This window comes from Stylophora pistillata, chromosome 3 (genome assembly GCF_964205215.1).
Source record: "Stylophora pistillata chromosome 3, jaStyPist1.2, whole genome shotgun sequence".
Classification (NCBI taxonomy): Eukaryota; Metazoa; Cnidaria; class Anthozoa; order Scleractinia; family Pocilloporidae; genus Stylophora; species Stylophora pistillata.
Window position 1 is genome coordinate 20831597 of NC_142521.1, and position 71015 is coordinate 20902611.

The following is a 71015-nucleotide window of genomic DNA, read 5'->3' on the forward strand; positions in this document are numbered from 1 at the left end:
AATTCAGCCTGACTTTTTCAAGTTACTGGCATTCACAAATTCAAAATGGCGTCTCGCGGAGGACCCGGACATGGCGGTAAACGCATCAACTCAGAGGGAAATGAAAGGTTGAAGACAGAGGGGAATACAAGAAAGCGTGGCTGAGAAACCATAAGCGTATTTATGTATAACTGGAATACAGGTAAGAAAAAAAAAAACACAACAACGGACAATCGAATAACAAATTACTTTCACAGTTGTTTTCTTTAATTTGTTGTTGTTCCTCAGTTGGAACGTCAGTAGCACCTGAAGAGAGACGAAATCCCGATCCTTCCAGCCCTGAGCGAACTCTACGGCTTTCATAGACAGATGACGACGGCTCGTTCGAATTCTGAAGAAAGAGAACACACAAATTATTTCGTACGCTTTTTGGACATTCAAGCCACAAAAGAAGTGAATGTTAACAACTTTATATTCATGTATTCAACTTTATATGCATACCCTGTTTCTGCAAGGTTTATTGCTTGTTCCAAATTTACATTCACCTGTACACAGCATGTTTCTCCCTTTGCAAGGACACCCACGATACCCATAAAAATCGAGTCTATGAGGGCAAAAGTGTGACAGGAGGAGCCCTTCATCCCTACAAAATGCCAAGCATACCCCCATTAACGAGACATGTAGAAAAGGTAGAAATACAAGGAAAGGATAGCATGCAAGCATGACACAATGAGTAATTTTTTATAGTTAATTGCTTTTCATGTTGGAATTGAAGAATCGAGAACGTAACGTATTGTAAAAGAAATAACGAAAGGGGGCGTGTGGGAAGGATGCATACTTGAAAGGGGATGGGGGGAGGACAATGAAGTATGCGAAGTCTTTCCGAGCCTACCGTAAGTTGAGAAAGTAAAAACCTTCCAAAGCAAAAGGGATTGGTATTTATAACAGACTAACTAGCTTCTCTGGGACCTGTGCCAGAGCGGAGGGTGGGATTTTTACGTACCTCTCAAAACAGTACCAGCGACCCAAAAAGTTGATGAGCCCAGTAGCAGCTGCATTTTAAGATAACACCTACGAGTTCAAGCTTTCCTACAGTTTTTATTTCCTCATTGTTTACATAAACTGTGTATGTGGCATAGTTTTTGTCTTTACTATAACCAATGTTCATAGTCTGATATTTCTTGAGGTTCTCAGCAAGAAGATTGGAGTCGTACCAGTAAGTGGTAGTGCGCGCGGTTTCTCTAAGTTCTGAGGTAGCACTGGATTGGTCATTTTCGATGTGGAACATCTGGTGGTCGTCTGCGTACACCGACAAGCTCGACTTAATTAACAAAATAGGACAAGTCATTTTGAAAAGTATACCATATCAGTGGACCCAGGGCAGAGCCCTGGGGACAGCCACGGCTGACTGTCTGAAAAGTGTGCCCAGCGTATTCATTTGAGTTAAGACCCCCCTCAGAAATAAGGAGCCTTGTCTCCCTCGTAAGCTTATCCCGGGTTAGGAATGCACCAGATTCATAAGAAAAGAGGGGACCTGAGTCCAAACAGGAGGGCCTGGAGATCAAGTATGTTACCATGGTAGAAAAAGATCACATGGGTTAATTTGTCTTTCCAATAACTACAGACTAGTTCTGACTTAAAGGGTCTTTTTTGACACTTTCAAGCACACCAACATATACTTAGGGAAACATTTTGGCATGAAAGTCATTTTTCCCCTCACAGGGTGGTGTTTTGGATCAAAAGTTGAGTTGCAGGTAAGTTCACCCATTCGCATGACGCCAAAAACTGTTAGCATCATTGCCCAGAGCATTGGTAAATCCTTGTTGGTAGTATATACTGCACATTCAGAAAGTGGTAAAAAAATTTAGCAATTGCAAAGTTATATGTCTACAGACCCTGGTGTGTAGCCTCTGCGAACGTTTGATGCCTCGAAGGACAGGTTGAAGGCAGAAAAAGTCTGATAAAGTGAGCTTGTAGCCACAGCTGGAGTGGTAATTCTTAATTGTAGGCAGGTAGTTTTTAATCTTGACATATTGCACCAGACGAGCGAGGGAAATTGAGAAATTATTGAAGTATCCTCACTAGAAAGGGGGTCATGTTGCGAACAAAAATGTGGGGTCATGTTGCGAACAAAAATTCAGAACTAGTCGCATACCAGAGGCATATGTTTTCTTAGCACTCTGTGCAAGAGCCATCCCAGTTAATACTCTGCATCTTTGGTTAGAAACTGAATATATTAGCTGAAATGGGGTCTGGTGTTGAGTTGGCTTGGGGCGCTAGTTGTTTGAGACGATCCACCTGGAATCAAGGAAGAGTGTGCGATGTTGTTACTGACCCCAGAGACATGTGCCGCTCGAAAATAAAAATTATGTTGCAGTGTGCAAGGTGTGAGGTCCCTTATTAGGTCCATTACCCGGGCAACCTCAGATCGATGGGAATTGATGACGTCGACTACGCCCTGATTGTCACAATGAAAACAAATGCGCTTGGATACCCAATGGCGGCTCCAAATGACATGCAACATTAATAGCACATAATTCTTGCCAGAGGATGCTGAAACTAACAGTTTTGGAAAAAAAACCCATAGCTTACGGACCTTGGAGCATCTTTGAACAAGGAGAGGGTATCAGAGGTCTTCCATAGCGGGGATAGGAATAGTCTCAAACCATTCCACTGGTCAATGTCTTTGTAGAAATCTGTGTTAAGTTTTATATAGTCACGGGATTTCTTAACATCTCTTGTGAGTTGAATTATTCGTTGTAGGAATGGGCGCCCTGGTGGGATGATTGCGCAGGCAAAATTTAGGGTACCCATTAATGATTGAAGGTATTGAAGTATTGTTGACAGCTGTTATTGAAAAGTGGAAGGAACGGATTTGATCCTATCCACTTTATCCTCAGGTAGCCTTGCCTGCATTTCCCCCAGAATCCAACACGATATCCATAAACTAAAGGACTTGAAGCAACTTTGCAAATTGAATTTTGTTGTACCTCTGAATATTGCTCGGTAATACATTCCTCTTTGTTATAAACATTTTCATACAATAGCATGTCAGAAGCTTAGTATCTCAGTTTCCCTACTTTTCGCAGAAACACCGATGAAGAAGTTACATAATTCAAAGATATCTGTTTTCTGAACTGTTTTCTTTAGCTTTAAGTTCGCTACTGGGATGAAAATTCGAAAAGTACAGAGCTTCCATTCTAAGCCCAAAGCCCTCCAATCCAAACCACAAAGCCGAACAGAAATGAGGAAGTCGATCTTTTCACATGGAAAAGCTTGGCAACAAGGTGAAGAGAATTGACCGTGAACCTGCCTCGTAGAATCTTGTCCACTGTTTCATTCAGTAGACGTTTCACTGACAATTCTTTGCCTTATTTTGTTCTCTAAGAAAGGATACGGATTTTAGTGCTGCATGAAACGTTCGTATTTCTCAAACCGGCTGGGATTTTTGAGCATAAGTTGCTAAAATAACTACCTGAGCGTCACCTTCAGCATGGAATGACTTTAAATATAACTCTCTCTTCCTGGTTCGTATTGTATAAAGACATCCATTTCATCCTTCCAAACCGTTCCGCAACAGATAAGAGGTCGAGTATTTTGCAGGAATGTCCAGGGTAAGAGATGATAAAGCTATCATCTCTTTTCCAGAGCTATTAGGCCGAAATATTCTGGGCACTGTTTCATGGCATTTTGAAAAAGGTTCTGGGAAAAACGAAATAATCTTGCGGAACAGCAACATATGGTAAGCACTCTATCAGATATACTGGACCTAAGTTATGGAATATTGTACCTAAGAACATTAGAGATCTGCCAACATTATCATCTTTCAAGATAAATATCCGTAAGATTGATCTAAATACTTTACTGACCGATAATTACTGTACCAACTGTATTTTATGCAGTACTTAATGTAAAAAAGTTTTTAATGTAAAATTTTATCTTGTACATATTGTAAATATTTTAGCATGTTAACCAATCTTAGTATTTTTAGCTCAATTAGCATTTTAACTTTAATTAATATATGGATTTAGTCATTTTTAATTTATTTTGTAGTGTCCCCATTTAGTGGTTATGTACTGCTATTTTAGTCTGACACTTAAATAAAGGTATTCATTCATTCATTCAGTTTAATCGTGTCTTCACACTGTGGTACTGCGTCGCACAGCGCGTTTGTAAAGACATCCAATTCATTCTCCCGCACCGTTTCGCAATAGATGAGCGATCGCCCCGCAAGAGATAATAAAGTTATCATTTCCTGTCCAAAGTTATTAAGCCTCAGTATTCTGTGCACTTTTACACTGCATTTTGAGACTGTTCTGGGGGATATTATCGCAAGGTAAAATAAACTAATTTATGGCCGTACAAACTGTTCCAGTGGTGCCGTAAACTGCTGTCTAAAAGTAAAATTGAAAATCCAAGCTTTCCTTGATCAACGGCATCATCAGGGATAAGAAAATGTTTCGGGAGCGCTCTTGACTATATATGCAAAGAAAGTGTACGGTGAAATGTATAAAAGATGTGACTATTTATGAATGCTTTAGAAATAAAGTGTGAATGGAACATAAGGCTCTAATGATGGACCATCTCTGGACAAAGGATCTCTAAGATCGCTAAAGAATGGTCTGGAAAATAAAATACTAAAAGAGAAGATCTGCGAATTTAGCACATTCTTCCCAGGAATTGAGTGTGGGCTTGTACTTTCTAATGTAAAATGCATCATAAAGGCGTTGATTAGCGGGGTCGTTTACGCTCATAATAATCTTGACATCAATGCCTTTATGGTCTTTGTTCTGGCAGGAATAGATGTGTTTTTTGGGACGAGTTTTCATTGCTGAGATACTCTTTTACGCGGTCGTGGATGAAGCGTGTCGTGCTACCAATGTACTATTGATTGCAGCTGTTACACATGATCCGGTATATTGCATTTCGCCGTAAACATAATCCGGTGTTAGAGATAGGGCATTTGTTTCTGGTGCATTTGCGCACTTAAGGGATGTGCGATACGGCGTGCCTGAGCGTATAGGATTTGTGGGAAATGCGTACCGGGATATTTTCTTCTCTAACTATGCTGCTGAAGGACAACATGAACAGATTATCAAGACTAATTTATGTTCGCACCTACTGACCGAGACCTTAACCATATGCACTAAATAAACATTTCAAATCGTACAATGTCTGCTTCCTGACAAATATTTTGCAGCACATTTTCATAGAAAATTGTGTTTAAGATCATTTTATAGCCGTTATATGTTTTTTTGTCTATTTTCTAATTCTTATTTTAATAACAGTAATTTTTAAAATGATTAGCTTCCCGCCAGCTTCCAAAGGTTGGTCTAGTGCCAGAAATCATACTCTACTTATATTATTTTCGATTGTCTGACCCTCGATACGTTTCACCTAATCTTTAAGTGTTGATGACGGTCTTTGAAAGGGATGATCTACAATAATGGCAATAAGGCACAAATATTTAAGATTAATTTGTTGAAAATTGCTGAAGTCCTAAACAAAAGAAGTAAGTTTTCTGTTGAAACTGTCGTCCTGCGTCGATAGGGATATAAAAGATAATTTGGTTTTATCAACTGAGCCGAAAGACTCTTAAGCTGACGTGTCGGGCATCAACCTGTCGTCAGAATTAGTCCTTCGTCGAATCTCTTCATCAGAGCGAATGGATTCACTCTGACAAAAGGCAAGTTGCTATACGAAGGGCTAACGTTAGCAACGTCAGCTTCAGAATCTCTCTGTGACGGCCAATTCGCATTATCACTGAGTTGATAAAACCAAATTATCAACCAAAGTTTTTTGAAATCTCGTAGACAAAGCGAAAGATTCAAACCTGGTGTTTTCCTTGCACAAGCCCCTTCAACGCTTCATCATCGCGCAGAATGCCTGGACATCATCAATTATTCATGAGCACTGAAGCGGGAGATTTGAATGCAATCGCGCCTTGAAAAGCTCAGAATGAAGGTAAGACCCTTTATTATCCAACTACACCTAGACGAGTACAAATAACGCCATAGACGAGTACAAATATCACGCGGTATTTGTACTCTTCTATTGTAGTACCGGTTAAACAGGTTTTCTCGCATCGCGCAAGCGAAGATTTGGATTATCGGTTACGAAAAAAAAAAAAAAACAAACAAACGGTGGACAATTTGAATCATATTTCCGACGACGAAGAGTCAGAATGGCTGGCAAATATAGATCCAAGTTCATTAGATGAATCGAACGAAGAAAAACGGATCATTATCAATAGCTGGGAACAGACCGTTATATAAAACTACCATGACATTTTATTCAAAACCCCCTTATGTAAATCATCATCGCTACATAGCGACAATATAGAGGTACAAATATAAAACCCCTGGATGTCAAGCACGGTTCTGACCTTCACGATCGACGATCGACGATCAATATCAACATCTGCGCGCAGACCCCTAGATGTAACATTTTACCATCGCAATAAACAACTGGACACACGCTTAACATGGATGTGACATTTTAAGTTCAATTAATCAATATCAACATCTGGGCACAGAATACGCACTGTATGTAAAGAGTTACGATCAACACAGACCCCTAACCCTAAGATACTAAGATAAGTTGCAACATCTGCCTACAGCTCATCATGTAAGACACATTGATTAAAACCCATGGATGTAAGAAACAACAAACAATATCAACATCTGGGCATAGCCCACTCGTGTAAGACACACTAATATAAACCCCTGAACGTAAGGACCAACGATCAATATCAACATCTGGGCATAGCCCATTCGTGTAAGACACACTGATATAAACCCCTGAACGTAAGGAGCAACGATCAATATCAACATCTGGGCACAGCCCATTCGTGTAAGACACATTGATGTAAACCCCTCAACGTAAGGAACAACGATCAATATCAACATCTGGGCAGATTCTTTCAAAAAAACACACTGATATAAACCCCTGAATGTAAGACCCCTGATTGTAAGAACCCCTGATTGTAAGAACCCCTGACTGTAAGAACCCCTGATTGTAAGAACCCCTGACTGTAAGATTCCTGATTGTAAGAACCCCTGATTGTAAGAACCCCTGATTTTAAGACCCCTGATTGTAAGAACCCCTGACTGTAAGACCCCTGATTGTAAGACCCCTGATTGTAAGAACCCCTGAGTGTAAGAACCCCTGACTGTAAGACCCCTGATTGTAAGAACCCCTGATTGTAAGAACCCCTGACTGTAAGACCGCTGATTATAAGAACCCCTGATTGTAAGAACCCCTTACTGTAAGACCCCTGATTGTAAGAACCCCTGATTGTAAGAACCCCTGACTGTAAGACCCCTGATTGTAAGAACCCCTGATCGTAAGAACCCCTGATTGTAAGAACCCCTGACTGTAAGACCCCTGTTTGTAAGAACCCCTGATCGTAAGAACCCCTGACTGTAAGACCCCTGTTTGTAAGAACCGCTGATCGTAAGAACCCCTGACTGTAAGACCCCTGATTGTAAGACCCCTGTTTGTAAGAACCCCTGATTGTAAGAACCCCTGACTGTAAGACCCCTGTTTGTAAGAACCCCTGATTGTAAGAACCCCTGACTGTAAGACCCCTGATTGTAAGAACCCCTGATTGTAAGAACCCCTGACTGTAAGACCCCTGTTTGTAAGAACCCCTGATTGTAAGAACCCCTGACTGTAAGACCCCTGATTGTAAGAACCCCTGAGTGTAAGAACCCCTGACTGTAAGACCCCTGATTGTAAGAACCCCTGATTCTAAGAACCCCTGACTGTAAGACCCCTGTTTGTAAGAACCCCTGATTGTAAGAACCCCTGACTGTAAGACCCCTGACTGTAAGAACCCCTGATTGTAAGAACCCCTGACTGTAAGACCCCTGATTGTAAGAACCCCTGACTGCAAGACCCCTGATTGTAAGAACCCCTGACTGTAAGACCCCTGATTGTAAGAACCCCTGATTATAAGACCCCTAAATGTAAGGCAATCCCTGAGTGGAAGGCTTTGATCTGGTTGTAAAGTATGAATTTGAAGCTCGAACATAAATCAGAAATTTACAACTCTTTTATGATCTGTATTAAGACCCTTGAAGATGTGAATCAAACATAAAACCCTGAAAGTATGGTAGACATTTTAGGACCAATGGGTTGAATACAATCACTTTTGATGTATTTGTTGAGAGGTCAAGGTTTAGGGTTAACAATAGTTCAAAATGTATATGAAAATGTTGCATATTCGAATCCATTGTTTGTAATATTGAAAAGCACAGAAACCCATTTGGGATCATAACTATCGTAGTTATTAAAAGTTGGAATCACCTGAAACCACCTGAAACCACCTGAAACCACCTGAAACCACCTGAAACCACCTGAAACCACCTGAAACCATCTGGAACCCCCATGGAAACCATCTGAAACTACCTGAAACCACTCAAGAAGCCATCTAAAGCCACGTGAATTAAACATTATCGCAAATCGGTATCTTAATTTTCAGCATAACGCAAAGCTTCTGTATTGCTAATTTACTCTACTTTACGTCTATTTTTATCTGTTATCTCACTGTCCCTGACAATGAAATTAGTTTCAGTTTCGCGACGCATTCCAAGATCTCGTTTGATAACAAAGGGAAGAGAGATAAATCTTGTAATTACACACTGTGTACACGTTTTTCGAGCTGCGCGGTCTGCGGTCTGCGTTTTTGAGGTCTGTGTTAACGAGACACCTGAGTTGCTTTGTACGATTGTACCAAAAATAATATCATATAGTAGAAGTACTTTAACGTTAAAATAGATATTCCGAGATCTCGTCTGATAACATCAATGACAAAAGAGAGATAGATAAATCTGGTAATTACACACCGTATACACAAAGGAAAACTGATTGCGCACACGTCGACTGACTCAAAAGGCACACACATAACCTATGCAAGACTGGTACGGCTCGACAGTGGAGGGTCGTAACTGCGATATGTTCAATAAGAATTCAACTCCAATGTTTACATAGCAGTTTCGCTTACGCATTCCGTGATCTCGTTTGACAACAAAGGGAAGAGAGATAAATCTGGTAATTACACACTGTGTGGACCTTTTTCGAGGCGTGGCTATTCGAGGTGTGCGGTTTGCGGTCTGCGGTTTGCGGTCTGCGTTCATGTCTGCGTGCTTTCATGTAATTTTCAGGTAATTTCAGATGGTTTCAGGTGGTTTCATTGGTGGTTTCAGATGGTTTCAGATGGTTTCAGATGGTTTCAGGTGGTTTCAGGTGATTCCAACTTTTAGTAAATACCTCATAACTATTGTCAGTAGCAAACCTGCTCATTCCCACAGTCTATCAGGCAAAAGGCAAAGAGATTAGAATAAACCTAGTAAGTAATTAAAAGGGTCATTGCAAATAAGTTTCCAAAGTTTATTTGAAATTTATTAAAAAAAATTACAGATATTGAATACACTTTGCCTCGTGCTAAACCTGGACCTTATTCACTTTGATTATATTTGTATTGACAGCATTAAAATACATGCAAATAAACAAAATATTAATAATATATCTCATCACGTTTTTTGAAGAAAGGAAGGGAAATGAAGTTTAACTTGGATAAAACACTCATCTACCACTTGCATTACAACTAAGTTTGTTTGAAAAATTTATACATGCAATATAAACAAAAAGAGTTTGATGTTTTCCACAGGTTAATATTGAGGTGATGACACTCAATATAGGCATAGTGCCTACTTCCTAACAACCTATGAGCCACTCATTCTTTAAGACACTCAACAAACTCCTTACATCTGAAATTCATGTCATTAGAAATAAGCAAGAGGTAAATAGTTAATACTTTAAAAAAAATGTGTGAATTACAATATGGGTATTGAATAAATATTTCATTAAAAAGAAGTACAAGGGTTAATCACAATCTAAAATTGACAACTTCTTTAGCATATTTTCCACTATAATAAAATTTCCACTCTTTGAAATTATAGGGGTACCATGAGAGACCTTTATGATGGATTAAAAATTTGCTTCTATTCTTCGTAGTATATATGTATTTATTGATTCTGGAGAATTAAGTTCCTAGTTTTTACATCAATTATGGATAAAAAGCTCTCTCTGTCTATGTGATGTATAGACTTTATCAACAAGTATTTCTGAGTTTAGCACATTTGCAGTTATTTACAATACACATAATTTCCACTCCTCTCCAACCAGATTTAATTACATGTATTTGGCTGATTTAAAATTTGGTAAAATCAAATAAGGCTGAGGAGTTAACCAAACACTAAATTTGGCCTGTCCTATACTATGGATGTAACATTCACGAGTATAAATTAAAATGAAACAAAGGTAGCTTTAAATTCAATCATGTCAGGGAGGTATGAATTAGCTTAGTGTATTGCCAATTAATCCAGCCAAATCATCATGCTCACGTTCTGGAGACAAATCTTACTTATTAAATTTGATGCAAAAATTTTGTTAGACTTTTGACATCATCTCAATATTTGTTTTCAATTTTTTTAACATTTCATAGAGGGATGCAGTCTCATTATAGAATTGCATAATTCAATAAAAACTTGCATTTTGATGGTTCATAAAGCAAGGGATTTAGCGTGGAATTGTGAGTGGAAAACGAGGCTCAGTGATACTGTTTTGCATCATTTGTTTTGCACTCAGGATAAAAAAAGTATATCATTGCTGTTTTCTTTACTTCTTATAAACTTTTATTCATCCATATGATTCAAGGAAAAGCCATACTTGACTCACCAATTCCACATCAAATTGCATGCCAAAAACTGATATTGCACAAAATTGCAAATTCCCTCATCAGGTAATTAATTTTCCTATGGTAGCACTTTCTAAAGTTGAGGAGTGAAGAAATTCAATTCAATTCAAATAGTATTACAAGCTTCAATTGAAATAGTGTTACAACTTTAGGATGAAATTTCTTTAATCCTCAACAATTTCGGGTACTAGCATCTCTAATTTCATTGTTGCATGTGTTGTGTTTTGAGGCATTTTATTGGCAAGCCTCACCATCTTGCCTTCAGACAGTTTCACCACAGGCACTATGTAAATTCTTGCCTTGTCACCAGCTTTCCTCAAGGTACAACTGTTGATAAACGAGATAAATGCCGTTACATGACTATGAAATAAGTGTATGAAACGTTCCTAATGACATAGTCTGTCAATTAACTGCCTTGAATACAGGGTATTTAAGTAATTACATTCATTCCTAACAAGCCACCTTGAACAAACCAGGGCACAAATCCACACCCATCCCTTAGCACAAAAGTGCTCTTTACTTATTTCTCCCAATTCTGAGCATATTTTCGGGAAAATCAGTGCTCCTCGCCTCAATTTATGTCTACAGTTTTATTTCTTGCACATACCTTAACCACTATCTAATACTGTGAAGTTTAATTCATAGTGGGGCTCCCACGCGCACGAAGCGCGCGTGGGGCAGACCCCCATACCCATGGAATAATTATGGTTAACCTCTTTTCGTTTTGTTTTTCACGTGCCTGTCCGAGCATACGTGCCTTCAACTTCCACAGGTAGGGTAGGGGAGACTATCAAAACGAAGGGAGGGGTGTCTCAGGCGAGTTCTGGCAAATGCACTTCTTTTATGTTATCATTAATATTGCAAACTTGGGAGCTCCGCTTTTAGGCTTGGCTAAATCTATATATTACTATTAAATGGATCGGGAGTAAGAGAATGTGTAATCTCAAGTCTAATTTTGCTCTGCTTACCAGGCAATTATCTAACAACATGTTACCCTTTTTGAGAGACAAAAATGAAATGTATGTGTAAATATGGCACTAAGGTCAGTCAGGGGCCCTCTCCCTCCCCCAAGTCTCCTAATGTATCTGATGTTCTTCAACTATATCAAGGTTCTCAAGTCGTTGATAATAAACTCATAAAGACTGAAAGTTTCTAAAGAAACTGTTTGGGGCTGCGTCGGTGGGGGTAATGAAATAATTTGAATATATCAACAAAGTTGAAATGGTAAATTGGCCACCATTACGATTATAGAAGCCGACGTTTTGAGCATTAGCCCTTCCTCGGAGTGAATAGAGGAATTGTGGGTTGTGTGTGCTTTTGAAGGCAGAAAAAGGAGCTACATGATTGGTGGGAACATGGCAACGAGAAAAACACGAATAAATCAGTGGAATGAAAAGCGTTCGTTGATACCTGTGAGATTTAGACTGCCGGTTTGAAAGATGAGCTTTTGTTCAAGAGTTTTCTGGCTTTCCGGGCTACCTAAGTGTAAGGAAAGATCACAGATTGCCATGTGTTGCTTAGAATGATTAGGTAAAAGCAACGTAATCGTAACGGTGGCCAATTTACCATTTCAACTTTGTTGATATATTCAGATAATAAACTCAACCTGTTTTAATTAAAATAACTGCAGTTCCTGAAGTTTAAATTTAGGATGTGTCAATTTTTTTCATTCGATTAATCACATTTGATACTGGTTATACTAGAATTAACTTAAAATCTTCTAGGGATAAGAGCAAGACATTAAAGTCCCTTTCTTGCTGCTTGCAAACAAACAAGGTTTGGAGCCCATTTCTCTTGGTGTACGAAGATCGTTCTGAGAAAGTGTGTGGACAAAACGTGGCCTACCCTATGGCCTACCCTATGGCCTACCCTGTGGCCTACCCTGTGGCCTACCCTATGGCCTACCCTGTGGCCTACCCTATGGCCTACCTATGGCCTACCGGTGGTCAGATCTTTAAAAGGATAGCATTGCTGGAAACCTTTCAACGTTTTCCTGAGTACTGTCTTACCAACGAATTTCTTCTGTTGTTTTGGGGGCCACACTCCTATCAAAATTTCTTAACCTTCTGATAGAATAACGAAATCGAGGAACAGAAGCCGGTTAAACGCAACTTTTGGGCAAACATCATCATATCACCTTTCAAATTAGTGCAATACTGGCCTTTCTTTGGAAAAAGCAAGTAAAGTTTGCGAAATGTTTACGACGGCGATGCGTGCGTGTCCCGGGGTGCTCGTTGCAAATTCAATACTCTACAGCAATTAAAAAATTGGCCTGGCACGTTATGTTAGCTTTTTCTTACCCGGATATGCTCTCCGATATAACGCCGTTCCTGATTACATTTTTACACTAGCACTCCACTATATGTCACCAACTGACCGCCATTTTGCATATCCTCTGCGACGCAATTTTCCCTTTCGTAAACGACCGTTGCCATTTTGAAACGGTCGTTGCCATTTCCGAGAACAGTCGTTTCCACTCATTACAAAATGGCAACGACTGTTTCGACAAATGACAACGACCGTTTCAAAATGGCAAAATTGACCTTTCCAAATGGCAAGGGCCGTTTAAGAAAGGTAATACGCCTTTGCGACCACGCAATATAATAGCCCCACCTCTCCCCTCCCCCTTAACCTACCGGTATAGTTGAGTGCTGTGATATTTGCAGTGTTTCGTTCCCTCGGACGTTGAAAATCGTGTTAGCGACCTCTTAGTATGCCCTTTTGTACGCCAGCGTATTCGTTCGACTCTTACTGATTTTATTTTTATGTTAAAAATCTGCCTACCAGTAGGCCATACGTTAGGCCATAGGGTAGGCCACAGGGTAGGCCATGGCCTAGGCCACGTTTTATCCACGCCCTCTGACTGAAGTTTATTTGCTCTCAGTAATGAAACTAGGATACATAGGGTCCACTCTGCAGCAGCAACTGACTCTGATATGTTCATTGTCAAGATTTAGAAACTTACCTCACAGATACGCACGCTGAATCAGCACCTTGGGAGTACTGAAGATAAGTGCAATCATTGGTGTCGACCAGGATACACCAGGATACACTTTTCAAATATTGGAGAGCGCATTACTGCATTCGGCTTTGCTGCGTGTAATGTCCAGGTGAATACAGTAACCATTCCATTTGGTGTTAGTTTTATGTTTTGTGGTACCTGAAAAAAGAAAATAATATACATACTTTTGAGATAAAATATATGAAAAACATTTCATGTAAAGTAATGTGCCTAGCGAGTTTCGTAAGGATTTTCGTATGTTCCCAGGCGCTCACTATTTTTAGGAGCTCCGTAGACTTAAAGGCGAAGAAAATCTAGAGCGATGAGCAAAATGTACCACATGCTACACCATGGAATAAGGGATTAATTATTCTATCATTATGTCAAACCAGTACTTTGGCTATTAGTTGTCGTAATAAAACCCTAAGCCTTTTTGCAGTATTGCATCGATCGCCTAGGGCGTGGGCGAAAGACGAAAACGACGCGCACAAAACCACGATATTATGGTCAACAAAATGGCCAACGAAACGGCTCGTTGCTTACAAAAGCGAATTTTTTAAAGAAACGGGGGAAAAAATTGATCCTTAAGAGTAGCTATTTTATTTCTTAGCTCCTGGGGGAGGAAGATTGCGTGACGAGCCCAAAGAACGTCTGCGTAGAAGGCTATTGCAACGCGAGCTTTGTTAAAAGTGACTGAAACTGTTTAATTATATATGATACATTTAAAGGAAACAAATTTCTATTGCATTAAAAAACTCCAACCCAAATTATGGCTTTTTTGAGTTAAGAGCAAAAAGAAAAAAGAAAAAAACGCTAACAGCCGATACCCACCCCTCCTTTATTTGCACATTTTATCATCCACCTACCTTAGCGAGGACGTTCCAGAGAAGTTTCTGGCGTTCCTTGGTCATCAGGGACAAATGTTTTCTTTGGTTTCCCTCCATGTGTTCCTCCTTGTTTTTCCTTCGTATTGCCGTTTCGCAACCTTTCATAGGGCAGATACACACTCTTTCTCCACAATCAATCGAATGAGATGGTATTTAACTCCTTTTGAAATAAAAAGAAACCTTGTCAAAAATGACATGCAGTATTAATCATCCCACATCCTTATGCCGTGTTTTGCTTCTTACTGGTATACAGCTTGTAACACCAGGCTGTTTGAGAGCTGAATGATTAATACGTTACATAACCTCTAAGCAATCAGGTTACTCGGAAACATCGGATGATATGATTCCATCGTAAGCGCATTTAAGGATAATTTTTAACAGGATAGGTTACTCTTTGGATCATCATAATTTAAAGTATACTTAAGCGTGGTGAAGGGAACTATATGAAATTAGGCAAAACAATAACGATATCATGATTACATAAAGAAATCAGCTAAGATATTCTCTTTATATGTTTGCTCCTGAGGAATTATAGGAATTAAAGGAATTATAGAAATCAAAAGATACCCACAATTAGAATCTGCCCTTCTGATGCCACAAGGTGATAAAAAAAAAGTTGGTATCACGTTGCAAGTTTTGCGAAAAGACAAGGCTTAACTCACGTATCTTCCAAAAGTCCTATTTGAAATTACCTCGTGATATTTTGTCCACATTTAAGCGGGCAAGGAACCTCTGTAACACTACAAGTTAGATCTCCGTGCTTCTTTTTATCTTTTCTTTTGAATCTGATGCCACATTTGCAGAGGACTTCCACCATTGGACACGTCGCTTTGTGTGCGTCTATTTGTTTCCTTTTCATGCTTTCTTGGCATTCTTGACAATTTAATTCTAACTCCGGACACCGTTCCAGGTGATCTTTGGCCCGGTTTAGCGCAATATTCTCTCCGCAGCACTTGCACTGCCCATGGACCATCCCAAGCATGGTATTCGCGAGGCGGTTTGAGCAGAACGCCGTCACAGGCTGACGGCACATCTCGCATGTGCTGGATTGCCCTTGGCTTGTTTTCTTAAACATATCCACGCAGAAACCACAAAAGGAATGGCCATACGGTGTTGCTAGTTCTGCGTCTAGAATGAGATTCTTGTTGTAAAAGAGAAGGCGAAGTAAGGTCAGGAAAATAGCTCCAGGCTGGCTTGTTATTCCGAAAATGGCGTGAACTGTATTATCCATTCAAGTCACAAGTTAAATACTTATAGCAAATGGTAATAACTTCAACTTACCAAACATTACACAGGTATTCAGCTGGGATAGAATCGCTGAATGCGATGTAGTCAAAAATCGAACGAGAGTGACTCATTTTTGGTGAGTTTAAAATGGCCTGTCGTTTCTGTTCGCTCGGAGGCTCTCTCTCTTTCTCTCTCTCTAGCTTTTGTTAGGAGTGTGAAGGAATAAACCGCCTATGTGATAGAATATCAAAATTCACAGGAAAAAACTTCCCTTCAACAACCAATAGGAAAGTAAACCACAGTCACTCTCGACAAGCACTCGCGCACTTTGATAACAGGTATATTAAACTTGTATTTCCACACCTTATTCAATGACAAAAAGTGTTCATGGGACAAAAATTATTTTAAAAGATACTTCCTGGTACTGCACTTATAAACGGGAAGATTGCATTTTGTTTAGATAAACATTTTCCACAGGCTGAGATCTCCAATGTCTGCATATTTTCACCATTTAAGTTGTTTTAAAACATCATGTCGAATAAGTCATTCAAAAATACGTATTGCACTTCTGCAGATTTTGAATTATACCTTGCTTAATTTTGGAATGACATTAATTCTTGAGTTATTGTCGATTTCATTACGACAATACTACTCTTCAAGTTTGACAAGTGCTTCGCTTCGTTGTATAAAGTTCTGTTTCTACTGAAATCAAAATTGCTTATCTAAAATTGTGATAACCGCCGACAGTATTTGCGGTTATGTGTGGCTGGATTAACAGGAAGGGGAGGTATTGTTTAAATAAGTTGTGAGAACCAATATTAATGGTCAGGAAAGAATGGATGGATAAAATCAACTATTAACTAAGGGAGTGCGAACCTTTATTGTTTGGACGGTTCTCTCAGAGGAAATGGGCTCATCCCGAAGAAAGAAATTTCCCTTGCTGGGCTCAGCCCACTTCAAAATACATTCTTAGCATTCTCGTTGTCAAACATTCCCAGATTTCATTTCGGTCGTTCTATCAACAGGAGCTATTCCTCCTTTGTTTTATCCAGCGTGTCTTTTATCGACGGTGGCTTATTTACATAATTTCAAATGAGCAGAAAGCGGCTTAAGCCGTTTTCTTTCGACGCTACTTTTGTAGACAAAAGTGGAAAGAAATCGAGGAAAACTTTTTCGCTAACGGCGGAATCCACGCTTCGTACCCCACGAACCTGTTCAGTTGAAAATGAACAACCTGAGATCGTCGAACCTTTCTCGTTTGAGGAGTTTAGTGAGAACGGTTCTGGTCTATCTTCGTACGAGAAAAGACATATCGCCAACATCCAGAAATGGGACAACATAAGAAGACAGTTGTTTGATTCTTATGTGGAGGAATGCTGTTTTCCGACTGAAACAACATGTGTTTACTGCCTCCAAGAACCAGCAACACTGCGATGTCAATATTGTGGCCCCAAGCAGTATTTCTGCCTTGAATGTGCTAATATTTTGCACAGTGTGAGGAACCATTTTCATGTTTTGGAAAAATGGAAGGTGAGGTTCGAAATGTAATAAGTGGATTGAGTTTGTTGGTTCTCTACTCTGCTCCGAGAGGTTTTCTCCGGGTACTCCAGTTTTCCCCTCTCTTCAAAAACCATCATCATTTGAATTTATTTAATTTAGAGTTTATATGCATTTACACACGACCCCACAAGCTGTTCAGCTTTAAACATTATCGTGCCTAAATAAAGATGTTTTTATAGTAAACGAACTGGATGATCTTTTTCCAGATTGTTTCCGAAGGGAGCGAGTCATAGCCCGTGACCAGGGGTCCTTTAGGATTTTCTCTTCACTCTAGGTATCCAACACCTTTCCCAAAATCCTTGCTGTTCCCAGTAACGTAGTCTTCTGAAGTAACGGAATACTAATTTTGACGTTCAATTTTCCCAACCACTTGTCCAAGTTTTTTGTTACACTTCCCAATGATCCTACAACAATTGGTACCACCTGCACAGTTCTCATGTTCTACATTCTTGCAATTTCTCCTTTAATTATTATTATTATTATTATTATTACTATTATTATTTGCATGTTCTCAAATATTCAAAATGGGGGACGATCGAACTACTTTGGGACCAACTTTTGTTTGACATTATTATTCTAGCCCCTTTTTTGTAAGCTGATCTATTGCATATCAGTTATTAAGGAATATATGAATAAAGTAGTTAAAAAAGAACAAAAGTTTTAATTTTCATCCAAATAAAAATTATACGAATATAAACCTGGTGTAATTATCAAACAAGATCTGCGGCAAAGAAAAACTTGTATCTTCCAAAAGCAAAAACAAATTATGGCAAATTCATTATCAAATTCATAGGTACAAAAATATGGAACTCAGTAGAGAAACTATTACAAACTGTTTCTTTGCTAAAAATGTTTAAAGCTTGTATCAAGAAAAAAATCCTGGTTCCAGTTGTTCAAAGGCCGATTAGCGCTAACCCAGGGTTAAATTTTAATCCAGGTTTCTATATTTCTCTGTTCAAGAGCCGTTTTGGGAAAAAATTTCCAATACTTTTCAGAGTATTTGATCATCAAATTGTAGACAAGTGGAATTAAACAAAATTTTCTTTTAAAGCTTTCAGATCTAAAATTAAATTTTACACTAACCCTGGGTTATCTTAACCCACCTTTGAACAAACCGGTCCTGGACTCTTATTGATTATGTTTTTTTCAACTATCAGAGATTTGCCATAATTGTGTAGTTTTTGTGTCTGTGTTGTTTCTGTGTTGTGCGAGTATGGTCATGTCATGTTAGTGCAATACTCCTTTCATATTCTTTTTGTACCTTTAATTAATAAATAGGTAAAGGTCCTAACACCGCATTAGCTCTTTTAGTTATTAGTTAGGGCCTCTACCTGAATGTAATTATTTAATTGTAATCCATTCTTCGTAAATATGTACTTATGACTCATTCAAGGTGTTGTTGTTGTTGTGTAACATAGAGTATATTGTCAATTCAGCTGTCATGCTGTCTGTAGTGCAATGAATCAAAATATTCATTGTACCCCTTTTCATGTAGTTCTTATTAACCGAGCGGGAGGTCTGTATGGGAGAATCTTGACCGAGATCACCAGTACAGACCGAATACAGTGAGGTCTGTACCAGTGACCAAGGTCAAGATTCTCCCATACAGACTGACCTAGCTCGGTTAATAAGATGTTTATTACATGGCTGTGTCTTATATGCCGTTTTTTTATATACTTTTTACCCGTTTTTCTTAGACTGGTGTAGATGCTGGTCTAGATGGGAAAATCTAGACGGCTTTCAACATTGATTTCAGCCAATTGATCAAATTTGTGAATTTAGTAGTTCCCGGTCTTCGTGAGACACAGCCATATAATAATTACTATTTATTAATATATTGCTGGTGTCTCAACTAAAAGTAAGTAATGTGATTGTATATTTTAATTAATTTCAGGAGGGGATGTTCACCCCTTATGTGGTCAACGGATTACCATTAGGTTTCCAATGCAACTGTGGATCTGCCGAAGCAAGAGACATTGTGTGTATTGATGAGCACGGTATGATAATTTTTAGCTTTGCACATAATAATCTGTAATTGAAGAAACTAAAAGGTACTTTATTAACTAAAGATAAGGTAGTCATGTACTCTTGTCCTGGTCTGCTGATTAGTATAGATATATGCAACACTGATGACGACCATATCATCTTCATATATGTTGCATTCCATAGATTAAGCAGCACATTATTTTTTTGATTATAATAGAATCTTTTTGGAATTCATTTTGAAATAAATAACATCCCTTTCAAGTTTTCATTCAGTTATCATTTTATTTTTAATTGTAGGCAATCAGTATTCAAAAAAAGTTTGGTTTTGTAACTGCTATCACCCAACCACAACACTAATAAAGAACAACTTGTGGCCAGCATCTCCTGATAAACCTGCCACAGCTTTCACATTTTATTTAATGGATCTGATGGAAACAGTGTTCTTGCACTGCAAAGTTTCCCTCAGAGAATTTTGTGAAGCCGTTGAACTGTTAAGGCCCTCGTTACAACCAAGAATGGTAAGAGCAGTAAATGCACTGCCTAATTATCCAGTAGTTTTTCATGTTGATGAAACCTTTCATCATGTGCATTATGATCCCACGAATACATGCACATTGCATGTTGTACATTATTTTAATCACTCCCTAGCTAGAAGATGAGGAAATTCCTGCCAAAGAAAAGATGTTTCTTAAAGAAACAACATAATGGCTATTTATTAAATGTAATTTATTTTAAGCATGAAGTGAATTCTAGTAAGACTTGTAGTCTATACTATATCTATGGCTATGAGGCTAGCATCAAACAAGTACTCTCTCAAATTATAGCTAATATACATGGATGAATAAAGTTTGAACTCATTGAAATTTTAAAGTTTTTTGTTATCACAGGTTTTTTCAATATATCAACTCCTAAATCAAGCATCTTTTGAAGAGTACAGGTAATTAATTGCATACTAATTTTTATTATGAAATATGGTACCATGTAGTCATGACTACCAATATTTTCTTATCATGTACCCATATAGCCATAGTCATGGCTACCCAATACTACATGGGTAGTCATAGCTAGCCCTATTATACATGACTAGCATGATACCCCAACGTATTATACATGGCTACCAATATTATTTTCTTATCGTTATGAAAATACAATCTTGTACATGTACATGTAGGTACTTCAAGTATCAAATTAAGAAAATGACTCAGTGCTTCCCAGACCTGTGGAATGGTACAGTTTGTCCGCTTTGTCCAAAGGTATTTAATAAATAATCTTCCTTTATTCACGATATTTTACATGTACACTTGATTGCAGAGACCTTGAATTGTACGCTCTATACATATACCTAATTTATTCAGTATATTTAATGATATTCAAAACAGAAAACTCCCTTTACAGATTAGGAAACAGTGTTTAAGGTGCTTTTGAGTTAATTATTTAAATGTATAAAAGGTATATGTTGCAGGTAATTTTTTTTCTAAGGTAAATTTAATTTTTCCCTATGTACAATTTTTTAACCTGGGTAATTTTGCACCACAATATTTTTTTCACTTGCAGGAAAATGGAATTTTGATAGAGAGCATGGATGCATGCTTTGGTCTTTCCAGGAAGAAATGCCAGGGACTGAAATCAATTGGAGTTCCAAAACATGGACAGCTGATGTTTGCAGACCAAGATGATGTTGACAATTTTGTAAATGGCTACTGTGAACGTGCTTCTGAGGTTTCAAAGGTTTGTTAATAAAGAAAAATCAAGCCACATCACATTGGAAACAGTAGCCTAAAAATGTCCTGTGCAAATATCTTAATTTTACTAGTAGCTATTCCTTTCCAATAACAAGGAGCTATCTGATTACCTCATTATGATGGTCAGTGATAATTATTTGGGAGCCTTCTCTCACCACACCATGGCACATACAAATTTATAAACTTATGTAGACACAAATGAAGCCATGCCGAATATTAACTATTTATTTTCTTTTTGGTTGGTTGTTGGCAATATATTTCTATATTCCAGTATACATGTAGAGGCACTTTAAAACCCAATTAATTTTGTTTAGGACTGCAGCTCATTTCATGCTGGTGAACTTGCAAGCTCCATTAGATCAAAAGGAAAGAATAAACTTTTTGATGAGAAAGGAGTCTTTGGTCGTGTCTGCAGACATGACTTCCCCAAAGGATTTCATAGCATCAAACATGGTGAAAGGTGCATTTCAGTAATTAATAATTATTATGTAATAGCAGTGGACAAATGCATTGGCTATCTAGCTGTTATCCTTGAAGTGTTGTCATTACTCTTATTATCTCGATCTCTTTTTAAAAATCAATAATTATTATGTATTGATGAAAGTACTTGCGAAGATTTAGATGTACTTTTTGAAGTTGTAATAAATTTATATTTATGGCAGAGTTTAGTTTTTTATTGTGCTTGTGTTCTCACTTATTGTCTTTTTAGAGTATTTATAACATAGCGCACGTGCTTGCTCTGTGTAAGTGTTATTGAGCTGCTATGAACAAAATGTCCCACTGATGCATGCCGGTGACGTCAAATGCCTCAGGACAATTTGTTTTTCTTGCAGGGGACTTAAGCATTTTTCATTAAAAACCGGGAAAAACTTCGGTAAAAAACTAGACATGGCAACAAGTGAACAAGCCGATGAAGATCTACCTATCTTTTTTTTGAGAAAGAACCCAGAGGAAGGGGAAGACAATCAATGCTGATTTCATCTCGTTCCTCAACTCTAACTTCATTTCCACGCATGAATGCACTTGTCAGTTTTTAACCAATGCGAGACGAGATCATTGAAGCGTAGCGAAATACTTTCCCAAAACAAAATAAACCACACATTGAGGCATAGGAGAGGGTATTTCCTCCCTTTATTCATAAACTACAGCGAGGAAAATGTTATAAAACAATTGGTTCATGTGTCAGCTGGGTATTCATGGAGAAGTTGAGCACTTGGGAAGTTTGGAGAGCACTAAAAAAGTTAGAGTTGCTCAAGGCACAGCCTCGAGCAACTCTTATACATCTTTCGTGCTCTCCAAAGTTCCTGCGCAGTCAAATCTCCATGAATGCATGCTGACGCATGAACCAGTTGTTAAATTTGAACCACAACATATATACATCAGTATTGAAAAGGTGTGGTCATCTTCATTTTTTCCACTTTTTCTTCTTTTTTGATCTTTGGATCTTTTGTTTAATTTCAGGATTGGTTATCCACTTTATGAGGTTAAGCGCTTTCTTGACGAGAACGATAAAAGTCTAAAGTTTGTCATGCTCTATGACATTGCATGCATATTGTCTTCACATATGAAGGTAAACGTTGTTGTTATTGTTGTTTTCTACTACTAAATTTAATAGTTATAGTTATCGGAGTGTTTCTTAAGTTCTTTATATCATTTCATTCAGTTTATATTGAAATTATATATTAAGGCTTTTTGGGTGAAGTGTCCAAAGGCAGCTATAATATCTGTGTTTGTAATTACAATATACTAGATAATATAGTGTGCGGTTAGATCACAAACTTTTAAATTTTATGCTTGTGAATATCAACAATAATAACAATAATCTCTGTTTTAGAAAAATGCACAAGAATTACTGTTCAACCCAACCCAGTTGACCTTGGGTATACCAATTTTTCACTGTTATGGTCACAAAGCTTCATGTCAGGTAACAAAGCATTCTTAATTTTAATTAATGGTAATAATAATAACTTAATTGTTATTGCTATGTATCAAATTAAAATTAACTCTTAATTCTTCAGATCAAGTATTCACCAAGACGTATTGATGGAATTGGTCTCACAGATGGTGAGGGTACTGAGAGGCTTTGGGCTTTCCTTCGTGACTATTCTAGGATAACAAAGGAAATGGCAGCAGATAAAAGAATTGATGTCCTTACTGATGGTCTTTTGCACTACGGAGATCAACTCCGTGAAAAGTTTGGTAAAGCTTGTTTAATCTATAAATGGTCCTTTTTGAGGGTATTTAGTGCTACTTTATAACAAATAAAAAAAGTCAACCTGTAAATGTTATGTGTTCACTTCTTCCTACAGTTTAGTTCAAAACAGCATTAAATGCCCATATGTAACAATGTTTCATTAATTTTTTTTTTTATTACCTAGAGGTTTCATGCACAACAGCCTCGTATGTTTCTTCATACTTTTTAAAAGATGTGTATTTTGGTAAAATGAATGATGTATTTTTAGATAGTGTCCATCCATTAATTTATAATTTTAATGGACAATATCCAAAAATAAATCATTTGTGGTAACAAAATACACATCTTTTTTCTGAGAGTATGTTTTTGTTTTAACTTTATTTTTAGTGTTTAAGTTCCCCTTTGTGAAGTAGTATTGTTTCATAATTCATTTGATAATTAATATTTATCTTTCAATTTGTTTATTACAATTTTTGGAATGTTTTCAATGTTCCACAGGACCTTCATTGAAAAGAAAGTTTAGACGAAGAAAAGAAATTCTCCAAAACTCAACTGAAAAAATTGATTCCCTGTGCAAGTCTTTGTCAGGCATGTATAATATAGCAAAGTGATATTTATTAATTATACACACTTTTTGTTATAAAATACAACCTAGTGTTGCTATAATTGCACCATAGTCATGTACCCCATCTGCAGGTATAGCTAAAATTCAAGTGTGCACAATATCTTTAAAATTAAGTGGTTATACATATGAAAAATCTCTTAGTATATTAAATATTCAGAGTTTTTCTTGCTGCACAGGATGAAATTAATCCATTGTCCTTATTACACAACAGAACCTGTTACAGAGCAAGATATTGAGATGTGGATTGAGGCAGAAGTGTCCACTGAAAGCAGTGATGAAGGTATTGGAGTTAATCCGTTTTTTCCAGTGTGGTGAAATGTTCACTTTGGAGCTCTCACTCAAATCTATAGATTTGAGTAGATAGCAAAAAGTAGGGAGCAGCATCTCAACAGAAGAACCCAGCTTCTCACCACTGTTATGGACATTTCATTCTTTTATCAATCTTTTAGATGTTTTATCATGTGATATGACTGTGGCCATTAATTTTAACCAGTTGATCTCAAATTGGCATTTGTTTTTACTAAAATTTAGATTGATTGTGTTAAATAGGTACAGTCATTACTACATAGATCTGAATAGTAGTAACTAAATATACTGTATGTTATTGCATCAAATCATCGTGGAATTATTGCAGATATAATAATTTACTATAGTTATTTTAATTTCTATAGAGCTGGAATGGGATGAGAAGTATGTTGAAAGCCTTAGCACTGCAAACGATCTTAAGTAAGTTACAAGGAATTTTGATGATGATAATGATGATAATGATTGTTATTATTTTTTTATTATTATTATATTTTCCAATATTATTTCAATTATTAACTTTAATAAATATAAAGTTAGTCATTCTCCCCAACTGCCCTCATTTAATACATCACATACATTTTGGCAGTCAAATATGGCACATTTATACCAGAGCCCACAAATGAAATTCAAATCATTCAAGTTACGCATTGGATAAATGACCGAAGTTGATTGGTGCATGGCATGTTTGAGTTTCCATGGGAGGCTTAACAATCAGTAATAATTATCTACTATTCAGGGAAGTGATCACTGCAATAAAATGTTGTTGTAGCTGATTAGTGCTGTGTTACAAGTACTTATGATGCAGTATAAACAATGATAAAACTTGACATTATTATTTCAAGGTTTAAATTGCAGTCCAATTCTGAGATTACTGCTCAGGAAGTTGAATCAATAAAGAAACAGTTACAGAGGTTTGTACTGTAAATCTCACAAATAAATCTCTAAAATTCATTTATCCACTACACCTTTGTATAACAAAAAATGTTTATAGGTAGGAAATAAGTGTGAATCAAAATCAAAACAGTAAAATGCAAAAACATTTGACACTGATGTATAAACAAATTATTATGTAATATTAGATTCATTAAATTCTTCAACTGCATACTCATGTGTATGGTATTTAATCTCCTTTATGGTTCTTCTAACGAATCAAATTTTGTGTCAAGGAAAAGTATCTTAAAACTTAATTGCATGCTTGCTTCAGTATTTTTAACTCAGTGCCAGTTGTGATATTTCTTTCTGATATCCTTGTTTGTAATATATTATTTAGGCTTGAGAAGTTGCAAACATCTATTGAGAGACAACAAGGAATTCAAAGGAAGTGGACTGTGGCAAGTTCTTTGTACAAAGAGGTTCTTGCTCGCCTCAAGCTTAAACAAGGGTGTCAGTTACTCAAAAAACTACACCACCTAGCAGCGGAGCGGATTTTTGTTCTGGAAATGAAGAAAAAGTATGCAGGTAAATGATAGGTTCTTGATATGACATGATAATGGTGATAAACACTCTGAAGACCAGCTTTATGTGTGTGTCTTAGACAGGTGCACAGAATGATTAAAACAGAGGCTCAGGAAGTGTCTGGCTTATCTGGGTGTGGGCTTGGATAGGTTGTAGTGTAATCAGATTATTTATTTAATTGATATTTATTTACCTTATTTTATAATCTGTCTTTGCAGATGGACAAGCTATTGCTAAAAAGCTGAACAAAGAACTTACCAAGATAACAGCCAGTGTCAAACTGCTCATACCCCAACTGAAAGCTTTGAGAACAGCCCAATTTGGTGATCTGTCAGATGATGAAGTTTTTGTTATAGTGAAAGATCCGCAATCAACCATTTACAGCGCAGCCAACGTGGATCCTCAACGTAACACCCTAGCCCATTCTACAAAAATACAAATCATAAATGTGTTTTTGTTGAAAAAGAGGGCCAACGAAGAAATCATTCTTCTTAAAGCAGAGGTTGAAAGGTTTCAGACCTTTCTTTCTGAGGAAGTACAGAAAGTTGATTCTTGGATCGATAAGGCTTCCACTCAAAATAATCCAAGTCACAAGAACCTTCTTCTGGTGAAGAGAGCATCCTTAATCCAAGAACTAGCAAGCCTGCAAAGACTTTGGAAGGAAGAAGTCTTGTTTGAAACAGATTATGAAGAATTGCTGAAAAGAATTTTGGATGGAAGTGGAGAATCAACACTGTCTTTACTTGAAGATGAAGCTGCAAATGATAATGATGACGTTGATGATGTCAGTAGTGTTAGGGATGAAACTGAAGCTGATGAAAACGAACAAACAGACAATCTAGATCAATGATGGTGCATTTTCATTGTAAAAAATGTTGTTATGATAATAATAAGAAGCCATTTGGTGACGATGCATAGTCGATACCTCATAAAAGAGAATATTTTATAACTATAATTACTAACTCGCATGAATATTATAACAACATGACTTAAGTGAAACATTTGGGCCAATACAATTGCAGCTTCGATTGTAATGCAATAAAACCTCTTGTTAAGAGAACCTACATTTTTTTCAAGTCAGCTTGAACAGGTTCCTATATAAATGGTGCTTGACTGAAAATCAGACTCGCTAGGTTCTTAAATAGGTTTCTTAATTCTCGCTAATAAAAAGTGTACTTGTATAAATGATTTGTTTTTCTGCTTTTTCTGAACCTTTTTCTATCTCTTTCCTAATGTTCGCAAAGGCGGATACAGGGAGGGGGAACGGGGTGACTTGTCCCTCCCTCTTCCACGTGAATTACAACAGGAATAACAATGCCTATTCCAAAAGAATGAGTGCTTTTGGTCTCAATTAAAGAAAAGTTCCCCTATTTTGATTTTTTTTTTTTTTTCTGCATCCGCTTTAGGTTTAGATCTTAGGTTCTACCCCTAAGAACCTGCCCGGATGAGCACACAGCTTTATATCCCTGTAGGATCGATGTTGGATAGCGTGAGTATGAATGGAAACTGAGACCCTGAGTATGAATGGAAACTGAGACCCTGAGTATGAATGAAAACTGAGACAAAGTCGGAATTAAAGTTGAATAGGATACCCTTCGCGAACCTTGAAAAAGCATACCGTGTTCAGTGGATCATCCCATACAGTCATATATGTCTTGAAAGTGACTTCTGCTGATAAGAAAGGTTGCGTCTGCTTTGAAATAGCTAGATCAGAGGTGCATGCATCGCCACTTAGAAAATGAAAATACCCAAGTATTTGTAAAATGCGGTACTCGCGTGCGATGTCTAATACTAGGGACTTTAAACAAACCACGACGGCTACGGCAACGAGAACGTGCGGAAAAACAATAGATCTAATTGGCAGAACAATAGCCCAGTACGTGCGTTTTAAAACTTTGTAGATTTCTTAGACGTCCTTTGCAAAACAACAACGTGAAATCACCAAAATTTGCGTCGTATGCGAAGCGAAACCGCGCGGAAAATTATTTTGATTTACATTTGGAACTCAATGCTACTTGTATGCGTTATGTTGTGTTTGAGGTCTGGCGCCCTATGAGACGGTAAACACATGCAGCCATTTTCGAAATTCTAACTAAAAGTAGAAACTCAGTTTTTATCGACGTCTTCTGTGGCGTTGCCGTCCTGACTGCTTTAAGTCCCTACTGGGAGCTTTTCTACGGGTAATGTGTGTTAATATTAACATTGATTTTACTGTATACGTTTTAACATGATCAGCATGTCAAAATCACCTGTTCACGTTATGGTGATATACGGTCCTGATCGATATGACTATGTTAGCATGTATTGACAAAGTTATTACACGAACATCGATAACAAAATTAGCACACCGAAAACAAAATTAACACACGTACAAAATCAGCTCGTTAACACAAGAAAATAATTTTGAGCGAATTTCATCAACATATTTAAACCAAAAACAGTCTTTCAATATTTTTTGCTTTGTTAGCTATAATTTTTTTGCAAAGAATTAAGAGCTTTCGGAGGAATTGTGCAACGCTCGTACTTATGCCACGGGACTTGCGTTCAGTCAATACTGTTACCTGAGCCTTACTGACCAAATAGCGCAAATGATACGATATGTCCTTAAAGCAATCTTTTTATTAGGGCATCCTTTTTATTCTGTCTACATCATTTAATATTAAAGAACAAGCAATGAAAGACATATTTTTTACTTTTAAAATATCAGTAACAAAATTGGCACACACATACATACAAAGTTAGCCCAACTCAGTGATCTCAGGGTTGTTTCAGGTTGTGTCACATTAATCAAGACATACCAAATTGATAATATACGTAATGCGATATTGCACTTTTTAATGACGATAGCCGAAAGGTTAAAAATGTTTGAAATCAGCCTGCATCAAGCGTGCAATCTGTCGCATAATATCTAGTCCGGGCGGTAGTATTATGCACGGGACTCATGATATCTATTACGTACAATTAGAGCTTTAGGGTGCGAATGAAAATTGAACAGTCACCTTAGATGTGTCAGGATTTGTCAAAGAAAAAATAAAGCTTTCAGTGCCTTAAAGGTAAGAACTTATATTTTAACGATAATACGTTGCTTTTACAGGTAGCCAGTGAAGCTATTTAAGGACTGGCGCAATTCGGTCATATTTTCGAGTGGATGGCCGGACCAACACTCAAGGCCGGACCAACACGCAAGGCCTTAAAATAATTGAGAAGAATATGCTGCCTTTCTATAACATCGAGAAATGGTTTAGATATTCTAGTCTCGGATAGGGACAAATAAATGGAGGTCCCGTCTCCTGCAGGGTTAGGGGTAGGAGACGTTAATTTCCCACGCACGAGATTACTGTGTGATGGATGTCTTCCCCTGGGGTGGGATGGGTGGGTGTTGTCTTGCGATTATATGAGCTTCTGGCTCGGGCAATATGGGCAACCCTGCCCCACGCAAAGACATTAAACTTGATTACAGGAATTGCAGGAGACGAGACGCACTGCAGCATTTTGTACCCGCTGAACCTTATCTAATAAGTATTGTGGCAATTCACCCAACAAAGAAATGCGATTGTCCAGCTTAGATGTAATAAAAGCATGGCTAACGTTTCAGTATCTTTCTGTGAGTAAGACGTTTCTTGATTTTAGATAAATTGCGTATGTGAAAGAGAGCTACTTTAGAGATATTTTGAACTTGATGCTCGTGATTCATAACATCGTTAAACATTACTCCTATGTTTCTAGCTGACTCAGTTAAAACTACCCTGACACCAGCAATTTTGATGTGACATATTGGTGGTCGTGGGCGATGTTTGGCATGTATAACCAAAAACTCAGTGTTATCGCGATTGATCCTAAGCCCATTACATGCCATCCATGCATAGATCTCTTTAGCACAGGCCTCTATTTTCAACAGAGCAGCAGATTCATCATTAGGCATAAATGGCACATAAATTTGGCAATCATCGGCATACAGGTGGAACTTAAGGCCCTGTTTTCGAATTATGTCACCAAGGGGGGCCGTATATAAGCTGGAAAGGATTGGACCCAGTACTCATACTTGCGGCATAATAACCCAGAATGTTATTATATAACGGCAAGAAAAAAGGTAATTTGTAGCACCGTTGAGAAAGTTGAAAAACTTACGTTTCGGACCTTTGTCTTTCGTCGGAGTAAAAATGTGCGTGATATACGTACATTTTGCCGGGTCCTGTAGTCTGAATATTGTTTCTGGTTGTTAATAATTGTTGGTCAAAGAAAATGTAAACTGGGGGCATGGATGCTCGCCGAAAATGTTAACGCCCGCAAGAGAGACTTCTTTAGGTATCGCTGACCCAATAACTCGAAGGCTCTACAGTTTCGATGGAATAGCAACGGCATCTGCGTTAGTGGCAGCAACATCCTAATTCCATCAAAATGTATTTTAACTACAGGCCAGGGTTTGAGAACAGTGATTTCCTGGGACAGTTGCGAGCTGAAAGAAGAGTTGCAAACGAAATAGGTCTACACCTTCGTGCCAAATTCCTCAAAAATGTGGAAACGCTGTTACAGTCATTTCACCAAAGCGGCACATGTAATACACGCGATCTTAAGCCCACTAATGGCGATGCAATTGAAGTTATTAGAATGAAAATGAAGAACGAGGCACAGAAAGTGCTCCGTGTACTCGATGGTCGGGTTGAAGATGATTTCTCAGAGTCAGAATTCGAAAAGCCACACGATGAAGAGTTAGAAGACACAAGCGCCAGGTACCACGTGGGTTCAGACTCACCAAAACAGCCTGGCTCGAAAAAGACGTATCGATACAAATGTCCAGTAAGTAATACTGTTTGTTATCAGCATAATACAGATTAATGTCGTCTCCGTAAGTTAAAACCAAAAAATTAATAGATAAGTCATCAAAAAGCAGTCATGTAGGCAGTCGGGTTACCATGGTGATATTTAAAGCTACATCACTTCTGTTGACTTATAGTTCATCTCAAAGTTTGATTTTCTAGTGACATCATTTATGACTCGGTATATTATTTTGATTGCCATGCAAAGGGAATTGTTTGTTATTTTTGTGATTCATGGATGTGGAGTTCAGCATGTGGCTCCTATAAAAATATTTTGTATTTACCCAAAACTTTGTGTGTTTTATTCATTTTACAGCTTTGTAACGAAAACTACACACACATTGCGAACCATTTGAAGTTTTTTCACAAACTCAAAAAGGAAGATGTCTCAAAAATAAGACTTCAAGAAAAGAGCAAAAAAATCAGGTGAGATACATGTATATAGTTGTGTCAATAAATAGATATCAGTGTGCATTGATCATTCATATTTGAAAACTTTTAGTAATATTTCAAATTTGTTGATACAATGCATTGTTCTTAGTTGACTTATCTCTAAAAAATATTTATTTCATTATTAAAGATATTCATTTCCTAAATTTTGTGGTTTTAAAACACATACAACTTCCAAAATTCCATGTCTTCTACTTTTTTAAATAAAAGAACTTGGAAAAATGCTACTTTGCAAGCACTGTGACTGTACAGTGTGTGGTTCTTTCTGATGTAACATCCATGAGAATGTTATTGAATTTCTTACTTTTAATCTAAATTAGAAAAGTCCTAAGTAATCAGCAAGAGGAAAAAGTAATATCAAGATTATTACAGTAGCCCACTACTCATCAGAACAAAGACTGTGATTCGCCCAAGCAACAAAGAAAGGCAGATAGAACAATGACTACAAAAAAGAAGAGGCATTGTTCAACATTATCCTGCTTTTCGATGATTTTATTCTTTTTGCCCTATCACCAGCTTCATTGTAACAGTAGTGGGCGCCTCGATTATTACAATAGAAATCTAGTAAATGTTTTTTTTGGTATGTAATGTCCATGCTGCCTCATAATCACAAATAGTGAGTAAAATATTAAGCTGTTGTGAAAATGCAAATGTGGATGTTGTAAGGCCAATATGTTTTTTGTATATCCAAATTTATCTAAAACAGCCTATTCTTTGTAACAAGAAATCCCTTTTCACGAATCATATTATTCATCTTACATCTTCAGTAACAAACAGGTATTACAACCATTTTAAATTATTGTTTTCTCTTCTAGAGAAGCAAAGAGTGGAAATAAGAGGCCATTGCGACCTTGCCCAGTTAAGTCATGCAAGTGGGAAGGTTACCGAATGGATTATCATTTGCCACAGAAGCACAACATAAAGAAAGGGTCAAAAAGGTACAAGGCTCTTACCTCTCTATAATTTAACCAAAAATCAAAGACTGTACTGATAAGTCAGAGACTGCATACAAGTATACCCCAGGCTCATACCAAAAATGGAAATGAAATGTATGTTTTACAGTAAGAATCACAAAACCATGACCAGACAGAAATATTTCAGGAATGGTTGTATCGGTCCTTGGCCAATCACAGACAAACAACATTCCTGAAAAATGTATTTGATTTGCATTGTAATGATAATGATGAATAAATTCATAATACCATAATTAATGTACCTAAGTGCCAAGATCTATTTTATAGACTGACAAATTATTTCATTGTGTTGAAATATTCGAATATTGTTAAATTTTTGTTGTAGTGTACATGTTTTCAAAACCAAAAATAGACTCAAGTCAGATAGATTTTTAGGTTATTTTGATAACACATTGAGTTCATTTTCCACTGTTTCAGTGTATTTGTTTCAATAATAGGGATATTCTGCCGTCTTGTAAGTCTGAGTATATTATGTTTTTGTTGAAAGGAATGAAATTGTCTAGTTGTTCTTTAGTCATTGAAAGGAAATCTTTTTTACAGTTGTGAAAAGTTACTTTGAAATTCTCAAATTAATCATATATCAATGTAATAATATGAACTATCATAGTAAATTATTAATAATTTTACTGATTTTTGATTGCATGCACAATTACAAATACATTTATACAATAATTGTACGTCAGTAGAGCATTTTCACAAGTTCCATATTATTTATTACTTTAATATTGAACAACGAACAGTATCAACAAAATATAATAAATTGTTTTGCCCGTTACTACTGCAAAACTACGATTAATGCTGTATGCTAACATGAAAATAAGCTATGAAAATTTGTACATGCTTCCCAACTAGATTATGAGTAGTCTTATTAATATTTGCTGGTAAGATAAGAAACTTTCTTATTGCTGACAATGAGTTTAAAACATCCACAGGAATAACATTTGGCAAATTCTGTTGATCGTGGCACTGCAGTATTAATTTATCAAACTCAACAATTACATTTGATGTGCCAATTAAAAGACCAACATCTGAACTATTCCTTGTCCTTTGTTCTATTTATATTGTTAATGTTAAATGAGCTCTAATAAAAAGTCAAATACCAAAATGGAAAGCACTGTTTGAGTGAATGATACCAATAGTGGCCAATAATTAATTGTGCAGCTGTGATCAGTTTATCATCTCCAGCCTTGAAATGATTCGTTGTCTGCAACCTTTATTATCACTATCCTTTCTAACTATGCACATTTCACACAACTACAGACAGTAGTCAAGTCCTAAAGAAAACATTGCACACTATTGAGGCTGGATATGGCAAACCCAAAAGTGTAAATTGTGTTTTTAAGTAACCCGGGTATCAGAGGTCTGAGAGCTAGGAAAAGAGGAACCCCTTATCTCAATCTCATTCACAAGTACAGATGTATACTGACAAAGTGTTGGAAAAATATCAAAAATACTCCCAGACCAAAATATATCAATTAACAGCAAATTAAAAAATTACAAAAACAAATAAATAAATAAATATTGTTTTCAGCAATTAAATCTCACAATCAGGCATTCCTGTCAAATTAATCACAAAATGTATGAAAACCTTTTTTGTACAATATTTGTGTAAGTTGCAGTTTTGAATGTTATAGTAACTTCCTAAAAGATATAATACATAGAGGCTTACAATAGAAGCTTAGAAAGAAAAATGGAAAGGGTTTAAAAAATGCAAATTAAAGTCTTGTCTGTATAAAAGTAGGTGTTTCAGTGTTGTTATTTCCCTTACTCCAAAAGTGGAGATATCAATGAATCAATTTTTCTACAAATAACCAAATTTTGTTTAAAAAGTTAGAAATAAGTTAGCTACTGTAACAGTAGCTAGTTTTCAAAATAAGCAATAATAACCCTTTAAAAATTGTTTTGCAAATTGTGAGAAACTAGAATGTTTTACAACCATGTTTGCTTATTATGAAAGTGGTACTCACTCACTCCCAGGTAACCATGCAAAGATACCCTCTCCTAGCTCTGTTGCCCAGGGGTACCAGATTAGTAATTAAACTGAGATACAAGGAAAGAATGCTTACCAATATAAAACATGTTGATCTTGACATTTTTGGAAAATTTTATAATCTCAGAAGAGTACATGTAGAAGGAACTAAAATTGAAATTGTGTAAATTTGCCTTTAACTCAAACATTTAGTTCTCAAGCTTGATTTGTTTCATAAGAATTGATACGTAACTAGTACTGCAATTATAATCTCAAAATAAATAAATTTTAAACATCTTCAGGGTTGACTCGAGTTAATCTTCTTATGGCTTGCTCTATGGCAGTTTCGAACAATGCATCCAATTTGTATGTGCCATTTTGGGATGGCATTGCATAATACAAGTGGTAGAGGGGTGTGCCATTCTCGAGCTTGATGGCATTAAGCTTGGTGACACTGTTTGTCATGTCAGTGAGTAGTCGATATTCATTAGATGATGATGGAATCCTGTCTAGCCAGTGTCCTTTTAGTGCTTTGCCACTTGATGCTTTTAGAATAGTGCCCAGTTTCAGCGAGCACAAAAAAAGCCAAAACTTCTCATCCTCTCCTCCACTCAGCACAGGAAGAATAACACCACCATCATGCTCTGTGTCATGTTGAACATTGTGCCAAAGCCCTTTCCATGCAACTGTATCAAAATATGTGATGCCAAATGACTGTAGGATCCACATTTCATGATTACTGAATGTGAGATCTACAACCTCGGTTTCTTCTTCTTTTATGACACCACCACCACTAAGTGCACGCTTTGACACTCTGTCTCCAGCAATATGGGCTAAGAGGGATGCCAGTATTTGTTGAGTTGCTTCTGTTGGGATGAGCTCTTGTTCAATTGGAGTCTCAACAGCATCATCACTATTTCCTTGCAATGGGGCTGGTTTGAAGATGATGCTTTCTTTAGCCTCAAGAATTCTCCTCATTTGCATCCCGCCATACATGAAAGGCTTCCGAAAAGGCAAATCTTCAGGAAGTCCCTCAACCTCAAAACCACCCTTGAGGTATGGCACTCTTGAAGGTTTTCCAACCATTTGACCTAAAGGTAATGAGAAAACGAAGCCAACATATAATAGTTATGTGTGCATATGGGATTCATCATACAGGTGTTATTTTTGATGATTACAATACATTCTTCATGATCTTTTAATGGTAGCTAACATACATCATATTCATGATTCATACATGCACTTACAAACTCTCAAGATAATTTTAACCTAAAAACAAGCTTCTGTATATAATTCTGTTTCTACTGTGAATAGTCTATCAAAGAAAATATATGGGTAAGCAAATAAAAAGTTGAAGTTGAAAAACGAATTGATAACTACCAGTATTTGTGAACCTGTTCTTTTTTGCAATTTTAGCACTAAGATTTCGGAGAATGTAATAGTTTTCTAGGGCTGTTGAGACTTCCCAAAACTCGCCTATTTTGATTAAAATATTGTCTGGTGTATCCTTTTTTTTTAGAGCTTTTTTGTGATATATTTAGCATAGCTCCATAGATACCCCTGATAACAAGAATCTAAAGGCTTTCAATTAGCTGTACCAGTAAAAGCAACTATAGAATGATTAAGAAACCTGTATCACTGAGAACAGATAGTTTTATATAACGTTGGAGGAACTCTAATAATTATTCATTATGGCTTGCCCTTATAGGAAAATGGCAATATGACATCAATAACATTTTTGAGTAATTATGATATTAATGATAATGTAAAAGTTAAAATATACATTCTCAAACCATAACAAGATTGAGTATATTGGTGGTATTTAATGATGTTGGTCCCAAGACCCAAACAACAATATCTTTTACAACATCTATGAATAATAATGTAGCCTTTATAATAGTTAACTCGTGGGGTATACTCCATGTGGACTTGGGTTTGGGTGTTCAGCCAGAACCCTGAAATGGTCAACCTGAAAATCTTAAATTCTTATATCGTATTTATGACAAATAAAAAGGGTTATTGCTAAATAACTGCCAGAATAGAAATATTTTTACAATTTAACAATTGTAGGGTGGAGGCCACATATAATTCTTTTGGTAAAGGTTGAGATTTAAAAGTGCTTAATTTGTATATAAAGCTATACTCTGAATGTGACAGAAAAAAATTGGAAATGGATTTGAATAGTCAATACCCTATTATTTGACACAGAGCTTGAAACCATTACAACCTTTTGGATTCCAGCACAAACCTTTTCATTAATAATTATTAGTTAATTATCTGGGAGTGTGTACTGTCATATATTTTGCTATGATAGCCAATATATATATCTTATTAACCAAGTACGAGGGCCGTATTGGGAGAATATCAGCCCTCGGTCTTGACAGTACAGACCGAGCGCAGTGAGGTCCGTACAAAAAAGACCGAGGGCCGATATTCTTCCAGTGCGGTCCCGAGCAAGCTTGGTTAATAAGAGATTTATTATACGACTGAAGTTCAAAGGGACACAAGCGTGGTATCATTCGGGACAGTGCCCCGTCCAATACTTAGAGAATATTGGACCGGCAATAGAGCATTTTGATTGGTTGATTTTAGTTATTGGCCCTCTGACTGCCCGAGTCGTGTAATAAATGGGATTACACACTCCCAGAGAATTAACTAATAATTATTAATGAAGAGGTGTGTGCTGGAATCCAAAAAGTTGTAATCACAAAAACGTGCATGGAATCACACAAATGCATGCATACAATAATCATTGCAATCTTACTGTATTTTTGATTGAATAATGCTGTTATGTCTTTATATGTAACATCTTTGTTGTCTGCACCTGCAAATAGATAAACATAATTTACTAGATGTTACTAACTACTCCGAGGGGATATTCCAACTGGTTTAGGGAATATGGGTGTTCCACAGGATCCTGATACTATTACCCTTGTGACAAATAAAAATATTTTTTGATAATGACCTATCAGATCCGAAAGAGTTTAATTCTTGGGTGGTGGTCAATATCATTGAGGATAGTTGGTTATTTAGCATTGTAATGGTATATGAATACCCTGAATTACTTGACAGGAACTGTAGACAAAGTTGGAAATGTAGTTCAAAAGGATACTCTATTTATGACTCAAAGCTTAAGCTTGAAAAACCATACCCTGTCCAGCAGATCATTCCCGTATTCCGGAAGTCAGTATATGGCACAACCCCAAGCATCTTACACTTTACTCATGAAACTTTATTACATGTGACCTACATGGAGGTGTTAGATTTTGCAGAACTAAAACAATAGTGCAGAAATACTGCAAAAAATTAGTGAAAAGCTTACCACCAAAATGGCTTTTGAATTTAAACATCAACTCGGGATTCCTTGACAAAAAGTCTTGACCTGCAGGGGATCCAAAACCAAACAACTGTCCATCAGGATCTTTTTGTAGTACCGCAGTGCAACAGCCATATCCATCAAGAATGTTTACCTATATGAGACAGTTCAAAAGTTTCAAATGAACAGGCCAATATTTTTTCAGCATTATGAAATAATGATGGAGTTAACAAGAAGCTTATTTAAGCTGACAGGAAAGAATTTAACAACTCAATGATTAAGGATTTAATTCTGCGACTATTTTATTCTTTTTTCCTTCTTTCTTCCTCTTCTCCAGCTTTCTATACTTCAATCTTTGTTTTTTACCCTATTCATATGGATTTTTTTTCTCTTTGTTCGTTTTTTATGCAAAATTTATATGCTCAATTACTTACAGGATCTATCGATGTGGGGATTTGAAGATTTAACTTTTCACATTTGCCCCGACCCGTGTTGTTGAAGTATTTTGAGAACTGACTGAAATAAGTCAATGGAATCAATGTGGAATATAATATTTTGATTCTCGTCAAACGCCGAGGAATTGAAAATAATATAATATGACTCACCAGCTTAATTATTTGATCTCTTATCTTTTTGACGGTCCTTTCAATATCTTCGGGATTCAACTCGCCCGCTATATTCTGCGAACTCTTATATAAATTTTTTTCTTCAGCAGTGAGTTTCGCCCACTCTTTGGCAGCAAACGAATTTTTTTCTACCATAGAAAGGTTTCGACACTGATCTAGAATTTAAATACAAAGTGTGCATGAGCGTTTAGTTTAATTACTCTCTTGTTTAGCTCTAAACTATTATCCAATTACTAAAGAACGACAAAACCCCTACTCGATCAAGCATAGCTTGGATTAATTTCACATTGAAAAGAAACATAAAGTTTAAAACGGGTTTAACTTCTGTGTAGTTTGTTCGTAGTATTATATATGGCGTAGACGAATATTTCATAAACTTTTACCTTTGCTGAACAGCTCCCTACAAAAGTTATTGTATGACGTGGGAGCTCCTATGTAGGGGATGCTTTTTACGCTTTTTGCTGACGGTGCGGTATCTTGATCACTCGAAGTCGAACTTGCCGCTGCTTTTCTCTTCTTTCGTTCGCTTCCAATCCAATTCTAAATATTCAATACTAAATAAAGAACTAATAGTAAATCGAATCGGTTTTCATTGAATTCAAAAGTGTATAACTAATTTATTTAATAGTAAAAGCGCTTGGAAGATTTCACTACGGTGCGTGACATTCGCGGCAACCACCAGTAAAAGGGTCCGAAACACACGCCTTACCAGCGAGATCACAGAAAAGGATCCAAGCAACATTCCATATTTACGCTACTATCTAACATAAATATATGGAATCTATAAAAGCATTTTAACCAATGCAAGTCTTACCTTTACAGTTTCCTTAGTCACTTTAGCTTCTGCACTGGCCTGTTCAATGAGATCGTTGTGGGCTTGACCCTTTCCAGTCATGCCTTGGTCAAAATACCGAGACAAAATGGATCTTTGAACATCAGTTAACAGATTATTTTTCCTTGATGAAGCCATGATGAAACGATTGGCACAATACTTAAGTCACGATTGACTATGATCTAGATTAGCTATGGTCACGATCAAACGCTGGATAGAGGATATGCGATCTCTTGAGGACGATCAGCTCTTGTTGACATGCCAACAGATCGACCGAAATGAAATCTGGGAATGTTTGACAACGAGAATGCCAAGAATGTATTTTGAAGTGGGCTGAGCCCAGCAAGGGAAATTTCTTTCTTCGGGGTGAGCCCATTTCCTCCGAGTGAACCGGGTGACACTGGACTATGTCGAGTGTTTTTCCCCACACTTCTTTCGTAAGCCGCTTCCTACGTCCTTTACAACAGAAAACAGTCAAGGCTTCTCTGTTTGCTAAATAAAGAGGGTCTTACTGGATTCACCGGTTGCCGTAAAACGGCCAAAAAGTAGCCCTGACGCCTTCAAATTGACAAATTTTAACCAATGGTTGCAATAGTCACAATGGAATGATAATATCCGTTGGTCGTAAAAGGGCCAAAATTGTAACCGTTAGCCAAAAAGCCATCACCCCATTGAGACCCTCAATAATGTGTAATGGTCATTAATCAAAGATATATAGCGAAGAGTTTCAAGTGCAAAGAGGTAAAGATAACTTTTCCCACGTAAAAGGTCAAAGTGATGTGCTTATCCTTCGTCCCTGATATGTTTCCACCAACTCTTGGGGTATATCATTGACTTTAATATAACTCAACTTCAAAGATAGGACAGACCTCAAAAAAAAATTTAACCAACTTATAAGATTTGAGATAGCAACACAAGCTTTGCTTTATCTGATAGAACATACTTGATTTGAAGAAATAGTCACAATGGCTGATAAATCCTGGGGAGATGTTTCTAAGGAGCCCGTGCAAGATTCGCATGCCCATGAAAAGCCGCTTCAGACCCCTCGTCAAGAAACTGGAGTTCCACAGAGTCAAGGCTTCGATCGAGCCCTTCCAGGTCCACCACAACCATTGCAAGGTGAAATTTCATCAACGACAAAAAAGTTGGCCGAGATTATAGCAGCCCTGCTGGTAGCTATGCTTAACTTGCCGTGGGGATCCGTCACCACCGCCTGCACCATGACACACGCCGCGGTTCAATTTTTGCAGACACCACTTGAGGATGTCGACGAAATAGACAAAATGAAACCTGAAGTACAAGAAATTAAACATCAACTGAAGGGAATCCGCCCTAAAATAAGCGAATTGGTGGAGAAGGTAAATTGTCACTTTCAGGATACTTACAGCGTTGTATTACGTAGCTTAAAAAAAAGACTCTACCTGCTAGCATTTTATCCGTATTGTCTTGTGTTCTCAGTTTACATCAGCATATAAGAGATGTTTAGTTATGAGCAGATCATTGACTTTATTTATCCTGTAAACAAAATAATTTCGGAATTATCACCAATAGAACCAAATGGCATTTCAAGCTTCACGAAACCAGAGCAGGAATACACCTCACAATTGCTGCCACAACTGCTATCACAGCCATGATTGTAACTGATTCAACCCACTCCATGATCACCATGTGGTATTACCACCATAAACACCCCTTCTATCATTAGTACCATTACCTGACAACCAATGCCAACTATTATACATAACTGTCAACATCAGCAAAACTAACTCCTAAACAACCTCATCGAAAGCGCAATCGAGTGTTGCCATTTAACCACTAAACAATAAGATCGTGTGCTCGATATTTCTATCGAGTGATAGTTGATGAGGGAGAAGCCCATATAAACTACTAAGCATAGAAATGAGAGCAAACTGAGCGACTATATGGATATTTTGTACGTCAAAATCATTTTGCAGTTAAGCAGCTTCCCAAATCATCCGGCCGTCGACTTGGGAAAATGGGAACTGGATTTAATACTCACGAGAGACCATTTAGCCAAATGTGGAATAGACATTCATATTTCACAAGGTTTGGTGAGCAGACTGGTATCAGAAGCGCAAACTGTGGTCAAGACTTCACAAGTAATCACAGGAATTCTCACAAGCGCTGCGATTGGATGTAAGTCTATCTTTCGTTTGTTTGCAGAAACGTAATTATTAAGTTGTATCCGACATTGGCAGCTTTTCAAATCAGAAATAAAGAAATTACAGCATCAGAGCGGTTTTTTTCAACTTGAATACTTTCCCATAGGACCCCTCTTGAAATGAAACCTTTTTCGTGAGACAAATAATCCCCAATGCAAGGAAGGGAGTGCATAAATACCTATTACCATTGAATTCAAAGTCTGTCATGTAAGATGTAGTCCCCTTTGACGATTGGAAAGGGGCTGTCGGTAAATAGCCAACCAAAGTGATGCATTATGATTCAAACAGTGTCGCGTGACCCGGTCGACCTTACTGACTAAAAAGAAACTAGAAGAGTATAGCGAACGTTCCATTCCACATCTTGAACGACTACATCTTTTTCATCATTGTTACAGTATGATTCACTAGACAAAAAACCGCTAAAATCCTACAAACTCGATTACTTTATTAAATGACATGTAATATTCTTATCATACAGAAGCGATTCCAATGGACAGTACAGTAACTATCCTCTACAAATTACATCTTCGCTAACCACTGCACAAAGTCAGAGTTTTCTCCAAAGTTCCTTGAAATTAACAATCTTCCACAGCAGTTCTCCCTCTCAGTATAGCTTTCCAAACAGTCGGTCACTCCCAACATCAGTAACCAGTTACTACCACACGACCGAGTCCTTATATATATTTTCACAGTAGTCCAGAACATTCCAGAAGCCTACAATACAACTATTTTATTTGATACTATTACATCATAAAAAACAACGCCTTACAGAATTTTCAAGGAAAATCCATAGAAAGTCATGCATGCTAATCAGTATAACTAGGCATTCTAGAAATTTCTAGACACTTTTTACCACAGTCGCTATCCATAGCAATCATTTTCCTTTTTTTTCCCATGCTTCTTTTTTCTTTCTGTAGATTGGTATTACTGCGCTTACGTTCAAGACACAAGCACACATAATACCCCAGCTGAATCTTCCATGTCAGAAATTTGGAAATTTTGTCCTTTTATTCTATTTTCCATTTTCTTCATGCGCAAGGTTTATGTGTATTACAACAACGCCGCTCAGATAGTGCGTGAAGGCAAACGAATCAAACGCGAGTTGGAAGAATCCAGGCGTTGTTATATGAAGAGCAAAGTTACCTTGGAGGAGACCTTACCTTCTTTAAAAGAGGTCGTAGATAGATATGATGGAGGGTGCTTCTTAAAAAAGATTAAGAGTGAATGATTTGATTTACAAATAACCCCAAGAAGCTGATTTAGCTAGGGTACAAGACATTTTGATCTTCAGTTGTGTATTTCACTTAGACAAACTGTTTCTATATTACTCGATATATATTTTCATACTGTAGAAACAAGGTGCAGAGGACTTGCAACATTGCATTTTTAAATTTCTTATTGATTGATGTATTTGTCTCAAAGTTCTTTTCATTACCTTAAATTCTAAATCAAAACTTTCAACCGGTTGAGATCGTAAGGTTAAATGTAGATGAAAAATGTTGGACAATACAGATCGCTAACGATAAGATTACTTTTGCATGTTGTCCAAGCATCTTTATCCTATGGGTGTTGGGAAACAAAGAGAAGTGTGTATTAAAAGGATCTGAGTGAAGTTTTCAATCTGCCTCGTTGCTGTCAATCCAACATGGATTTTCTGTTTTCGGCATTCAGAGAGTCAGGAGAGACTGTTTCCTGAATAAAATCTAGAGAGCTTGACATCTTATCAATTCTGTTAGTAATGTGCTGTAACGGAAAACAAAAAGCTACTTTCTCTAAGACGAGCTATTGTTGCGAAGGAGAACATGCCATATGGTAGGCATACTTCGTTTGAGAACAGTTGAAAACGAAAAAGATTTAGGTTAAAGAAGTGTCTGTTATACGGCTGAAAAGGGTCGACGAACAGCTGGTGCAGATATCAAACTGACGAAAGTACAGTGAACATCTATCGACAGGGAAGAAAGATCGACCGAGCAGTGTTAAAGGGTCAAACAAGATGATTTTATATAAAGCGTTCAGAAATTGCATTTTTCACGGTGAATATTTATTTGCAGAGTACTGAGGTTCGTCCAAAAATGCTATTGACCATGACTTGCGAAAATTCAGGCTGTTCAGGCAATCATCATCCGACCGATCACACTTACACATAAAATCTTACTTGCACGTGCACGTGCAGTCGGTTTTTGTCCTCACCAGTAAAGGGGATTTTCAGTAAATATCTTAATATTTTCTTGAAGCAAAAACAAAATTGTAGGGAAAACATGTCACCTTTTCCCTCTTGGAGAACAGTTTAGGTAATTTTAGTGGAGAATTTCTGAGGGGTTCGTTCATTTTAAACGCACGGCGAAAAATAGAGCTTAAAACCAAGCAACCGGTCAGTTACACTGCATTTGAAATAAAAAATCTAATAAAGTTGGAAAATTAAAATTTTGTCTTAATTTCATGCGTTCAAAGTGTTCTCTTCGTCTCCTTTAAAGCAAAGGCCTCAACAAATTAAAACTGGTCTGGAATCTCGCCATGGGTGGTGCCATTTTACAGGAAGGGAAGATGTAAGGTTTTCTATGGGTTTACAGGCAAATATGAAATAGATTTTTGACCAATCAGAACGTTCGTTGTGTCTAAGTTATGTAATGACATATTTTATCCTATAACCCGTCCGGACTCGCTCGTGCAACTCCATAGAAAACCATAATGAAAGCTGAAGTGTGCAGGGCCGGACCAGTTGTCCTGAGCAGGTCTGGAAAAAGCCCTCCGGCCCTGCTGCCCTCACCTCGTTTTGTTGAAAAAAGTTAAAGGAAAACAGAAATGGGGAAAAAAGTCGCGTTACTCAAGGAATTGGGAGTTTCTTTTTCTAACTTGAAAAAATAGAGGAAAAGGTTTAATTGCAGGATTTTTGTGCTCGTGTTGCTGTGTGTGCCCGTTTAATGCGTCCTATGTAGGTTGAAATTGTCTACACTTGGTGGTCATATGCAAGTGATGGGCTCCTGTCATATGATAACATGTATCCCCATCGACGTGACTTTAAAATGCAAAACTTTGCGCGCTTACCTTTTCTGTTGGCTATCAGTGCATTGTGATTGTGTGGAATGAAATAAAACCGTTACAGTTTATTTTTTAAGAAAGTGCTACAATCAGTGAAATAAATTCCAAATTCACTCTAGGGTTTTCTTGGAAAATGTACGCCTAATGGTTTAAGGATTTCACGACTTACGGTACATTCGGAGACGGAAGGATACATTGTACCCTGGAAGTATTAAATTTACTCCATGTAGTATTTGCTAGTTGCCCTTTAGCACGTATTGAATCAATATGTAAAAAATTAGTTTAAAAATAAACTTGATTGATTCATAAATCACAACCTTTTCGATCACAACAAGATATTTCTGGAAAAGTATTCCACCATCATTACTGCCTTGTCACGGTAGCTGAGCTTGTACACTGTGATCATGTTTCATTTTTCTTGAAATCTCCTTAAAAAAATGCGTCAAAACAGTTCACAGAATGCTGCCTAAAAACTTTGAGAATTTCCAGGGGTTTGAATAAAAACCGGTTACCAGGGGTCTTCCACCAGCTATAAAGTACCAAAAGACCTTGTCGCCGTTTGATGAGCCTGCGAGCAGGTTCTCGTGTTTGGGTTTCGCCTTATGGCCCTCTTTCCGGGCACAGATGCTTATTACCCTATCGGCAGCCGCTTATGGAAACAGTTGTTGAAACTCCTACGTTTCTGCAAACTACTGAACAAAGTAGAGCTTCAAAAAAGTGCGAAAATATGAGGATGCTTCTTTGCCAAAGCTTTTGGTCTTGCGTTATAGCATGCCGAGAGGTATCGATCTTCAATTGAAATTAATACTTGTTAAGAATTAGCTAGAACCATGTAATTCAGTTTTGAAATAAGTGCGCCAATCTTAGAGGGAAAAAATAAAACGGAATTTGAAACATAAACGCTGAATGCTGAAGTTTAAGACGCAAAAATACGGTTAAATCACTAAAATGTATATTGTTGCTAATTTTCTTGGGGTATCACGAGCAACGTTCTAGTTCCTGTTGGCTTTTAATTGCGAATTCACGTTTTAATTTCAGAGAAAGTTCCATAAAACCTGATGTTTGGCAGTACTTAAAGTTCTCTTCATTACATGTATGGTTGGCCAACTTAAGACTAACGAGAGTGGACAGTTTGGGTCGCGTGACAGGCTCACGTGACCGACGATAGACAAAACAACCAGCAAGGCACCTTTCATTTTAATTTGAAAGCGGAAATAAAAGTTAGGTTTTCAATCCTGGCTTTCACATCTTTCCTATTTTTTTACAGTTCATTCTGTGCAATCAAAAAAGGTAAGTAAACTTTACAAAACTCTTTAATAATTATTCCTTGCATGGGTCAGTGCCGATGGAACTTACCAACCACTCGCTCAATGTAACAAAAGTCTCTCTTCTCCCAAGGGAAATGAAAAACACGATTAATTTCCTGAACTGGGCTAATTTCGAAATAGAAATGATGGAAAGATTTCTTGTATTTCCTGGGCGAAAGGTATTCGTGAGTTGCTCATCAAGAAATGGCAGTGGACAAAACATTGAACAAACTGAAACATTTGCGTAACACCTCTTAGACCGACAAATAAATATGCGGTCTAAAATACAAAAAAAGAGCAAGAACAACAACTATTTGAGAGAAATCGTTTTCTTTACGGTCAGGAGACGCTATGAGGCTAAATCAGAGCAAGATTAGGACTGAAAAACAATTCAAATGTCAAAATTTCGAGAAATCGTGGTTACGATTTTGTTCGTCGAATTCCTTTTAGTATGATATTTTCGTTTTCAACGGTAGTAATCATCCAAGAAAGCATAGCCTGTGAGTTTTTTTCTTTCTTCAATCCCGAACTTGATGGGCAAGTATAATAAATTTTGAGCTAATGAGACCAAATGGCAAGAACATTTGTCAAAGCCGTACCATGCCAACAGGCCTAAATCTACACCATCGTTACGTGCTTAACAAAACCTGCTTGAAGGTTTGGAGCATTCAGTGAGTCGCGATGTAGTGTGTTAAATTAGTGACTAAGTGCGAAGGAGCAGTTAAGACAGGTTTACGCCATTTCGATTTCACAAGTTAACTCACCTTCAACGATTTACGACGACGAAGTCCTCAATCATTATGCCATTTTGGTTCCAACAACGGAGCAGTATTTTTGTGTTCGTATGTATCATGAAATACCTTAATTTTAACCTCGGGCAAGAAAACACACTATTCGTTCAGTGAAATAGACAGAAAACTCACCAAGTTGAAAACGCGGGATTTCCTAACATTACTAACACTCTCTTAGAAAAAAGAAAATTCCTCAGAACTTTAGCTTAGCGAAAGTTCCGAAAGATTAATGAATCGAATAATTGCATTTAAGAAGACTGTTTTCATCCTTTAAACGTGTTTTTTGAGAAATGTCAGTCAAGTAAGATATCACTCGCCGAAAATAATCGAGTTCCCTTAATATAAAGAGACAATATTGACAACTGCTTCCTGGATTTCTTTAGGTAACTTTCCCAGGAGTTAGGAACGATTCTGTTTATCAATCATTCTTCAAAAAAGCATTCAAACTACTTTTTACTTATGTGCAATAGAACGCAGTTTATTTACCTGAGAGTCTCCAATAGAACGCCAGAGTTACGTTCCAACATATTTGGCACTAAAACAGCTTAGTTACTACCAAGCTTCGATAATGTTGATTGATCTATTATCAATAATTATAGTAAAGTTCGACTATAACGCGCTGTCATTGTTAGAAAGTGCGTGCGCTATTAGAGTACAAAACATGGAAAGATGAAAGACGTTAAGATGACACGCCATGTTCTCATTTGTGGTATGTCCGACCACTTTTTGTCCCACCATTTCCCCGACTTCTCTCCAGCTTTTCGTTGTTAATTGAAAGTGAAATTTCGGAACAACCGACCCGACATATAGCAACCGAAGAGCCAAACAAAGGTTTGCAAACATGCCAAGCACCTTAACTGGCGTTATTGTAACGCAAGCAGAGACGAAAATGCTCAAAGAGAAAACGAAATGGACAGCGCGAGTTTTAAAGCCGGTTTTCACGCTCAGTTAAAATGCAAGCTTACGAACGGTTATAAAAATAAAACACAACTAACAGTAGTGTCGCATTTATAGTTTCGTGTCCGGCTAAAAACATGAGGGAACAAAACAGGAATGATGAAAAGCAGTACCAAACTGACGTAACTGTTAAAATTATGTAAAGTACAAATCATGACGGTGCCAGAGCGACTTCGATCATGCTGAGGTCTATTGTGGCTTACTTATTGTGGCGATCTTCGGTTATCGCAGTGAAGCCAACCCCAGAAATGACATCGTCCGCCCTTCGAGTTATAAAGAACTAAGAGCTTGCTATGATATCCTTTCCGATAGGTTGAGTGAAAGACCACATCACTGACAGCACCAGCGTTTTACAGCTGTCATCCCGAGCAATCTTCATATTCCTGTGAATCGAGTTGCGTTTATTCATAAAACGCTTGAACAGTTTTTTTTGTAATTGTCATGTGAAAAAACAACACTTCTTTGATTTTATGAGCCACAATTTGCCCGGTGGATTTCGCTGAACATGTCACTTTCAGATTCTATAGTACGACCGAAAAACGTGAGGCAAAAGTATTAAATTCGACCTGCCGAACAATTTCAGGCTGTGAACCATTGCAGGTTGTAAGATTTGATGGTTTATAAACTTTAATAGTTTGACATATTTGATAGCTTTAGTCTTGTTCAACCAACCAGATTATTTGAACCATTTTAAGAAGGAAACTTGTTGGCTTATTGTGGCGTGTTTTATGGAAGTATGGAGCATGCTGACGAAACTGTTGTTCGATTCGGAAATAAATTTTGTTTTGAAGTTGAGATTGAAAGTAATGCGTGTGGAATTTACATACATACATACATACATACATACATACATACATACATACATACATACATACAAACATACATACATACATACATACATACATACATACATACATACATACATACATATATACATACATAGGTTAATTGACCACTCCCCATAGGGGCTTTTCAGGGCCAACACCCACCCATCCCACCCAGGGGAGGAAATCCACTACACAGTAATTTCGTGCGTGGGAAATTAACGTCTCCTACTCCTAACCCTGCAGGAGACGGGGCCTATGGTTTATTCGTCCTTATCCGAGGAGACTAGAATATCTATCCATTTCTTGATTATAGAAAAGTAGCAAATTCTCCTCACTTATTTTAAGACCATGAGTATTGGTCCGGCCAGGGCTCGAACCGTCGACCTCCCGCACACCACAATCCGGCCGCGCTCTAACCATTTGAGCTAACCTGAATTTAAGGGCAAATAAAAAAATAATAGCAAATAAAAAAAGCCGTGACTGTGCTCTCTTCTGTTGTAAAACACTTAGGAAGCGGCTAAGCCGCACTCAAGCAGTAAGGGGAAACACTGGAGTATGTCAAGTGTTTCTCCTTATAATTCTTTCGTGCTTTAGCCGCTTCCTACGCACTTTACAACAGAAGACACTCAAGGCTTCTCTATTTGTTAAAAAAAGAGGGTCTTACTGGATCCACCGATTGCCGTAAAACGGCCAAAAAAGTTCAAACTGACAAACTTTAACCAATTAATGGTTGCAATGGTCAAAATGGAAGATAATATCCGTTGGTCGTAAAAGGGCCAAAATTGTAACCGTTAGCCGTAAACTCATTGAGACTCCCAATAAGATGTAATGGTCATTAATCAAAGATTCCTAGCGAAGAATGTCAATTGCAAAAAGGTAAATATGACGTTTTCCACGTAAAAGTTCAAAGTAATATGCCTATCCTTCGTCCCTGAGATGTTTCTACCAACTCTTGGGGTAAAACATATAACTCAACTTCAAAGATTCGACAGACCTCAAAAAAAATTCTAACCAACTTATAGGATGCGAGATAGTTACACAAGCTGTGCTTTACTGACCTGGTAGAACATATTTGATTTGAAGAAATAGTCGCAATGGCGGATAGATCCTGGGGAGATTTTTCTAAGGGCCCGTGGAAGATTCGCTCACCCATGAAAAGCCGCTTCCGACCCCTCGTCAAGAAACTGGAGCTCCACAGAGTCAAGGCTTCAATCGAGCCTTTCTAGGTCCACCATAACGATTGCAAGGTGAAATTTCGTCAACGACAAAAGAGTTGGCCGAGATCATAGGAGCCCTTGCCGGTGGGATCCGTCAGAACCGCTTACACCATGACACGCGCCGCAGTTCAATACTTCCAAACTCCACAAGAAGAAGTCGACGAAATGAACAAAATGAAACCTGAAGTACAAGAAATTAAACATCAACTGAAGGGAATCTGCCCTGAAATAAACCAATTGGTGGTGAAGGTAAGTTTTCACTTTCAGCCGGGATACTTACAGCGCTGTATTACGTTGCTTAGAAAAAAGAAAAACCTGGAATTACCACCAATATAACCAGGTTTAACTCTGATATAACCAAATGGCATTTCAAGCGTCACGAAACCTGAGCAAGAATACACCTCACAATTGCTGCCACAACTACCACCACAGCCATGATTGTTTCTGATTCAACCCACTCCATAATCACCATGTGCTATTACCACCATTAACACCTCTTCTGACAACCAATGCCAACTATTATACATAACTGCCAACATCAGCAAAACTAACTCCTCATCGAAAGCGCAATCGAGCGTTGCCATTTAACTATTAAACAATAAGATAATGTGCTCGATATTACTATCGTGTGATAGTTTCTAAGGGAGAAACCCATATAAACCACTAAGCACAGAAATGAGAGCAAACTGAGCGACTATATGGATATTTTACATGTAGAATCATTTTGCAGTTAAGCAGCTTCCCAAACCATCCAACCGTCGACTTGGGAAAATGGGAACGGGATTTAAAAATCACGAGAGATCGTTTAGCCAAATGTGGAATGGACATTCACATTTCTCAAGGTTTGGTGAACAAACCGTGGTCAAGACTTTACAAGTAATCACAGGAATTCTCGCAAGCGCTGCGATTGGATGTAAGTCTATCTTTCGTCAGGTTTGTTTGCAGAAGCATAATTATTAAGTTGCATCCGACACTGGCCGCTTGGCTTTTCAAATCAGAAGTAAAGAAATTACAGCATCAGAGGGGCTGTTTTCAAATTGAATGCTTTTCCGTAAGACTCCGCTTAAAATCAAGTCTTTTTCACGAGGGAAATAATCCCCAATGCAAGAAAGTGAGTCTATAGATACCTCTTGCCTCTCGAGTTCAAGGTCCGTTATGTAAGACAGAGTCCCCCTTGACAATTGGGAAGGAGCTCGGTTGGAAAATAGCTAATCACAGCGATGCATTATGCTTCAACCGGTGTCGCGTGAACCGGTCGACCTCACTGACTCAAAGGAAACCAGAAGAGTGTAACGAACGTCGCATTTCACGTCGTGAACGACTACATGTTTGTCTTCATTGTTACAGTATGATTTAACCGACAGAAAAAACGTCGTTAAAATCCAACAAACTCAATTACTGTATCAAATGACATGTAATATTCTCACTAAAAAGCGACTCCAATAGACAGTATGGTAACTACCCTCTGCGAACTTTATCTTAGCTCACCACTGCACAAACTCACAGTTTTGTTCAAAGTTCCTTGAAACTGATTTGACAATCTTCCACAGCAGTTCTTCCTCTCAGTATAGCTTTCCAAACAGTCGGTCACTCCCAATATCAGTAACTATTTACTACTACACGATCGACTCCCCTCATACAGATTTTTTCAGGGTAGTTCAGAAAATTTCAGAAACATGCAATACAACTATCTTGATAGTATTATATCATAAAAACAACACCTTACAAGGTGTTCTAGGAAATTGCATAGAAAGTTCATACATGTTAATCAGCATGACTAGGCATTCTAGAAATTTCTAGACACTTTTTTTTTAACAGTCGCCATCATAACAATCATTTTCCTTTTTTTCCAATGCCTCTTTTTTCATTCTGTAGATTGGTATTACTGCGCTTATAACCAAGGCACAAGCACACAAAAGACCCAAGTCGAATCTTCCATATCAAAAGTTTGGAAAGGTGGTCCGTTGATTCTATTGTCGATTTTCCTCGTGTGCAAGGTTTATTTGTATTACAACAACGCCGCTCAGATGGTGCGTGAAGGCAGCCGACTCAAACGCGAATTGAAAGAATCCAGGCGCTGTTACATGAAAAGCAAAGTAATATTAGAGGAGACCTTGCCTTTTTTTATAAGAGGTCCTAGATAAATATGATCGAGGGTGTTCCTTAAAAAAGATCAAGAGTGAATGATTTGATTTAAAAATCATTGGGATGTCCGCTTGATACAGGTTCGTACACAGAGAGTACGAGAAGGAAGAAATCGAAACCTATTGATGTATGTGTGTAGTTATTATGGGGTCCGCTTAATACAGGTTTTCAGTCTGTAATCAGAAATCTTACTCATTAATGTAAAAGGCTCCGGTGTGGTCAACCCGTGCACGCTTGCTCGACAAGATTCTAAACAAAAGGACGAAAGAAAATACATGCCATTTAGCTCACTCATTGCACTTCTCAGCAAAAAGGGCAGCTCCATTTCCAGCTGAGCCTTTGTAACAATTGGAAAAATTTCAGCCTTTCCTTCGATCTTTTCTAATCTGAACAGTTTTAAATCAAACGCGCCGAGTCCGAACTTTTCCACTTGTTCTTTAACTCCCATAAATTCGATTAAATGTCTGCAAGATTTCTCCATTGTACTGTGCCTATCCATGTCAAATGATACGCGACCTCTGTGACGTCCGAATGCCGATTCTTGGTCATCATCTCGATAAAAACTCAGAATAAACTTTGACCACGCCACTCGACGCCATCGCGAAGATCAAGGTAGGATGTCACTGGGTCACGCAGCGTGACAGGTAATTCGCCTAATTCTGTAAATATGTTAGTGGGTCACGCAGTGGGACAGGTAAGTGTCACCAAATAGCTTCGCTGCTAAGAAAAAAACTTTGTTGCTTTTATTAACAACAACAATCGTATTCAGTATAATAATAAAATGTCACTTAACTGTTAAATTTTCATTTACGGTTAACGGGGGGGGGGGGGGCATGTAGCTCGAGAGCTTGTCGCCTTCATTCGCACCTGAGAATCGAAAACCATTGATAAGTCTGCGTTCCCAGACTGATTTATGAGGTAGAAATTATCATGATGGTGATTAATTAATTAAAGAGTAATAAGAATGAAAATAACGATAATGGTGATAATGATAAAAATATTTACAGGAAATGAGAACAAAAACCGCTGACCGTATACTGTGGTTTCGTCGCCTAAACAGAGGGGAGACGAGGGAGACACGTGATTGTGTCAGAACAACACATTCGAACAGATTTTAACACATTTCCTAACGGTGAGTAAGTTGGTTGGTGCTGTCCTTGGCTGCAGCGGGTATCTACAAGTAGTATTTAACTTTTAGATGTCAGGGTAAGCTAGATTTTGTAAAGGAAACTTCCCGCTACTCATTTCATAGCTCGTCTTGCACGAACATTCGATAGGTGTGATAGAATATTGAGTTAGACTTAGAAATCCACTTTGAAGTCATTTGAACTATCTGTGTAATGACTTTTTCTATTTTTTTTTCAATTTGTGTGTCCTAATTGTAGGTTAAAAGTCCCTGAAGTTTTGGAAGGAAGAGATTCTATCGAATGCAGGCGCCTGGAACTCTTTGAACGCAAATTGATAACATCAAATATGACCCTTTTCAGGATCAATGCTTCCTGAGGTTTGCGAACCACATTTGTTACGTTAATGCAGTTTAAGTTTCAGACCTAACGTTATTCTAGTGCACTACTCAGACCAAGCTTCCTTTCTTTTAAGATGTTTTGATGATTTCGCCGATTTCGGCGCACATGGTTTAGTTGAGGTTCTGAATTTGCCGAAAGTCTCAAATTTTTAGATTTTCTGTTATTAGAGTACGTGTTCGCGAGATCAGTCTTTAAGAGAGATGAACATAAAGGGGTTGATGACTGTTGTTTGGTTCACTGCTTAGGATATTTAATCGGTTTGTAGGTTGGTACAGAGTTAGTTTTCACAAAACTTCGTCTGAAATGAACCTCACTATCATTGGTTACAACCTGCTACAAAGTAACACTGATGCATATACAGTAACAAAGGACAGAAAATCGTACCAGTACATCACAGTAAGTCCTGAGGTTTGGTTTTTTAAACCTCTATTTTGAAAATATTGGCCGTTGTATATTGTTGTTGTTATCGAACTTTTCGCGGTAAAATCCGCCATTTTGAAAATGTGTCAAGCTCTAACAAAGCACCCATCCTCGGAGACCCAGGGGCTCTTCATGCCCTAACTTGAAATCGACCCAAAGCCCCTGGGTCTCCGAGGATGCAAAGCACCCTGAGTATTTCCTATTTCTTGCGGTGAGTGTGGCAGTGGTTTTGTCGTTTGTCTTACCTTCTTTTCCAACGGAACTCTCTCAAGGTTAAAAACCAATTATTTCTTCATGTAATTCGTTGGTCAATGAACAAACTTTTATTAGCTTTTGTTGCTCTAATCACTGAGACTCGACCAGCGTGTGATGTTACATTGTTAAAAAAACTTCCCACAGCTTAATTTTGTCATAGTTTTACTAGGATATCTAAAAGATGGTAATGCTGCGGCACATCCTATTGATAGTTTACACAGTGATTTATGACCTTTATTTCTTATACTTATTTTGTGTCAAATTGTGGGGTGTTTCCTAAACAAAGATTTAAAAGCTCCATTCTTACCTCAAACGATATTCAGTCCGAGCACTGGATTGTGGGTTACTTTAAGACGAATTTTTTTATGGGGGGAGGGGGGCGACAATTAATGTTAAAAACTGTGATTGGTCTATAGGTATGAGTTTTTGATGGCCAATTTTCTAATTGCTTATGATGTGTGAAATGCATCACTAGAATGCACAAACTTCTCTTCTGCTCATTATCAATGGTAATCACAACCCTGGTGTGTGAAAGTTGGTGAGGATTATGTTAGCAGTTGAAAGAGTTGGCTTTGAAAATAAACAAGTGATGGGAGAATGTGCAAAAAAATATTAACCAGCTCAGTTCAGAGGGCATAACTGAAATTAATGATTCATTGCTATGGTAACATCTTTTGACTTTTTTTTTTTTGCTTTGGAAGAAGTAAAGCCAAGAAAAGACATAATTAATGATGAATTTATTTGAAATAGTTAACAGCAATAGTTAATTGCATGGCAATCCTTAGATGTCATTTGTAAAAACAATAATAACATACCGGTATTTTAATAAAAATGGTCGTAAATAATTCAAAAATTAGTTTGAAATTGGCAAAAATATAGAGCAAACAAGATACAAAAAGAGACATGTAATAGAAAGTCTTAAGTGGAATTTCTTACTTTCGCTTGCGAAACAAATAATTCCTATTCATCAATTAAAATCAATGGTTGTGTCAAGTGGTGGAAAAACATTAACATTACTTGGTAATTTTCAGGTGCTACATGTATTGGTGACAAAAACCATTGTTTCAAATTATTTGAAAATTAATGTGATTTTTTTTTTAAAAATATACTTCTAACCAATTGCATAGAATACAGCTAACAACTTTTAAAATGAAAGAAAATGAGAAATTTAAAGACCTATTTACACTTTGGAAAGTAGTTATAAATTACAATCAGCTTATAAAAAGAGAATTGTTTATGGTTGTTACACTGATTTGATCACCTCTTTGGCATTTTTGTCATTAAATACAACTGTTGCTTCGACAGGAAGAAGCAGTTCAGTGATATCATCATCACCAAGGTCTGCAAACTCTTTCACAAATTCCCCGTCCTGTTTGGTTTTAATAGTATACAGTTGTTCAATTGTATTGTCAATTATATTCAGGGTAGTTGTCTTTTCCAGCAATGGTAAAGAATACTGGCCATTATTTTACTGCAAAATTTGGTCTTCAGTTGCATTAGGCCACACTCGGAACATTTGAGAATTCTCTTGTCACTGTCCAATTGACTTTTGGGTGGCACTTGTTGTGGGTTCATTAAGATTGAACTTAGTTAATTCCTTCTGGTGGGAATTACAGCTTCAATTGTTGTTTTTTTTCTCTAATACAGCATCTTCTTGATTTATCCTTAATCTGTCAGCCTCATTTATTGTGCTGTTTTTTGTTAAACTTGAATAGTTTGCACCATTAAATTCTTTAATGGCAACATTTGATATTTTGTAACATTTCCCTGATTTAATTTTGCTTGTGTCCTGTTTCCACAAGACCAGCCATAGAGATCCACTGTTATCTGTAAACAGGACTTCTTGTTTAGTCAAAGCTTTTCTGTGAACATTCACAGTTTCGGCAGTGCCATCAAATAAAATACGGCAAGCAATGTTGACTAGGGTATTGTTTGCTCAAGCATGAATTTCCTCTACTGAGCTGTCTGTTGCTACTATGGTTTCTTTGTTTATTTGCTGGCAGTCAGAATCCATCTAACTTTCATGGGGAGCTTGAATTTTTGTTCTTTTGTTGAGAATCAATTCCTTTTTGCTGTCTTATGGTTTTTCTTTAGTTGGAACTTCTGTATTTTAACAGGTTATGAAGACTTGAATTTGGGCTTGAGTACCAAATGCTTCTCTGGGGAGAAGTAGACAGCACAATTTACTTTAACTAGTGTTTGTTTGGAAATTTAGTGAAAAATATTGATTCTTGTTTTGGCTGGTCTTTATAGGCGACAGCTGTTTACATAAATAACCAACCATGCTTTGTTCAGAAATAAAAGGACAAAATTATTGAATTTAGGTTGTTACTGATTAGATCAAAAGCATCAAATACTGTAAGTATTTATTTATTTATTTATTACAATTTATGGCATACAAAAAACAGAAGACAAGGGATGAAATGCTAAAGAGTCATAGACTCCATATTAGAGCAGATCACCAATGGTCCTTGAATGAAAATAACGATGCAAATTGAAATATGGTAGTGATAAATGTAAATATTAAACAATATATACATTAAGAGAATGAACTAACCCCTGAACTAAGACTTTAAAAGAATTTACACTTATTGCCTCACAAATGGAAAGGGAAGGGAGTTCCATGTTCCCACAACTCTATGTGAATAACTATATTTAGGAACATTCCTTCTTGCATGCCTCATCTTTAGAGTTAACTTATGGTTACATGTCTAAACGAATAGTGATCAATAATAGTAGATAATACTGTGTCAATTTTCTCAGTGGATTGATATGGCACAAGTTGTGAGAGGTCATGGTGGATTCATATAGGAAAGTCAAGTTGCCTAATAACATTTTCTTGAATATCTTTGATTTCAAGACAGATAATGCATCAATTTAGGCTAATGTACGTTTACATGGTTTTGGCACAGAACTTGGCAGGTATAATATTAGCAATGTATTATAACCTGTCACTCAAATTCAGGTGAAAGTAAAATTATTAGTTTGAGAAACAGAAACTCTTTGGTGAAAAGTGTGGGTTAGTTTCTCACTATTGTTCAATGTTTTATCTTGTTGACTATTAAGCAAATGGTAAAAATGGAATACAACGTACCATTTGAATCATTCATACTTTGGTCACCTAAAAGTGAATTATTTAGAGAGAATTAATTGTTTATTACTTTTGATGACACATAAATGCAGTTATTTTAATTTGTTCTTTAAAAAGGTTCTTTGTCATCTGAAAAAGTTGATTCAATCTTTGTTCCAACTGTTGTCTGTATTTCAAAGTGTTTAATTTTCTTTTGTACTTTTAAGTATATCAAAAGTCATTGGCTCTACTACAAGTGAGGACCACCAGTTAACTCTACTTAAACCTACCTATGTGATGCTCAATGTTTGTTCAGGACTTTCCAATATCCATAATGCAGTGGTTTTGTCACCTTCTCTCACTTTCCTGTTTTGGCTAAGTTATGTTTTCCTTTCTAGAAAGAAAGTGTTTTTATAATTTTGGCAAAATGACTTAATTATAATAGGACAGGAAATTTCAATGCAACACTGAATCTGTTTTTCTGGATTAGCTTTGCAAAATTTCATGTTATTGTTTTGCGTCAATGGGATTAGAGACTACTGGAAGACAAGTTCTCTCATCTTATAATTTTTTTTTCTGGAGTTTGTGACTTCTTGTTATGGCCTTCATCAGTGCTAAAGGGATGTATTTCTGCTCAGTGTTAGATCAACTGCTTGATTCTTCTCTGCTGGAGAAGATGTACATGCCACAATTGCAGTAAAGGCTGTGTTGACAATAAGTTGGGCAGCTACTATTGCCTGAACTGCATGTGGCACAGGAGTCTCCCTGGTGCTGCATTGAACAACAATTATTTTGTCTATCCACTTAAGAATTTTTCTAAAGGTCCCTTGGATCTTTTCAGCTTTGTCCCTCATGGTAGGCTGTTTGGTGCTGGGTAATAAAGTTTGTGTTGCCTGAATGACATTCAACAGACTAAGGGAAACAGCTCTCTTGTGCATTAGTATAGAATAGTTGACAAGCACAGGTTGGATTACCAGCAGACTGCAAACTGGACTTTTGTTTACTGAGCTGGCTGGAAATGAGTGGATAAATGGCGATGATGGATTTGGAGATATAGGTATACACAAACTGGTGAAGGTGACAGTGCATGAATTAGGAAAAACATTGACATTGGAGAGTACAGACAAAGGTACAGTCATGTAATGTGTTTATAGAATGTCCAGAGCCAGGCCTGACTGGGTGATTCTCAAGCTGTTTGGATAATCAGCAGCTAGTATTTTGGTAAGTCTGGCCAGTGGTGGGGATGGGAGGTACACATCACCATTTGAAAGATGTCAAGGCCTCCGTCCAGGTGAGGAGGTTTTTATCTTTGACCAGCCACCACTTTTTTGAGACCAGACGCTTGCCTTCCAGAAATGTGTGGGGCTCTTAATTGACTGCTCACAGATTTGCCGAGAATAAGTCAGCTGGTTCAACAAACTTGCCATTTAATTGTAATGTTTTTACCTTAACCAATTTTGGTGGAATAGGTGCAAGAACCGGGCCTACCACAAATTAGCTTTTTCACCTAACGAGGCCAAACTTTGGCTTTCCGAAGGTCAGCTAGAAATGATCAAGAGAAGTTAGGACAGATAGAATTAAAGCTAGCATACCACGTGCTTCTGTCTTGTTGTATATTGTTAAGTGTTCATTGAGTTTGGAAGTGAGCCATTTACATGCTTATTAACAAGTAGCACATTTGGTAATTTTACTCGGTTCATAAAAAGGTATCCATCCCAGCTTATTAAAAGGTGTCACAGAGGCTGCTAGGTGGTCAGCATATAAAATGATTCTAGCTGCACGCTTCTGTAATTTCAAGACTCTGTAAAGTGATTCCTTGTCACATGATGACCAAGTGAGGTCAGCATAGCTCATTACTGGGTGAATAATGGCGTTAAAGAACAAAAGTTACTGTCTAAGTGACAGAAAGGCTCTGATTTTACTCAAAACACCTACGCGTGAGGCAAGCTTATTGCAAAGATTTTCAACATAACCATCAATTGACAGTGAACTATCAAATGTTAAACCTAAAAGTGTTGCAGTTTTTAGATTTATGAGCCAATTGTTCTCAACTGTGACAACAAGTTCATCATTGATCTTAGGGGTCAGGTGCTTTCCACTGATTTATAAGATTTTGGACTTTAACTTGTTGATTGGAGGTTTATTTGAGTCAGCTCAGTGATGAATTTCATTTGCAGAGGCATTCAGAGAAAGTTTAAACTCGAGTAAATTATTATAGGGAGCAGATCATCAGTATAGAGGTCTACTTGTGAACTGACATGGAGTGGTGTCAATGGCATCATATTGGATAACAATTTCTCTGTTTTCTTTTAAAATTGTGAGCTAGCTATCACTTGGTGTCATTGCTGCCTTTATTTCAAAAGTTGGATCCAACACAGCTCAATCGTGTTGAAGCTGTTGGTGTGACAAAGTAAACCAGAACTTTGTTATTTCCAGTATTGACCATTATGCAGAGATTATATGTTATAACATAGTTTTCTTGCAGCTGGGGAAACACCACATGACTTGCAATCTCCCATCATGTTATCTGTGTAAGGGATAATTTTTTTTTTAAAGCATGAAGCGCATGGAATTTTGTTGGTAGCTTGCTGTATACCCATGACTTCACAGCAAGCTGTTATTCTCAAAGCCATAATATCATCAAAATCAGCTAGTGGTGTTCCTAATGCAGCTGATTGTTCTGGGCTAAAGTCTTTGGAGTGTTGAGATACCTATCTTTCTATGAGACCTGTAACCTCTGGTTTTTGAACAAGTTTGTGTTGACATCTGGTTTATCAATGTATATCTCCTAAAAGACAAGCTTTATTGAACCTGTTCCATCTTTGAGTGCAGATGACTATTTCATTTTTTATTTGACCCAGAGACAATCAAACTCTTTCAGCTTCAGGGTTAGATACCTTCAGGCCAATGGGAACAGTTTTGTAATTGAGAATTTAAACATCTTCAAGCTGAGAAAAAATGTGAGCATGTGATCTTTTATTATCACAAGAACTATGTACTCTTTTATGCTGTAAACTATGATGAAAACAGTGCATTGCAATAATAGTAACGAAAAGTCGATTTATGGCTTCTTGGTCAATTTATTTAGGGACAAAGCCATGTCATATGCTCAAAATTTACTACTGTGTTTTTTTATATTAGTGATACTTAAATGAACTAACTTATTCCTCTCTAGTACATAGTGACAGAGGACCATCCATTTCTTTTTGTCATATACTGTTTGCTTTAGTGCAAAGTGACTTCACATTAACTAATTTCCATAAATTTCAGCCTATTCATGTAGCCTTGTGTGTGTCCATCTGCACAAGTCACTATAATCCATTTGATTCACAAGGTTTGTTGTTATTTTTGGAAACCAGTGATTACCTTCTCTTCCTGGGAGGTGCACAAAAGCATTGTGTCTGATGTCATCCTTTGATTTCTGACAATCCTGATGGACCCTACTGTTATGTACTGTATCATACAAAAGCCATATTGAATTTGACAACCCTGGTGGTTTATTGCATCCCATGATACTTATAGTACTTTCGTGATAGCGTACATGACATGTCCCTTTTTTTTTTTAAATAAACAATGAAACTAAAGTGACAAACTGTAAACAACTGCATGCAATAGAATAGAGAAAGCTTAATAAAAAAAAATAGCGTCATTCACTTAAGGTTTATAACAAAAGTCACAGCTCGTAGTCTTTCAGGTGTTTGGGTTGCTTGACCACCCGACCTGACCGGGTACAAATTTCTGCTGGTGGACCACGATCTGTAGTTGCTCCTGGTCCACAAGGTTTGCTTTGAATACCCATTGGAGTAAGTAGAGTAGCTTTCTCAGATTGTGCAATCTGTGTTGCATCAGTCTCTTTGTTCTTTAATTGTGAAACTCTCGTGCGAAGATGGTGTCAATTTCTTCAGTAGAATTTACCATTAGGTGTCTGAACTATGTACGACCTTGGTGTGTGAGGCTTGTTTACAGCAGTAGCTTCGATCCATTCATTCTCAAGCTGCATGGACACCTTGCTACCTGGAGTTAAGGGCAACTCTTTTCTACTGTTTTGGTTGTAATAGGACTTCTCTCTCTCCTTTCTCTTTTGAAACTGTTGCTGACTTGCTTGTGATCGTGGGGGAGTAAGCAAATCAACCATTGTTGGTAGGGAAGTTTTTAATCTTCTACCCATGAGTAGCTGAGCAGGTGATAGGTTTATACCATCCAAAGGAGTGTTTCTATAGTTCAGCAATGCCTTGTAAGGATCTTGTGCTTTCTTGAGGAGATTTTTGATGGTCTGAACTGCTCTTTCAGCTTCACCATTTGCTTGAGGGGAGTGAGGACTTGATGTAGTATGGACAAAACCATAACTCTAACTGAAATCAGAAAATGCTGAACTGGCATATTGGGGGCCATTGTCACTGATAAGCTCATCAGGTATCCCATACCAAGCAAATTGACTCTTTGGATGACAGATGATATTGCTGCTGGTTAAGTTGTCGAGCTTGGCAAGTTCAGTCCACTTTGAGTAGTAAGCTACGCACAGTATGTAATAAATCCCATTATACTCAAACAGGTCAGTTCCAACTTTCGACCACATTCTGTCTGGGAGATTTTGAATTATCATTGGTTCTCTTGGTTGAGCTCTCTGGAACCAAGCACACAAGGAACACTGTGACACTTTCTCTTCAGTTTGAAATGACATCCCCAGCCAAAATAGAATGTCTTGGGTTCACTGCTTGCATTTCACAATGCCTTGGCGTGACTCGTGAATGAGCTCTAACATTTCTTTTCTCGTACTCTGAGGAACAATAAGCTTCTGTGCTTTGAAGAACAACCCATCGACAAGGCCATCCACTTCGAACAACTTTGCTTAAGGCTTGCAGGGTTGGATCAGCTGCAGTAGCTTGCTGGAATTCACTGTACCTTTCTTGTGAGATGGGAAGGTGCGCTGTAAGCTGAACTTCATTTACTTCTAATTCTGGGATGAGGCTTTCTTTAGTCTCTTCCAAGTATGCTCTACTTAGTGCATCTGCACCAGAGAGTTCAGATCCTGGTACATATTTCACTTTCAGATCATATCACTGCAATGGCAGCTTCATCTTCTGCAGCCTTAGTGGTGCTTCATGTGTGAAGGGCTTGTTTAAGATGTATGGCAATGGCTTGTGGTCTGTCTCAGCAATTGTTGTTCTTCCATAGATGTACTGATAAAATTTCTGCACTCCATACAGGATTGCAAGGGTTTCTTTTTCAATCTGTGCATATCGCTGCTGGGTGGGCGTGAGGGCTCTTGATGCATAAGCTAGGGGCTTCTCATCCTGCAAAAGGACGGCAGCTAACCCTTTGGAACTTGCATCTACAGAGAGGCATAATGGCTTACTTGGATCATAATAACCAAGGATTGGTGTTGACAAGGCCATTTGCTTTAGCTTCGGGAAGCTTTCTTCTTGCTGGTGTCTCCAGTGCCATGCAACATTTTTTCAAATAACTCTCTTAATGGAGCACAGTTTCTATCGCCAGGTTTGGCATGAATTTTCCAAGATACTGGATAAATCCGAGGAATGTTTTTAGTTCCTTGATGTTCTCTGGGGGTTTCATTTCTTTAACTGTTCTTATCTTTTCTGGATCTGGTTTAAAACCATCTTTACTTAGGATGTGACCAACATAGGGAACTTCTGCTTGCTTAATTTTTTGCATTTCTTTGCATTGAACTTTAGATTGACTTCTCTTGCTTTTGTTAACACTTGTTTTAGTCTTGCATCATGTTCTTCATCATCTTCACCCCATACCAGGAGATCATCAGCAATCACTTTTACTTCTTCCACATCTGTAATCATCTCTGTCATGTGATTCTGAAATGCTCCAGGGGCTGATTTTATTCCAAATGGTAATCTTGTAAAGCGGTATCTTCCAAATGGTGTATGGAATGTGCAAAGCTTTGAGCTAGCTTCATCTAATTTCACTTGCCAGTATCCTGAGGTGGCATCAAGGACTGAAAACACTTTTGCTTAAGGCATATCAGCAACAACTTCTTCTATGGTAGTCACTGGAAAGTGTTCCCTCCTGCGGATCAATGCATATGCGAAGTTTGTTGAGTTTTACAACTGCTACCATACTATTCACCCAGTCCGTTGGTTCTTTCTGCTTAACTACTATTGGAAAGTGTTCCCTCTCGCGGATCAATGCATATGCGAAGTTTGTTGGGTTTTATGACTGCTACCATACTATTCACCCAGTCTGTTGGTTCTTTCTGCTTAACTACTATGTCTGCCTTCTCCATCTTATTAAGCTCTTCTTTTGTTTTCTCTTTGAGCGAAACGGACACTTTTCCTGGTGGACGTACCACAGGAAATATGTTTGAATCAACTTTGTGTGTTCCCCTGGAAGGCAACCTAGGCCTTAAAATAGATCTGAGTGTTGTTCATACATCTTTTGACTCATTCCCTCTGGACAGTTTGAGAGGCTTTGTTGCTGAGGTAGATGCACTCGGGCAAGAAGACCAAGGTCTTTTCAGGTTTGGGCACCAAGGATAGTAGGAGCTTCTATTTCAACTACATGGAAACTTGCTTGAAAAATGTTGCCATTACATTCACAAGGTAATGTCACTACTCCTTTGGTAGGAATCTGATGGCCTGAATAGGATTTCAGTTTGACCTGATCGAGTCTTCTCATAGGGGTAGAAACAAGTAAAATCTTGCAGAACTTTAGTGGAGATGACATTGACTTTAGCACCTGTGTCTAGTTGGACCTGTATAACTTTGTCTTTTATCTTTAAGTTTTTGCACCATTCACTTTTGTCTACAGAATTTACTGAGGTAATGCACCCGATAAAGAACTCATCATCACTACATTCATCTACACAGTTCACTCCTTTCTTATCTGGGTTTTTCGACAGGTAAACTTTAAGAAATGGTTCAACTTGTGACATTTTGAGCATTTATTTCCTTAAGCTGGGCATTTGCCTTTGTCATGTTGATAGCCACATCTACTACAATCTTTTCCACATTTCTTTTGTCGGAAATCGTGTGTTTACATAATCAAACCTTTTAAACGCGTTGAAAAGGTTTGATTATATAAACACACGATTTCCGACACCCTCCCCCCATTTGCCTCGAGAGGGCAAATGTCCACGAACTTAAACAGTTGGAAAATCGGTTATGATCAAGAAATGTGTTCATTGTTCATTCTCGTTATTATCCTAAATACATAATCTAGCTGCTGCAGCAGCATCCCTTCGGGGCCTGTAGACTGGCGTGTCTGCATTCAGGGTCGCCGGTGGGGTCTGTACTGACTTGTCACAGCTCAACTCCAGCGGATACAAGTGCTGAATTGGGTGCTCCAGATGCACCTTTCCCGATTTTAGCTTCGCCCCAGGAATCACACCATCACGGCCGGTGATTAGGTCTTCAACGACTCCCAACTTCCACTGTGCTCGGTTCTTCTCCTCTGATTTGATGATAACAACTTCTCCCCTGGATGGATAGGTCACGTCTCCTTTGTGCTTCAGCCGGTGTCTCTCTCTCAGTCCATGGAGGTACTCTCTTGTCCAGCGTGACCATGGTGTATCCTTGCACTTCCTCAAATACTTGGCTCTCTTCTGCAAGTCATGTTCCTGAACGCAATGAGGTTCTAACTCTGGCAGCATGTTCGATTGACCATACAGGAAAGAACTCGGGGTCAGGATAGGTAGCTGAATATCGTCATCCGGGTAACTCAGTGGTCTGTTGTTTAGTGCCACTTCTATGTCTAGCAGTACCTCTTCAAGTTCAATCCAGGACAGGAGACTGTTTCCAATGCATTTGTAAAAAGCTCCTTTTACGAGTCCCACCATTCTCTCGAATTGCCCTCCCCACCACGGTGCATGACTCAAATTGAACTGCCACTTGATCCCTTGGTAAGCGACGAAATTCTGGAACCTTTCATCTTGCATCACTTGCTTAATCCATTGGGCGGCACCAACAAAAGTTCTTCCATTGTCAGAATACCCCTTTTGTGGTCTCCCTCGTCGGGCGATGAAGTGCTTGAAACTCGCGAGGAATTCTTTAGTTTCCAAGTTGGGCAGCAAATCCAAGAATAAAGCTCGTGTCAGGCTACAGGCGTACAGCAACACATACGCCTTTCCCTCTGTCTTCGCGTTCTTATGGTACTTCAATGGTCCCGCGTAGTTGACGCCGACGACTTGAAAGGGTGTTTGACCTTCCGTGTGATCCCTTGGGAGGTCTCCTTGGGGTGGGGATAAAAAGGCTTGGGCTTGAAACCTCAGAGAGCCGTGGCAACTCTTCACGATTCGTTTGGTCAATCTTCTGAGGCGCAGAACCCAGTACAGCTCTCGGACCGTTGCCATGGTACTGACGACTTCCCCGTGGAGCGTTCCGAGATGAAATTGTGTTATGAGCTTCTCTGTGAAGTGGTGGCTATCAGGCAAATATACCGGGAAATGCCCTTGGATTTTACCTCGACATTTCAAAATGCGGTCTTGGGTTGGTTGTAGATTCAGTTGCAACCGATTTTCTTGGTATTGTTTATCAGCTGTGGCTCGGGACTAGGCTCTTTTCGCCCAAAAGATTATCACTTTGTTAGTTTCTTCACTTGTCAGCGGTCCCTTAAGTCTTCCTGTCTTCCTTGAACGAACGTTGTGGACGAACTGCATTATCCACGCACAGATTCTCATTGTCCTCCAGTAGGTAGATTTCTCAAGGAGGGTGTCTAGCTCGTCTGTAGTTGCTATCACCACAGCAAAAACATCTCGTGTCGCTTTCACTTCTGCCATTGATTCATCTGATGCCTTAGTCACAATATCTGGAGGCTAGCACGCTTTGTTTTTCAACCACTTCAGTCCATTGCACCAAGAGGGATTATTTGTCAGATCTCCGCTACAGCTTCCAAGTTCAGCAGGGTTCTCTGAAGTCCGTACGTGTCGCCAGGTCACTTCCGAATGTGTATGTATTTTCTCAACCCTGTTACTCACAAACTGCTTATATGTGCCTGGAGATCTGATCCAGTGCAGGGAGACGCTGCTATCGAGCCAACAGTACTTTTCTATTAGGGGAAATCCCTTCAGAGCTGAGGCCACGTTTGCCAAGAGATTCACTGCCATATATCCAGACACCAACTCTAGCCGAGGGATCGTCAGTCCCTTTTTGGAAAGTCTCGCTCTTGCTGCCACGAGCCCCTGATTGGCGCCTGACTCTTGAACAACAACAGCATACACAGCTGCAGCTACCCCTTACCACTGACATCACCAAAGGCGTGCAACTCGATTGACTGAATATCCTCTTGATAGGCTGCTAAAGACCTCGGGACTGTGAGCTGCTCGGGAAGTTGCTCCTCCCATCGGATCCAACTCTGCATCAACTTGCTTGGAAGCCTTGCATCCCAGTTCAGCTTGGAGTCACACACGTCACGGTAGAGAATTTTTCCTCCCTGTGGGTCATAGATCCTCGCCACTTTGCTTAAAATTCCCCGCTTGCTGGGATCAGCTTTCTCTTGTGGAAAACTCATGCCGACAGTATCGTTTTCCTTGTCCCATGGCAAGCCAAGCAGGGTAGTTCCTTTTCTTCTGGGGACATTTAACTGCCCTTTTGCGTACGTTTCTTCCTTGATCAAGACTGGTTCGGAAGCAGCTGATTCCAATTCTTTCATGTTCAAATGCCATTTATGCAACTCGAAGGTGCCCTCGGCGAATACAATCTGAGAAGCTGATTTGATTTCTTTTGCCTTTTCACTTGTAGGGCCGCTGCTGATAAGGTCGTCTACGTATAAACTTGTTTCGATCTCGCTGACAATGTTCGGGTAGTTTTGTCTGCAACTCTCCAACAGGTGTTGAATTACGCCTCCCAGCAGGAAGGGCGACTATGTGAGGCCGAAAAGGGCTCTAGTAAACCTCAGCGTTTCCATAATTTGACTGCTTGGGTCCTTCAACCAATGAAATCTTTGCGCATCACAGTCTTGCTCTTTAATACGCACTTGGAGGAAAGCTTGTTTGATGTCTCCTGCGACTGCAACTGGATGAAATCGCGAACGAACTAGGACACTCCAGAGCTTGTTTTGAAGAGGTGGACCAGGATTCAGACACTAATTTAGCGAGGATGCACCAGAGTAGGGCTGCCGCTGATAAGGTCGTCTACGTATAAACTCATTTCGATCTCGCTGACAATGTTCGGGTAGTTTTGTCTGCAACTCTCCAACAGGTGTTGAATTACGCCTCCCAGCAGGAAGGGCGGCAATGTGAGGCCGAAAAGAGCTCTAGTAAACCTCAGCGTTTCCACAAAGTTGAATAATTACATGATATTGAGGTTTTCACCTTATATAGACTGAATACTGTTATAACTGTATTGTAAGCTAAAGATGAGAATGTTAAAGGCCCTTACCCTTTCAACAAAGCCAGCAAGTTCACTCTCACAATCTCTACAAAAGAGGACCTTCCGACTGCTTCTGACGAATCCTCAGTGGCTATGTACCAGTAGATCCCAGGAGTGAGATAAAGGAAGCCAGGTCCACCTTAAATTAAACTGTGTGCTATCATCTTCCCCAAAACTTCAAATACACCTGTCAAAAGATGTTCAGTGCAGTACACAGGAGTAAGTCTTGCATGCATATATACCTCAGGATGAACCACTTGCAAGTTCAGTAAAAACATCCGTGAATGCTTGTCTAAGCAGTCCTCCTGTATCTACAGCTGGCTCTCCTTTGCTCTGCACTTTGATGGGTATGGCTGGATCAAAGTGAACACTGATGTCAAACTGAAAAAAGTCCATGATGATATCCTCTCTGTCAACCTTTAGCTTTTCTGAACACATATATGGCTTCATGGAGAGCTTAAGTCCGTTCAGAATTTGGTGTACACTATCATCTCTTGCTTCCTTCTTCATTGTGCTCTCACTCAAAGCATCTGAAGGAAGCCCAATGTCCTGGTATGTTAGTAGTGAGTCGCTCATAGTTTCTCTACTTGCACTTGTAAAAATGGATGACAAAGACTCAAGACCATTATCAATGAATGATGAATCCACAGACTGATAAGACCATTGAGGAGAGCTGTAACACTCAACTTCATCAATTGCACCCACCTGCATACTTCCAGAGCTAACACCCAGGACATTTGGCTGGTTGTTAACAGCTTGCACAGATGATTGACTTTCGGTGCTTTCATGCTGATCACTTCCTTCGATTTCATCATCACTTGTTACTGGGGTTTCCTGTGCCACATTCAATCTTACATACAGCCGTCCTGTGGCACAAGGATGTTTAACATGTTTAAAGTTCCACTTGTGATTCTCTTTAACCACTGGCACAGAAATAGTATTTCTTTCTCTTCTCACGAAGTCAAAATCCCTGCTTGTAATGTGGGGTAACTTTGTCTTGAACAAGGAAACCAACTCCGACTTTCTCTTCTTCTGAGTAATCAGGATAAAAATCGTGCTGACCTTTGATCACAATCATGTTGTCGATTAGACCATATTCCTTGTCAGCATCAATGTCGGGTTCCTGTAAAAGGTAAACACTTTTAGGAACGACTTGCACTTTTGTTGATTGCTTAGCCTTTTTTTAAATTGAAGGCCATAAGATGGCACACTGTTTTGGCGTTTCATTTGTGCCTTCGACACTAAGTGCAGACACTTTGTTTAAAGCACGATAAGCTGAGGAAGCAGGTGCACTTATTAACTGCCTCTTTCTCTCTGCTGATGACTGACTTCCACTTCGTGAGGATAGTTCTTCTCTTACAGCGGATCTAATGGCCGACCTGACTTGTTCTTTGAGGCTGCCAGCACCACTCGCCATTTTGAAGCCTCGTGTTCCCAAGATGCACTTCGTGAAGGCCCGCGGGCTTTATGGGATTTTTTTGACATCTTTTTATGACTTTGTTAATCAAATTTTTGACCTTTTGGATGTGATTCCCTTTCCAACCCCTTGGAATCTGAGTTATTATTCGTAAAACCCTGAGTTATTATTCGTAGTAAAACCCTGAGTTATTATTCGTAAAACCCTGTTTTTGTCGACTTTGACATTGCCTGTTAAAAGTCGGTCGAGTGCCACTGTTGGTGTTGAAGGTGATGGTTATATTTCGTTGAATGTGATCATAAGTGGTAGTTTATGATAAATTGGTTTGTTGATTGTGATCTAAAAGGACGACTGTGATTGCAATATTCCTCTTGAATTTTGCACCATTTGGCTTTCCATAGTTGGGTGGACGCCTCTTTGTATTTTTATAAGTTTCGTATCCTAATTATTACTTGCATGGCATTTTGTGGCCTGGGCTTGAATGAAGTAAATTCCTCGGTCATTAAGTGCTCTAATACATACATACATACATACATACATACTTTATTGCATAGCTCCCCCCCTGGGGGCTCTTCCGCCATACATGAATATAAGATATTAAGTCATAAAACGTCTAAAGTCATAAGTACTAAATACTAAATACTAAATAAATAAACTAAATACTAAATAAATACTAAAGTCACATGTTACGAATTAAGAATATTCTTAAAAATTTTCTTTTTAAAACCACTTAGGCTATCTGTGTCTCTGATAAATTTAGGTAAAAAATTATAACTTTTAGCCCCACGGAAGGCAAAAGCCCTTTGCCCAGCCGCGATCCTGCACTTGGGCAACGTAAGCTCGCTCTTCTGTCTGGTATCTCTTTGGTGAATTTCGGAACGTTGTTTAAATCGTTCACAGAGATAGTTAGGAGTCAAGTTGTTGATGCATTTATAAACCATGACTAAGTCATTAAAAAGTAGTTTTTTCTTTACGTTAAGCCATTTAAGGGACTTCAGTGCCTCTGTGATGTGATCGTACTTTTTCAAGCCAGTCACGATCCTGCAAGCATAGTTCTGGACTAACTGAAGTTTTTTGATATTCTTATTACTTGTGTTGCTCCAAACTGTCGAACAATAAAAAAGTTTGCAAAAGACGAAAGCATTTATGAGGTATATCAGAGTGCTTCGATCCAGTAAATGTTTTGTCCTATTGACTCTCGTTAATTTAAACATACAGTCAGATACCGTTTTAGTGATGTGCTCATTAAAGTTAAGATGGCAATCAATGTGCACTCCCAGGTCCTTAACTACGGTCACAGGCTTGATTTCAGTTCCCAATATTGTGGCACTTGGAAGAGTGGCAGGTAAAGTTCTCATTAGTTGGGGGACGCCCACATAGAGAAGTTTTGTTTTATCAGGGTTGATGAGCAGCGAATTTCTACAACACCAACTCAATATTTCTTCGAGATCTTCGTTTACAGCAGAGATAACGTCTTGAAGTTTGTTTGAGGGGAACCTGAGGAAAATTTTTGTGTCATCCACATAGCCCAGAGGTTTGCAGTGTTTTGGAACTCGAAAGAGATCATTTACATATAATGTAAACAATACTGGGCCCTAATAGTTGTAATCTTGGGAAATTGCTAAATATTTTAATTGATAGACCTAATACTGAACGAAGGAGACAGGGCAGCAATTGCCTAGAATTCCATACCAGATAAATTAAGACACTTCTCTAATTCAATTACTTTTGAAAATAGGCTTAAAAAGGCAAAAAATGGTGTTGTAAATATAAATTTTGGAAAGGGGGCTGGCTCTGTTGTTTATAATCAGAATTCAAATTTCTACTATTTCTAATAAAATTATATTATGACATATTTAAATTAATCTCAGTTTCTTATTTTAACACTTTACTCTAGGTTTATTTATCTTATTTTACGAAGATATAGGTCCACATCAGCTGTAAAGTTAAAAATTTTTAGCCTACTAATCAAATAAAGATATTATGTATGTAGGTATGTATGTTCCAAAACTTGATTACCTTAACAGAGAAGGAATATTTAAAACAGTTTAATCTTGCAAGTTTGGTTTGTATCTAAGGTTCATGGTTGGATCTCATCTTAGTGCTCCTGCACAGTTCAAAGTAATCACTGAAATGTAGACCATTCAGATTGAATGTGATCTTGTAGCACTCCACCAGGGATAGAAATTCCCTTATTCATTATAAAGAGTTCCATTGATTTTATCTAAATTAGATTATTATGTAAAAACCTGGTGAGGGAATAGAAATGCAGTATTTTAACACCTTAAATTAGAATAAGAATTATAAAGATTGCCATTAATCTAAAAGAATAACACTCTTGGGAGGGTGGCCAGGTCAAATCTTCTTCAAAAGTACTAACTTTGCCAATGGCACTGAGGTAGTCTAAATTAAAAAGTCATAACCGTAGATTGGGAAGACTGTCTATTCTCTGACAATGTAAAAATAATAACAATAACTACTTCTAGCAAATGAATTCTGCAACTACAAAGATCTGACAGAAACTTACCAAACTCTTTCAAATTTTTAATGTAAAGCTTACTGTAAACACTGGCATATAAGCGGCACCAGTAGATAAGTTGCAATCCAAGTTTGGTAAATCAAATTTTGGAAAAAAGTCTTCGGAAGTTGATCTAAAGAAATCCCACGTGGAGTCTTAAGGAAGTTCTTTTATATTAGTGGCACTGACTGTATACCCCTGTCACTGATGGGTCACTGGCATCAAAAACTGAGAATAATTCGAAACCTTATCTAAACTAATTTTCTACCAGTAACAGTATGGACATCATATCTGCTGA

General features: G+C 38.0%; 4 protein-coding genes, 2 long non-coding RNA genes and 1 pseudogene across 10 annotated transcripts in view; 4 read left to right on the forward strand and 3 right to left on the reverse strand.

Moving 5' to 3' along the window:
* Positions 1-2199: 2199 nt before the first annotated feature.
* Positions 2200-2895, reverse strand: LOC148734999 (uncharacterized; annotated as a pseudogene).
* A 6463-nt stretch (positions 2896-9358) lies between these two features.
* Positions 9359-13325, reverse strand: LOC148735000 (uncharacterized). Its single transcript, XR_015999349.1, has 2 exons — positions 13042-13325; positions 9359-11068 (listed from the first exon to the last, which is right to left on the reverse strand). It is a non-coding gene; the product is annotated as an uncharacterized LOC148735000 (long non-coding RNA).
* Positions 13326-16784: 3459 nt separating this feature from the next.
* Positions 16785-26912, forward strand: LOC148735001 (uncharacterized). 4 transcript variants are annotated; one of them, XM_088753929.1, is made up of 16 exons: positions 16788-17386; positions 19311-19413; positions 19700-19920; positions 20290-20339; positions 20574-20655; positions 20957-21130; positions 21459-21604; positions 22606-22714; positions 22979-23068; positions 23163-23343; positions 23837-23926; positions 24175-24243; positions 24635-24689; positions 25112-25180; positions 25540-25727; positions 25943-26912. In XM_088753929.1, exons 1-16 carry the CDS (start codon positions 16949-16951, stop codon positions 26572-26574), a joined length of 2697 nt encoding a protein of 898 aa, XP_088610055.1. In that variant the 5' UTR covers positions 16788-16948; the 3' UTR covers positions 26575-26912. The 4 variants fall into 4 exon arrangements, with proteins under 4 accessions (XP_088610056.1, XP_088610059.1, XP_088610055.1 ...); XM_088753930.1 differs by lacking the exon at positions 25112-25180 and having other exon boundaries at positions 16785-17386; XM_088753933.1 differs by lacking the exon at positions 22979-23068 and having other exon boundaries at positions 16786-17386.
* Positions 26913-29715: 2803 nt separating this feature from the next.
* Positions 29716-33076, forward strand: LOC148735002 (uncharacterized). 2 transcript variants are annotated; one of them, XM_088754342.1, is made up of 4 exons: positions 29716-29814; positions 30140-30521; positions 30858-30967; positions 31807-33076. In XM_088754342.1, exons 2-4 carry the CDS (start codon positions 30333-30335, stop codon positions 31952-31954), a joined length of 447 nt encoding a protein of 148 aa, XP_088610468.1. In that variant the 5' UTR covers positions 29716-29814; positions 30140-30332; the 3' UTR covers positions 31955-33076. The 2 variants fall into 2 exon arrangements, with proteins under 2 accessions (XP_088610468.1, XP_088610466.1); XM_088754340.1 differs by lacking the exon at positions 29716-29814 and having other exon boundaries at positions 30056-30521.
* On the reverse strand, positions 32656-39102 carry LOC148735003 (uncharacterized). Its single transcript, XM_088754338.1, has 6 exons — positions 38691-39102; positions 38260-38416; positions 37856-38031; positions 37257-37404; positions 36699-36758; positions 32656-35025 (listed from the first exon to the last, which is right to left on the reverse strand). Exons 1-6 carry the CDS (start codon positions 38844-38846, stop codon positions 34223-34225), a joined length of 1500 nt encoding a protein of 499 aa, XP_088610464.1. The 5' UTR covers positions 38847-39102; the 3' UTR covers positions 32656-34222.
* A 462-nt stretch (positions 39103-39564) lies between these two features.
* Positions 39565-43331, forward strand: LOC111332882 (uncharacterized). Its single transcript, XM_088754339.1, has 3 exons — positions 39565-40066; positions 40664-40865; positions 41809-43331. The coding sequence occupies exons 1-3, from the start codon at positions 39674-39676 to the stop codon at positions 42117-42119; spliced, it is 906 nt and encodes a 301-aa protein (XP_088610465.1). The 5' UTR covers positions 39565-39673; the 3' UTR covers positions 42120-43331.
* An 8891-nt stretch (positions 43332-52222) lies between these two features.
* Positions 52223-71015, forward strand: part of LOC148735004 (uncharacterized) — a 51340-nt gene continuing 32547 nt past the window's right edge. The window contains exons 1-3 of the long non-coding RNA XR_015999071.1: positions 52223-52306; positions 52560-52678; positions 52966-53096. This is a non-coding gene — a long non-coding RNA (uncharacterized LOC148735004). The remainder of the gene's footprint in view (positions 52307-52559; positions 52679-52965; positions 53097-71015) is intronic.

What these genes read in the sequence shown, in the direction of transcription:
- LOC148735001 (XM_088753929.1), top strand. Translation starts at nt 16,949, where the DNA reads ATGAGCAGAAAGCGGCTTAAGCCGTTTTCTTTCGACGCTACTTTTGTA. An exon ending in TGTGTGTATTGATGAGCACG is followed by an intron (nt 19,414 to 19,699) that starts GTATGATAATTT and finishes TTTTAATTGTAG; the next exon opens with GCAATCAGTATTCAAAAAAA. An exon ending in TATTGTCTTCACATATGAAG is followed by an intron (nt 22,715 to 22,978) that starts GTAAACGTTGTT and finishes TCTCTGTTTTAG; the next exon opens with AAAAATGCACAAGAATTACT.
- LOC111332882 (XM_088754339.1), top strand. Translation starts at nt 39,674, where the DNA reads ATGGCTGATAAATCCTGGGGAGATGTTTCTAAGGAGCCCGTGCAAGAT. An exon ending in TAAGCGAATTGGTGGAGAAG is followed by an intron (nt 40,067 to 40,663) that starts GTAAATTGTCAC and finishes ATCATTTTGCAG; the next exon opens with TTAAGCAGCTTCCCAAATCA. An exon ending in CACAAGCGCTGCGATTGGAT is followed by an intron (nt 40,866 to 41,808) that starts GTAAGTCTATCT and finishes TTCTTTCTGTAG; the next exon opens with ATTGGTATTACTGCGCTTAC.
- LOC148735003 (XM_088754338.1), bottom strand. Translation starts at nt 38,846, where the DNA reads ATGGCTTCATCAAGGAAAAATAATCTGTTAACTGATGTTCAAAGATCC. An exon ending in TAGGGAGCTGTTCAGCAAAG is followed by an intron (nt 38,032 to 38,259) that starts GTAAAAGTTTAT and finishes TTTAAATTCTAG; the next exon opens with ATCAGTGTCGAAACCTTTCT. An exon ending in ATTCAAAAGCCATTTTGGTG is followed by an intron (nt 36,759 to 37,256) that starts GTAAGCTTTTCA and finishes ATCTATTTGCAG; the next exon opens with GTGCAGACAACAAAGATGTT.
- LOC148735002 (XM_088754340.1), top strand. Translation starts at nt 30,123, where the DNA reads ATGTATTTTAACTACAGGCCAGGGTTTGAGAACAGTGATTTCCTGGGA. An exon ending in CGTATCGATACAAATGTCCA is followed by an intron (nt 30,522 to 30,857) that starts GTAAGTAATACT and finishes TTCATTTTACAG; the next exon opens with CTTTGTAACGAAAACTACAC. An exon ending in GAAAAGAGCAAAAAAATCAG is followed by an intron (nt 30,968 to 31,806) that starts GTGAGATACATG and finishes TTTCTCTTCTAG; the next exon opens with AGAAGCAAAGAGTGGAAATA.